We start from the raw sequence: 70,632 nt of genomic DNA on the forward strand, positions 1-70,632 counted from the left end.
GGTTAGCCAGCAAAATTAAGGCTGGGATTGCACTTTTAAAATCTGTTTAATCTGATCTAACAGCAGCTAACTATCAGAAGGGAAGTCCCACCTGCCCCAGTCCCACTGTCTCCCTTGTGTCATGCGAGTGAGATCATGAGCTGATACAGCTCGCTCTGCTGCTGCAGCACAGCTAGACTGGACAAAGGAACCAGCAGGAATGTGCATCGGAGGTAAAAGCAAACACCTCCTCTTTCAGCAGAAAGAGGATCAAATGAGGCATGATATAAAACTGTCTTACAAGGGTAATTTATGAAGTGCTGCTAAGTACAGCAGTTCCAAAAGAGGAAAAAAAAAAGCGAATCCCCAAAACCACACAACCAAACGAAAAAACCCAAGAAAAGAAAGAAGAAATGAATAATTTCAGCTAAGGGACAATGCCAGCCTAAGAACTAATGTTTATAAATTAACTATAAACACATTTAGGCTGGAAATAAGCTTTCTAAATGTCAGCCTTCTCACTGGGCTACTGGGTCCTAAGCCTCAATTAATATTTCAAGGAATCTTGATCTGTTTATAAAATAGATGATGTTTTCCTTCCAATGGCAGGGGAATAGAGCATGCTTCTGGAGCTCCCTGCCAATCCTGCACTCCTAGGTTGATTGTCTATTTATATCAACCCTTCTAATAGAGGAATTATTGAAAACATTTTAAAGGCTCCAGAAATTAGATTTTTTGCTATAAGCAGTGTCAAAAAAAATTCTGCTCTAGGTGACTCAAGCCAAAGATTCAAATAAATCTGGACAAAGCATTTTATTGCATGCTGACAGAATAGATCAAAACCAATGTGTCCCTTTTGGACATTTGGCTTCTCACAGCAAAATTGGTTCAATTGACCAACATATGTTACAGAAATTGATTTCTTTGTCCGGGTATTTACTTGTGCAGAGAGGAACTTTTACGGCAGTGGACAGCAAGGGCCTGAGGACATTGAAACACATTAGACAGAACACAGCCAGCTTCCTGTCTGCCAGCTACTGTTCTTGGAAGGGTTACAAATACAGATTATCCACAGGCACACATGCAGACACACAGAGCTTGTCCTAGGGCTAAAATTGATTCGCCTGGAGACTTTGGAGGGTTTGAAAGGAAGATGCTCAGCTAGCAAAACCCATTCCACTGGCATGGTGGAATTTCACAGTAGCTGAAAGCCTGCCCCAGGACAGCGTGGTTCCCTGATCCCCAGTAGAGTCAGCTCAGCCCTTCAGTCTGCCAAGTTACACACTTACTTCATATAGAGCAGGACCAGTTCAAAACCAGGACTCCACTAGACTAAGTACTCTCCTGAACCTCTGCTTTAATGAACAAGCTGACAATGCAAACATGCATTTAGGCAATTAGGAAAGAGAAGTACCACCCCACAACTATGCAGCTCCCTAGAGACTGCAGATAGCTTCAGAAAAAGCAGTGCCTTGTACGGCCCTGCACCTGCTCACACACAGGGAACCCCAGTTTACTGGGTTTGTGCAGCAAACACCGCATCTCCCCCGAGCACCACATATACTGCGGGTGCAGTGCCCAGCCCCAGCTCATGCTGGGGCTGGCTGGGTGTAGGAGGAGCACCTCCTGAGCCTCGGGGAGGAGTGCCTACACAAATGGCGGGCAGGTGAGGGCCAAGGTGGTGAGAAGACCAAGGGTGGCCAATGCTTTTATCCAAGCTGTGCTGATACTGCACTGTAGGCTACACCATCAGCCAGTACAAAGTCAGCTCATCCAAGGGAAGATGGTTTGCACCAGCAGCACATCTGTCTTGGCATGAGAGCTGTCTTCAGAATCTTACTTCATCTTGCCATGTGCCCATATGCTTATTTTATACCTGCTTCATACCCACTCTTCCCCCCTGGTTAAATGGCCACACCTCTGCTCTGATAATGTCTTACTCCTCTAGAGGCAAGACACAGTCTGTGCCTTCTGTATTTTATACTGCCTCTGGAACTAAGGCAAGTAGAGCAGACCAAAAGACATGCAGAGATAAAGCATCTAAAAAAGCAAAGTCCTAACTGTTGTGTAATGGCATGTAGAAACAAAAGGACAAGGGCAGAGCTTTTGGACGATGTTCTAGGGGTTTTTTTTTAAACCAAGCATAAGTATGTGCTTTGGATTTGTAGGAAATTACTTACTGAAGAATTTATGCAATAAGTTTTAATCTGTCCTTACTGACTTTGCTGGAAGAAAGAGTAAGCTCCATGCATAAGTACTTTCAAATGTGCATACACACTTAAGTCTGTCTTTCAAATTTGCCTACCTATGTTCTAGGATTCTAGAACATAATTCTTCTAAAAACTCTTAAAATTCACAGATTTTTGTCCTTCATAATTACAGTGTGTTGTTAGTTGGAAAAATAACATACTCTTTAGAAGCAGAATCCTACTTTATTCTTACTAGATCATACAATTCTGGCAGATCTAGCATTTGTTTATGTCTTTCCTGGCCAAAAAAAGAGTTATCTAGAAGTTTCCATATTCCAAACCAAGAGAGTGCAAGACATAAATCTGGAGAGAAATGATAATAAACATTTCAAGAGTTCAGTACCCTCAAAATAAGTGTTTATTACTGTTTTAAGCCATAATGATTCCGAATGTGAAAGTCAATTTAAGCTAAAATACTACCCTTCTGAACATTTTAAGCAACACTTTGACCTCTCCAAACCAATTTTAAAATATCAGTGAAGACAGGTCTTCCCTGAAAGGAAAATTCTAGGTTTTACAAACCTAACATTTTATAGTAGTAGCAGCAATAAATATTCGCCATGAAAACTCTCCTACTTTGCATACATACACACCTAATTTGTCATATTATCAGTAAATGCAATTTTTAAGCCACTGCAGTCATTTACCATTACATTTGTGACTAAAAGCCCTAACCGTTTTCCCCAAAAACAGCCAGGAACAACAGGAAAAAAACCCAGGGAGAGACTGTCCTGATTCAGAAGAGTTCACAGCCTGAATATACAGGACAAACAAGTAGAGGCAAAACAGAGGTATTAAATAGGTTTATCCCTGTTTCTCCTGCACTCCTCTGGAGACCTGCCTCTCAGAGTATGCTGACACTCAACAGATGCCACCGGGCAAGTGAGGAACAACCCCTCTTCACAGAGCAGAATATAGATTTAGACAGTAAAACAGCTCTTGTCTAGGGATGACCCTCACTCTTCCAGGTTTCAGCAGCACATATTGCATGAGCCTGAGCTCCAACCAACATCGCACAATCAGGACATTTTAAGTATCACCCTTCTGAAGGTTCAAGTGCCATACCCATAATAGAGACAAATCCACACCCATTTGAAGCTGGTCAGGACACATCAAGACTGCCCTGCTGAGGTCCTCATTCACCAGAAGGGATCACATAAACAGAGACAGAAATTAGACAGCTACAAACCTGCCAGGAGCAGCAAAAGCAGAGCTGCTCTCTATGGGATGGGGAGGCAAGGGCTACCACAACGCAGGCAGGGCTCTCATCAGCAGGGCACAACCCCACAGCACCTGAGCCCAGCAAGCAGAGCAGGGCCGTGATGGAAACACGCCCTAGCAACAGCCCTACAAGCATCAGACGAGCCAAGAAGCCAGGTCCAGGAAAGCCAAACACCAACTCAGGAAGAGAGTCAGAGCACACACTCCCCAACACAGCCCAGACAGAAACTAATACCCTCAGGTGGAGCTGAAATGAGGGTCCTGGGCCCAAGGGCAGGGGTGTGGCTAGAGGCCCCAGGTGAGGCTGGTCAGGGCAATTACAGCTCATTAGTGCAGCAAGGGCTCTGACAAAACCAAGGGTTACAGTCTATTTTTGTGGTTTAAATGGAGTGCCTTGTTAATGTCTCATCACCAGGAAGTTATATTTTTTCTATTTTGTTTTTACTACATCCTCTCTGAAAAGCAATCTAGATACTGGAATATAAAATACAGGAGGTACAGCTGTGCCTGGGGAATTTGACTCTTCACTCCTTTGCTAGGAGTGATGTGCCAGCTACAGCTGCAGACATCGCAGTGCCCTGGGGACACAGGCTCCAGTCCTGCCCGTCCTCCCAGTGTTTGGTGCTCCTGGGTGAGATCCTGTGCAATCCGCAAAGCCCGCGAGTCTGGCCTGGTCCTGCCAGTAGATCTGAACCTGTCCTGAGTTTCAAGTTTGTCACAAAAGTAAAGGTGAGGTGAATTACATGGGAGTTTTCCTGATTTTTCACAGAGCAACCTAGAAAGAAGACAGATTTACCTCAATTTCAGTGCAAGTGTACAGCCTGGCAAACAGCTTTCTAAAACAAGTTAAAAGACTTTCTGTGGCACCAATCCAGCACTGTAGTTTACTTAAATGGACTGCTTCCTTCTAGGAGTCAGTTGTGTTTTGGGAACACCAACAATGTCTTATTCAGAGCTCTTCTCACAGGTTTTAGAGTATTAGGACCACAGTGCTACCAACTGCTGTCTCCACTCGTGACTCACGTACAAACACTCAAGGCTCTGCAATTTTTATGGATAAGACTACACCAAAAGGCCCCAGTGAGACAAGGCCTCATTTTGCCGGTGCTGTACATACATGCAGTAAGAGGAACTCCTACCCCACAGATCTCCCGCTGCAGAGGTTGAGAGAAAGGCAAAATGCCCACTTTTCAGATGAGAAACTGAGATGTCTGATGCAACACTGCCCCTGAGACAAAAAAGACACTCAAGCACTTGACTTACAAGGCTGTAAGTCATTTATGCAAAGTCCTACAGAAAGTCTATGAACACTATAGGTATTCAGTCCAGATAACTCACACCGTCCCCTAGTTCACTCTTTCCCTATCAATTCTTCATTTAAAAACTGAGCATATCCTTCAACTCACCATAAAAATCACTCATACTTTATGTTTCAATAACACCTTAAATGTGAGACTTTCAAACCATATAGTAAGCATTAGTATCTCTGTGGTAAGGACTGTTATTTATTGTTGCTGTAGGCCTAGCAGACTGTGACACACGGGAGCTACAGCCATTAGGTGGAAACAGTGGGTTTGTAACAGTGTGTTATATTTAGAAGGATTATTTTTAACCTACATACTTGTATAACCAGTATATATGGCTAAAAGATAAAAATGGTTAAATATTATCAGTTTTTACCGTACTCACTTTAAGAGCAAACAGAAACACAGAATCCACATGAGCTGTGCAAAGGACCTGCCCGAGGATGAGAACCCAGAACCAGCTTCAGGACAAAACTATGTCTGAGCACTGAACCGAGCACCCAGTGTCACACCTCAGCGTGGATAAACTTTAGCAGTTAAGTTTAAACCAACTGTCATGGTTTAACCCCAGCCAGCGACTAAGCACCACGCAGCTGCCCACTCACTCCCCCTACCCCGGTGGGATGGGGAAGAGAATTGGAAGAGTAAGAGTGAGAAACGCTCCTGGGTTGAGATAAGAACAGTTGAATAATTGAAATAAACTAAAGTAAAATAGTAGTAGTAGTAATAATAACAATATAATAATAATAGTAATAATAATATACAAAGCAAGTGATGCACAATGCAATTGCTCACCACCCGCCGACCGATACCCAGCCAGTTCCCAAGAAGTGATCGCTGCTCCCCAGCCAACTCCCCACAGCTTATATACTGAGCATGACGTCATATGATATGAAATAGCCCTTTGGGCAGTTTGGGTCAACTATCCTGGCTGTACGCCCTCCCAGTTTCTTGTGCACCTGGCAGAGCATGGGAAGCTGCAAAGTCCTTGACTAGTATAAACACTACTTAGCAACAACTAAAACATCAGTGTGTTGTCAGCATTCTTCTCATCCTAAATCCAAAACACAGCACTATGCCAGCTACTAGGAAGAAAATTAACTCTATCCCAGCTGAAACCAGGACACCGACACAAATATTTTCTAATAGCACAAAATTCCAGACTCTTCTCAGTTTGAAAGTGTTGTTAACTTTACTACCAGCTGTTCCTTCCTTGTTTCTGCATTTTCTAAATTCCAGCCAACAAAGGGTCAGACAATTGACATTTCATGGCAGAAGATGTCAAAAACACAGGAGAAAATGGAAATATTGGCAGCTAGGCCTAGTTTTCTGGATACTACCAAGTCTTTTTTACAGATTCAGAACATGTGACACAACTTTCTTAAACAGCTAAAACTGTGGAAACTGATCTAGCACTCGGAAAATTGCTGTCTCCTAAGAAAATTTGTGATTGCTTCAGTGGTTGATTGACTCCAAATACAGAAGCAAATTTCTTCTGCTTACCCTGCAAACTGCATGGCATTTCAGATTCAAACAATGATCCATATTTTACAAAAATAGTTCATGTCTGTATTGAACACAAAGTTGTAGATACTCCAGAAATGTGGGATACAAAAAAATCAAATCCAGATCTCAGTCCAGGGTGCCTTAATGGGACTGTTACACTGCTGCGGAGACCCCACACTGGGAAAGCAAGAGGAAAGCAGGAGGAAAGCAAGGATGAACAAACACAGATTATAGTGAAGTATCTCTCAACTACAACATACAACTGTCCTCCTAGAGGATAGAATGTACTAACATGAGCTAATTTTAAAAAGACACCTTGAGAAACAAAAGATCAAGGTCAGAACTTACAAAGAGTATAGCATACAGTGTGCCCTTTGTGAGCCATCTCTCTGACAGGAAAAGAGGTGGATGGGTGGGTGGGTGGGTGGATGGATGGATGGATGGATGGTTCACCAGCGGTACTGCTGACTTCTTGAATTCCCTCAGTGTTATGGCTGAGATACTACATGTGATCATAACAGACTGAGGCAGGTGAAACAGTTCAGTGAGTCACAGAGAGGAGGAAAAAGTCAGATCCTCCCAGCAGTCACACTAGAGATTCGCTATGGAGCACCATTCTGCCTCAGTCAGTGCTGAGCCAATGTCCCAGCTAAGTACAGAAGGTGCTGCAGAGTTTTGTTGGCAAAAGTAGCCTTTACAAAGAGATGCGCCCCTGCCTAGGAAGAGTTTTGGGAACCAGGCTGTGGCATTTTGATTTGTTTTGTTCACTACAAACCTGGCTGAACTGTGCCACACAGTAGGGGGTTTGTCCTGTGCCTAGTCAAACACCCAGCCTTCTCAAAATGCCTGTGTTTTTTGCATCAGTACATACTAGGAAAAAACGGGTAGTCAACCTAAAGCATTTCCACAGCACGCTGGACATCCTCACTGAAAAATCCCTGAAACACCTGAAAATTTGTAAGCCTGAGAGCTCTTGATGATCTGAGAACTCAGAAATACCTCAGTCAAGTCTGCTCTGAGCGATGAAGCCAGCAGACCCGCAGGGGTGGTGAGCAGCGACACGGGGTACAGTACAAGCACAGAGGCAGGATTTTCTAGGGAGGGCAGGTTATAGCTCCATGGGGGGGAAACAGGGCAGGACAAGGGTGTGAAGGGGGAAAGTTTGCTTCTGAGGCGGTTACCTGCTGCTTGTTCTCCATTAGCAACAGGGGCACAGATGTCTGTGCTGATGGGCGCCCAGGGCTGGCTCACCAAGTAGCATCTGGGCTGCTGCTGGGGACTTCAGGATGCTAGTGTTTATCTGCTCTCTGCTTTTCTGCTCGTCAGGGAGCTAAAGGACATTCCCTTCCAACTACATGGTTGTGGATGGGAACACTTGAAGCCATCTCACCCCTCTGTTGGTGTAGACGCAGGTGCCTGAGGTGAAGCGCAAGAGCCGGAACAACCTGTCACGGAAGGAGACCCAGCAAGGATAGAGCGAAGCACAGGAGGCACGACTTTTGGGGATGGGGCCAGCCAGGATGCTGAGCGCACCCACCATGCCACGCAGAGGTCAGCAGGCACCAGCCCTCCTTGCAGGCTTAAAATGGGAGCTACCTGGGGAGCTGTGGGCCACCCTCAGAGGGAAAAGCTTCTCCACAGGCATAGGGGGAGGCACCTCCTCGCCTCTCTGGGATGACACCTGCCCCAGCACCAAGAAAATAAACCCCAAGGGGAAAAAAACTGAGACAAAAGATACCTGCCTCCAACAGGGCCTGGGGCTCGCAGCGACTGTTGTGGCCTTGCCTATTCCCAAATAACTGCTGCCACCCCAGGGAAAGGCTGCTGACCCCCTCCACGCTGCACAGAGGAAACCCGGCCACCAGTCCCAACTGCCGGGCAGCACACAGGGTACCCGCCGAGGGGGCTGCTGCCTCCCGTCCCCACCGGGCCCACACATTGCCAGCCCAAAATGGCGCCGCCCCGGCGGGAGAGGCGCTGGGGCCATGGGACAGCCATCGCGCCACAGCCGGGCAGTCCTGGGAGGGAGAGGGGAAGCTGAGGAGAAGCCCCAATTCAATGGCTGCTGAAGCCCACAGAATGGATTAAAGGGCAGCTGCCACCAAGGACGGCTGGTTTAGTGGTGGACTTGGTAGTGTTAGGTTCATGGTTGGACTTGATGAACTTAAAGGTCTTTTCCAACCTAAATGATTCTATGATTCTATCCCTCCCCGCCCAGCTGGCTCGCCCTGCTACAGCTGCAGGCCGCGGAGCAGAAACTGCGGCATCGGAGGCAAAACAGCTTGTCTTCATGTTTTATTTTTCACCATTTAGATCTTCTGCTTCTTCTCCCTCTCCCCCGTTTTTTTTGATACAATTAAATGAGGTGTCACATGAACAACCTCAGATCTAGCACCTGGGCACAGTGCTAAAGCCCTGCAGAAATTGAAAACAAATGGCTCCTCCCTCTAATTACATAAACGTTTGTATGGAGATGTGCCCCCAAGTCCTTGCCCTCTGGCTGTCCAGGTGAGAGGCCTGACAGGTACAGGTACGGCACAGCTGCCTTGCAGCCCATGCGCCCGGCATTGCTTCTCAGTCAGGACAAAACCTACTGTGTTTCATGGCCCAAGAGACTCCATAACCTAGTTAAGCTAAAAAATATGAACTATCATTAATACCAGGTAGTATATTTACCCTGGAGACCTCAAAAGAGCTCTTCCAGTCTCCTGATGTATTTCTCTTCCACAAAATCAAGAAGTGACTTTGTCAAAATGTATAAAAATGGGGGAGGGGTGTTGGTTTGTTCTCTTGCTGCAATTTCAGTTACTGCTCATTGCAACCAGTGAAATATTCAGTCAGAAATTATTATTGTATGGTTTTTAATGGCAAGCAGAAATCTACTGGGTAACAAGGGCACTATAGGTGCAAAATCAGATCCACAATAATGGTTTATTGGGAGGGGAATGGTTTTATACAGTTTGAGGGAAACTGCCTCCCATGGGAGGATGGCGCAGCCAGCATCCTGGCCTGCTACTGAGCTGTGGGGAACTCCACTGCGCTTGGAAAGGAGATCTGCAAAGGTGAAACACCAGCTTTTCTTGTGAACAAGTGGCAAAAGCTTTCTCCAATGCTCCCACTGCTCCTTAGAAGTGATCTGTCCAAGCCAGATACCAATTCTCAAAGTCTTTACCAAAGTAGCAAAATGTCAAGGTAGTGAGCAAGCCTGGGGTATTTTTATCCCTCCATGTCATTTCTTAGGCTTTGGCTAAATCAGATTGTCTGCAATGACAAAACCAGCTTGTTTCTGAGATCTCAGAACTTTTTCCCTTCTGTGACATGAATCATGGCTGCTCTTACAGTGATAAGAAAGAAAAATTACTCTGCCTGTTCATTTTGATACTTTTTTTAATCCTTTCAGTCCTATGGGACTATCAGGAAAGCTAATTGGATTTTCTCCTGTATTGTTTATTTGTGAAATAAAAATGCAGTTTGTGTAACACTTTATAATCACTCTTCTGTTACTGTAATGCAATATATGGGAAAACTAAGAAATTATCCAACTCGCTAACTGTGAAGGAGCATAGCAAATCCTGGAACATAGAGAAGTCACTACTTGCCTTTTTTTAGCACGTATAGCCATTTTATATAGAGTCAGCAGGTGGTGTGTATGTGGGGAGCTGAACAGCCAGAAGAGGGTAGCATTAAGTTAGTTAATAAACCTCATCTGTAAAGCAGAGCTATTTCTGAGTGAAACACCTACTTATATTTCTGTCTGCAAGGTAGAGAAACATAACATTGAGAAACTCATCAGTAAGCTTTTGACAGAATGTGGAACAGCAGATTTACAGTCACAACTGAAAAGGATTAGACTGATAGCAGGCCACAGGGCTTTTTGCACTTTATTAGCTCCTGTTCCAATGCCTCTATTAATAAAAATGCACATCCAAAGCAACTTCATTACTTTGCTTTTAGGGGATAGCAGCACAAGTCAGTAAAACTAACAGTGTTACTGAGTGCATCCTGGCACATTGTCTTGCCTGCAGCAAATCTGAAAGGCCAGACGGGGAAGTCATGAAAATGCATAACACTGAGAGCACCTTAAGGGGATGGTTCAGGGCCAAGGTAACAGAATATGAAACAGGAGCTTGCTGAGTTCACCAGACAGATGCACATTTGATGGCCTGAATGAAAATGTTCTCCTTGCTGCTGCCCCTAATGTGTACCCAAAATAAAATGCTGCTCCCAGAGTCTGTATGCAATAAATGAGTATTCACAAAGGGAATATTGCCGTATCTGGCAGAAGCAGAAACACCTTTGTAGAGACACCAGCTCACAGGAGCGTTGGAGAATCCTCTTCTATACCTATGCTGAGGATTCCCTCTTCAAGGGCTATCTGCCCAGCCCCTATCAATGCTCAGGACTGTAAACAGAACTGAATTACTGCTGGGCATTTTATTATACAGAGACATGTCTACATGAGTTAGCTTACAATTTTTTCTTTACCCCTACAAGAGAACAAATGGCAGCACTCTTCTCTGAGAAGTTGATAGGGCTTGCCTGAGGAGGTGCATGAGAGGACAAGGAACATTGGGGGATGACTGCTATTATCTGCATCACACTAGTGGTTAGAAATCCCAGACAGAATCAGGCCTCCACTATGCTAGGTGGTGTACACTCACACAGGCTAGAAAAGCTGTAGCCTGAAAAAGGAAGCTAAAACAGACAAAAGGTCAGAGGGGAAACAGGTACAAAGACATGAAATACCATGCCCAAGAGCATACAGCCAGTCACTGGCCAAGGAATAGAAAATTCCTGTCCTGTCAGCTTGCTTCTGGCAGAGCTGCTTTAAATTGCTGGAATGCTGTTATGTGAAAAAGACTGTATGTGTGTTTACACCTCGGAAAGGCACTGAGGAGATAATACACCATTTATTCATATTTTATTTGTACTCTATACCTGAAGCAAAGTGGAAATGCAAGCTGAATCTTTTTTCTATAATTCTTTTCCCTCCACCCTTTCAAAAATAGCACATATAGAAAACATTGGAACTTTTCATTTCAAAAGACCATCACATCAGACTATAAATGCTAAACTAGATGCCCTTCACCCTGCTGCTACAATGCAGCCACTTTCTCAGCTTGAGTGTGTCCATTGTACCTATAGCACACAAACAGCAAACAGGAGTTGGAGAAGGGAAGGGGACAGAGAATACTGTATGCAGGTGGCATTAGGGTGTCAGACTAATTTTATCCCCGGAAGGGTTTAGTTTCAGGTATTGTGAAAACCTTCATGTGACAGATTCAAACCGTCCTTAAAGCAGCACTATACCTTCAAATTACCAGTTGCGAACTTGCTCACGATTTCCCCTGGACTCAGCCATTAGTTACAGAAAGGACTTTTAAAATTACATGCGAATATCCAGCTGCCATGTCTGCTTCGCTCAGTCCCATGTCTGACCATTTTTTATGTGATATAGAAGCAAAACTAGCTATAAAGATTCCGGACATCATCCTGAATGACACATAAAGGTTACAGTAATAAGCCGGTTCCCATAACATTTCCTGCCCTTGCATTATGCATTTTGGCTTCTCTGGTACACGAGAGGTACATTATGGAAAGTGATGTTTGATGAAGTCAGTTTTCTGCATACACATCCCTGCTCTGAGCTGCACTCCTAGGGGATCGTTTGCCATTTGTGTCAGTCTCGTTTGGCTGAGCTTCCCACGTGAGCTGCCTGTTCATTAAAAGGAGTGTGAGGTTGTCCACGCAGAGTCGGCTAGTCTGGCTAGAGCGGCTTCCCCTTGCATTTCCATGCTGCCAGACACCGTTCCCTGCAGAGGGATTTGGACTGATGATGCAGCAGGTAAGGGGACATTACCCCTTAGAAACATGCTTGAAGGGCTGCTGTTCACCTCGCTTCCTGGGTTGGCAACGTTTACAGCACTGTTGCTCACTGTCCACAGGCAAGGGTAGTGGCTGGAAAAAAAAGCAGTACAAATTGAATGACTTATTTCAAAGCATTTTCCCCTGCATGAGACTTACCACGGTAAAGTCAAGTGCGTTATCTGCTAAAAGGCAGTTATCTGAATTGAATTACTAAACTAGATCAGCCCTGCAGATCTTAAGTGAAAAACCACCAGCAACCATCAGACTCGGTGACCTTGGGGAGAGTCATGGAGAGAAATGTACAAATACAAGTGAGGTTTCAAGATTTAAAGATCATTTTCGTGAATGCTTAAGAATTTTAAAGAATTGCAGCTGATTTTCCTGGCATCTAAATCAGAGAAGAAATGTGTGCCTTTATTTTGGGAAAAGAAGTGGAAATACTTGATAATTAATTGACTCTCTAGGTCTAAATTCCAGCCATTCCTTGTTTACTACCCTATTGACAGTATTTTTATAATAGAACATGAATTAGATTGTTAAATCCCTGCATGGGAGTAGGATCCTCATTTCATGCAGGAGAACAGTGAGGAATATATAGAGAAAAATAATTCGGCTTTAAAATGCTCACAGACTGTAGATATCAGAGTTCTCTGTGGCTGTTCCAAGATCCTGGTTTTCAGCAGTGCGGGGGAAAAATGAAGCTCCCATTGAGTTCAGAGCAGAGGATAATTAGCTTGTCAGAACAATCTGTCCAGGAATCTCAAGTTAGGCAATTAGGACATGTTTCAAATCCGGGACACCGATTAAAGCTTGCAACAAAGCGTGAATCACTAGGGCAGTCCTACAAGCATCACTGCTCCAAATACCAGCAGTTTTCCTGTAACTTTACCTGGGTCCAGGGCTGGCAGCTCCCTTCGTGTGTGGCACTGAGAGCAAATTAGCATGTGGAGAGGATGGCAAAGTCCAGCTGTCATGTCCTGAGAATACCTGAAGATTATTGCTGGAGCTCTCCAACAAATTAACTTTGTGGGGGAAAAAAAAAAAGCAACAGATAAATCCTCAGTGACTATTGCAGAAAGACTGTCCTAAGGCAGCAGAACATGGGTAGGCCTGAGGAAGCCATCTGATCACGAGGCTCCAAACCATAGGTAAAAGTACAAAATTTGTGTGTTTAATAAGAGAGTAGCAAGATGCCATTGTAATTCCAGGTGTGATATATGAGAACGTACAGCATGATAGACATAGGATATACATTTTGGCAAGTCTGACTAATAGTCTTTTCATTAATGATAATTGCCATATGACTGGCAATGTTTCAATACAGACTTCTTTATAATTTGAGCTTAAATATTTCCATTAAACAGGATACCTTGCTAAATTAGAATTAGTGAGCAGATTACTTTATCCTTACTCTTGTTTCTGGCCAATTTCCTCTGATCAAAAGACAATCAATTTCTGGAACTCTGCACCCAGATCTAGAGAGTGAAAGGGACTCAAAAGACATTCTTGCAATACCAAAATGCCCTCATCTCAAGTCAGCTCCTACCATGTTCCTAAAGGCTGCTTCGACCTGAGAGCACAACTGCTTCATGGCATGACATTGCAAGAAGGCTTGAAATGCTCTGTTTGTATAACTGGGAGCTGTACTTAAGCAAGATCGTTCACTCTCATTTATTATTAACACTTACAGTGCACCCAGCTCTTTGTACCTCTTGTTTTGCTGCCTTAAACATACCCTGTGCACGCAGGCTTCAGTGCAGATTGTTAGAGACTCATCATGCTCTTTCCTACCCTCAGCTCTTGCTTGTTTTAATGCTCATGCTAACCTAAAGCAAGGGTCAGGCAGGCAGAGAGTGTCTGTTCCCTGGAAGCAAAGCAGCATTGCAGTTGTACCTGTAGGTGAATGATTTCTTTGCATGTAGGAAGGTGGGTACGGAGCAGCCCGATGTCCTCGCAGTGCTGAATATCGCTCACAGCTGTGGGGAGTGTGTGGAGCTGGCAGAGGCAAAGGTCCAGTGTACTGATAATTAGAGCTTCCTGACGCACACATTGGATCTGGGTTGGAAATCAACCAGCCACCCACTTTGAGGGGAAAGAGAGAAGACGACTATTATTGCAGTAAGACACTGCAATATGATAAAGTAACCAGCCTTCTTGCAGAATCAGCTGTGCCTCAGAAATACGAAGCAGATTGCAAGATACTGGTTTATGGAACAACTGACAACAGACAACAACAACAACAAAAAGAGACAAAAACCCCAAACCCAAAAAAACCCAAAACCTAAAAACAAGACTGGAAAATAACTAACAGAAGAAGTCATAAACATCAAAGAACAAATGAAAGAAAAACTGACGATCATTAAAACAAACACAACCTCTGCTCCCCAGATTTTTTTTTACCTGTTCACCAAGGAAAGGGAATTTTATAGGTGACAAAAATATTCAGTTACAAATACAAAATAAAGGGAAAGCCCTAAAAATGTCATATATCAACTTAATTCTAGATTCTTTTTAATATTGAAAAACTGGATCATAAAGAAAATGATCCCTCTGCAGAAACTGTTGCATTATTTCCTACTGTGAGGTTTCTTCAATCTTCTTTTTTTTTTTTTTTAAAGGGTCCCTTTCTATAAGCACAATTCAGGACTCAGTGAATGAGTGGTATGATCCAGTTAAGCAAGTCCCAGGTTCCCAGAACCTATCATATCACACAAAACTTCCAGCTGACATGAATAGAAACCTTACAGTGAGAATATGTCATATGTTGACCTTCAGAGACTGTTTCTGAAGCATCCTTGGGATGGTTTCTGAAAAGCAAAATACTTAGTGGTAAAACTTCTCATTGAGAAATTACAAAAGAAAGTTAAACAGAACCGTTCACTAAAAAAAATGGAACAGTAAGTTAAAAAGGAGGGAAATCCATCTTCTTTAATCATTTGCTAGACAGCAGTAGACTTTACTGCAGTCTGCCATAAAGGAAGCAGGAACTTATGTTTCATGGCATGCATAAAAATGTTCCTAAGTTTGTGCCAAATTTGGGAGCTGAACCTGGAATTCTAAATCTACCTGTGGGCACCGTTCCTGCTTCAGCCTGGCTTCCCACCCAGACCAAGGCAGGGCTCTCTCTGCCTCCTGCTCAGCCAGGCAAGCCGAAGGCAGCATTCCCCCTCCACAGCTGGGATCCCTGACGCTGAGACAGAGCAGCTTTTCAAGTGGCGAGAGGAACGGAAAGAAATACAAGTTCTCCTGCAGGCATGCGGGACACTTCTCATGTCAGAAGACATAGCAGGTCCAAACAAAGTTTATTAGCAATTATGGACCAGAATGCCTCACTTGGATGCCCCATTGCATTAGCATGGATGATGCAAGTAAAACTTTGCAAGATAAACCACAATTTGTTTCTGATGGAAGCACCTCTAATATCTTACATACTGAGCACCTACAGGTTACTTTAAATAAGCACTTCATACACTATCACACAGGTTTAATAATAGCAGCATAGTTATATTACAGTTACAGTGCAATTTCACTTTAATTATGCTTTTTACACATGCAGTTAACTTTTATTCTCTCTGAGCTATCAAATTATGGGATTCATTGGAGCGTAAGTACAATGTAGTGAACATACACAGTGTATGACATTACTGGGGAAATTCACACCATCTCATTTCAGGCTTCTTGTGTAGACAGTGCTAAGTCCTAGGATCCCCAAGAGGATACTCACCCACTTCAGACCCTATTGTGATAATAATTATATAGAGAGACTCCCCACTAATTTCAGTGGAGTGACTCTGGATTTAAGACAGCAGAAACAAGATTAAGTTATATAATCTATCTTTCACATTGTGATGCCACAGTTTTAACCATAGCAGCAGGAAAATGCTACCAGAGCAAAAAAAAAAGATGAACTCACCTTTCTTTTGCATCCAGGAAGGCTTTGGCAAAGGGATTATACTTGATTTTGAGAGCTGTTATCTTGAGTTTACAGAAAACAAGGCATGTTAGTGAAGGCAATTTGGAAGAGATACTTGACAAAACATCTTCCACAGTAATCTAAGTGGAACTGCCTTGGTTACCCCAGCAAAATATATCCCCATACATGATGTTTTCCAGGGCTGGCTATGAGAGAGCTTTTGCTCATTGCAGGGTGCTGCGTACTGATCAGTGCCACCTGTCAGGGCAGCCTAATGGTGTGGTCTAGTCTGGGAAATCCTGTGGGATGGGGAGCCCTTTCAAGAGAGTTTAAACATGGAATTCCTACCAAGTATGAATCTAATCTGCAGCAACACTAGCTAAGGTATATGGCACGTGAGTTCGCAATCGTCACAATCCCTCAGTTACAATTTTGGGGTTGGGAAGAAATTTTCCCACGGAATGTTGTGTTGCTCTGGAATTGTATGTATTATAAGGAGCGGGGAGAAGGTAGGGTTATTGTTATAACTATCGGTCATTGCTGGAGAAAGACATTGGACTTGAATGTAGGGTTTTTTCCAGTAAGGGATTGGGGTGCCAGGACAGATGGACCAGTCTGGAATAGCTGTGGCAGGATATTAAGCTAAACCTGGCTTGGTACTACACCCAGACACTGGATTAGACAATGTTCTACTGCAGAGAGAAGGCAAAGTATTAGACTGGATGGAGCATTACACTGCATGGGACTAGTGGGGAAACAAGAAAAGGACCTGTCTGTCCATGCTGATCTTGTAGTCAATAAGCTTTTAATATATCTCATCAGTGATGACCAAGAACACAGCGTGGTATCCGCCTACCTCTTCATTTTGATAGGCAGTCACAGCTATGAACTGCGTCTCAGGGAAGGAACAGTTCATCACCATCCGGTGGGGGCCTCCTACGCGAACTATGTGTACCTGGGGCTCATATTTATGCAGGGAGTTCAACATTATCTGCAGAAAACAAAAGAAGACAGACAGACTCCAATGCCACCCTGGTATCCCACAGCTGCTCTTTTGCTCTGGCTCTATAATAGACCAGATGTCACTGCTAAACCTCCCAAGTCAGTGATTATTTAGAGCAGAAGGGCAGGTGTCTTCCTCCCTTCTGATGAACCACAGGGCTGAACAGAGTGAGGCTTCACTGGACTCGGATTTAAAGCTTTCGCTACAGCAGCATTAGAGAGTATTTGTCTTAGCAACTATGTCCTTCAAACCATTGGGCTTCCACTGCACTAGAGGCTGTTGAAACAGTTAAGGGGCAATCCCTGCCCTGCTTCTACTATCTGAAAGACTCAGAATCGTCATCACAGAAATCAGGGCCAGGAGGGAGCTGGGGCAGTCATCTAGTCATCTTTCTGGGCAAGATGAAGTGTATCTAAACAAGCCTTGGCAGATGTTTCTAACCTGGAATTAAAAGCTGTGAATAGTGTTGATTCCACAATACACCTTCCTCAGGAAGTCTATTACATTGCTTAATTCTCTCTACTGCAAGAAGAAGATACTTTTTAAAAAAATCTGTACTTTGGAAAGTGCTGTGTGCATATATATATATATATGGAAGAATACACCCATTAACATAAAGCACTGCTAGTTAGCTATTACTTTCTAATAACACCACAGAAGGGGAAGCTGAAGCACAGAGTGGGTACGTGGTTTACCTTAACACTGTTGTCAAGATTTCAAAACAAAACAAGGGGAGTTTCAGTTGTTTGTTATTTAGTGACTTCCATTTAGTGACTTTTGTTGGGGCTCTGTCTCATATGGCTTTTCCTCCCCTGCTTTCTACTTTTTTCCTCTCCACTTCACCATATATACATATCACATTCCCCTGTTTTTTCCCCAGGGTCTCTTTGACCCTCCAAGTTGGTTTCCTGTAGCTTTTTTACCCCCATGCATACTTTTCTGAGGCCTTTGACTTTTCTGAGGTCTTGGATGCAGGACAAGAATTTGCAAATTCAGATCCCATTCTATGCTTCACAATAAATCTTGTGTGCTGATTCCATGTGTGACTTAGGAAAAGTCAGGTCATCTTTCTGTTCTCCAGTCTGTAAAAACTGAGATAATTTCCTACCTAATTAGGGTACTAGGCTTATGGAGGTACCTCACAAACCTAATGGAAATAACAGATAGAGAACGTATAATATTTACATGAAAGAAATTGATTCTGGGCTGACAAGTGTCATCCAATGTAGGAGTTTTGTACAAAACAAACAAGCAAACAAAAGGTCTTGTGCAACATTTTACCTTCAGATGCATCATCAAAAATAAAATACAAAACAAAACTAATTTTCCTGTTTGCATTTTTAAGGGGTTCAAAGAGAAAGTCACTTATTTCTGGTACATGTGGTTTCTTTCCAAAGGCCAAAGCTGATTCAATAGAATATTGATAATTATCATGATGCAGAAGCAGACATAGTAATTATTTCATTTAGGAGCAGCCTTTTATTCTGCTATCTGACTCCTGCCAACATTCCACTTACACCAAACAACATGGGGGAACACAACAAAAACCTAATACCCATGACCATTTTTTCCCCCTTCTCTGAAGTCCTGTGTAAAAATCCCCAGCACACAAGACCAACTCTGAAAAGCCCCCTGATGATTAAGTAAACCACAGCACTCTGTCTCTCTTAACATCAAGAAGTCCATTAAAATCTGAAAGCGCCAATTAAGGCCTGTTTATTCCTGTTTACATTTGGCCTCCAGAGAATAATTGGCATCTGTGGGTGAAGAGGCCTGTAAGGGCCTCTATAATTACATAAATGCACCCTTGATATTTCTTGATTAGTAGGTGCTTGCAATTGAAGCCAAGAGGTGTATGGGGAAACATCAGGCCATACCTGCCCACTCCCATTGAGCTTGTTGGTAAGTTTGACTTTGCTGAAGGAAATGGCAGCTTTCATCCAATGGGCCCCAAAGTTGGGAGAGTCTGGGTGGATGTAGACGCAGCTGTGGTTTGACGGCTCTGGCTTCCCAGCCGGCACCCATTCTCCATTGACATACTTCCAGCGATGGCCATCAGTCGGGGCAAAGTCCAACAGGAAGGAATACATGGCGTTTGGGTCCAAGCCTGACACGCTGATCTTCAAAACAGGGAACATCCGCCTGGCCAGGAAACAAAAGAGGGGCGCGCCACTGGAAACTGGTTTTGAAAGATGTTCCTCAGTATGTTTGTGACCAGATGCTCACAGATTAGGTCAATGTAAAAAACATCCTCCCTCCCTCCATCTAGCTGAATAAGTCTCTTAAAGGTTAATCCTTCATTTTATTTTTATTTTATTTCAATCATTTGGAAAAAAATGTTATCTCTAAAGTAGGGCACTAAGGTCTTGATCATGCCAAGAGTTAGGAACATAATGAACTGTGTATAGCATAAGCAGAGTCCATGGGATCTGGACATGCTAAATACATCCTTAGGTGTGGGACAAGAAGGCACGAACAGAGTTGAAAATGGCTGACAAGGTGGAGCTGAACCACAGATTCACTGCATTCACTGCAGAATCCTATTATAAAGTGCACTTCTTTGGTGCTTAGATTCCCCTGAAACACACTCCCGTACTCTATCCAGTGGCCTAATCCCACCTTGTCTGACTCTGGATATATCTTCTGAAATCAGCCTGCAATCTCCAGCACTCAGGACATAATCCCAGCCAGGCACTCCTCAGATTCCAGTTAGATTTATTGACCCGTGCTCTATACCAAAGGGTTTTCTCCCTTCCTTTGAAGGGATGGTCATATTCTATAATCTTTGTGAACAAAGTCAGTCACTTCCCTCTGTCATTTCCTGTGGTTCTTGTGTTAATCACCAACATCTCCCACTTGAGTAATGGTTTCCAGGTAGCGCTATTCTAAATGCCCTGATAAGTCTGCTACATTTCCCTTTTGTAAAAATAGTTCTTTATCAGGGTTGTGTTGGGTTAGTCTGGCATGACTTAAATTTAATAAAATGCCTTTTTATCTCATTTTCTATTGTCTTCCACATATTTCATTATCCTTGTCTTCAAAATACATCCTGAATTCTTATTACAAGCATATATTAATAGTGGAAATGTGTTTTCTCCCTTTTTTAAGTGCAAGTATTCATGTATTGTCCCACTACCGTTACATAAATCTCCAGTTTGAGAAGTCTGGTTAAAATCCTTGCTGTTAGATCTTGCACTTGGCAGTTCTTCCAGTAATTTGGTCCTGCTTTGGTCTTCCATATTCCCTGACCTCATTAGCTTGATCAAGACAGGTTCTTCTGCTTTTAGTTCCACCTTAGATGCAGTGTTGTCCATTACTAAGCTCTAAACACCTATCCTCCAGCCTTCGCACCATCTTAAAACTGAAATCCTGCCTTTGTTTAGTTTTGGGAAAATACTTCAAAACATCTTCCTTGAGCAGCTCCTTCTGCGCTTAAAGGTCCAATGCTACCCTTCATCAATACCCTTTTAATTACTATTTTTTCTTTTGCAAAGGAGATTTGCAGCAGCTTACAGCTAGATGTTCGGAAGTTTTCTGTCTGTCCCAGTACTTGTGATTCATACCACACAGCTTTGAATTGGCATCTCAGTGCCTGAAAGTCTGCAGCAATAGTTAGTAGGGCTCCAACAGTTTCAGGAACTGGGAAAAATTTGTGGTCAGCAGAACATAGGAGTCTCCTAACAAAGGTGTCCTATTCATTAAGTTTCTTAGCTTGTCAAGGAATACACATCATTAACTGTGGAGGATTATTATAGCTCTTACATGTCACCTCCTACATTCTTCTTATATGAGTAAGAGGCCTCCGTGCCCCAGACACCTCCATACTGACCTCTCCTGGCAACTGCCATTTTGCCATGCCACGTTTTTATGCAGAGGCCAATGAATCTTCAAGCTCCTTTTCCATAGCGGTACAGAGAGGCTGGCTACACCAAGCAACCACAGCAATTATTGCCTGAGGTCCATGGCCATGGGGCTAAGGTAAGGTAGCTCTCTAGGCTTAGCTAGGTAGCAGTGCAAGATGTCCAAAATACAGAAGAAGGGAACCGAAATGCCAGGCTGTCTCAAGGGACACCAAAAGTCTCTGCCCCCTCAGCCATACTCTCCAGTGGCCCCCAACTGCTGACAATCTCCTATGGTCTTATAACATCCCGCTCACCACTTACCTTTCTGGGCACCTCTATATAGTTCTTGCTGTATACATTCACCACATTCTGCTCACAGCAAAAGACAGGATTTGAGAAATTTGAGATTTTCCATCTAATATGAATACTTGGTGATGTAGGGCCAGTGCAACATTGAGAAAGATATATTGAACTGTGATCTTTCTAACTAAATAGAAGCTTAGCCAAGGATTTATATGCTACATTTAATGTGTTTTTCTGATGAGGATGCACCAGCCATCAAACTGGGATGTGATAAAAAGTATGGACACATTGCTCCCTATAGCCCCCAGACCTCCTACAGTCAGTCTTCAGAGTAAAACTCTTAGATATTTACCTGAAATTGGAGGGGAAAACTTACCCACCTGAAAATTTAATTTCACTAGATTTCTCAGAACTATTTGTGTTACATACAGATTGCTAATTCCCCTGCCCACAATGCAGTCTTCTCTGCCTTTCTACTTGAGAGGCTTGAGTTTATCCCCAAAAGACCTACAGACTAATGCCAGAAGACAATACAGTCATCATCAACTCTAACCTCTTGTATCACAGAGATTATAGCACTTCCCTGCGTTAAACTCTGCTTCACACACAGTTAATCCCCACCTCGCTTGAACCCAGCATGTCTTGACTGTACAGATTCTAACAATGGAAAACCTACCACCTCACTTGTTCTGCTGATTAAGTGGCTTTACTGTTAAAATAGCATTTGTCTTTCTTTTAGCATGGCAAATGATGATTTCTCCAAATCTGTTTCAGTCAGAATGTTTGCTTCAACGATCAGGTAGGTACACACGTGACCTCTGTTACTGCAATAGCTGAGCACTTCAGCATCTTCAATTTTTTTAGAGCAGATCTACTGCAGTTACTCCACAGCACAGAACTTGAGTGGGAAGATGTTTGATATCAAACTTGAATGTGTAGTAACCGGTCAAGTTGCTTTAGTATTTAAGCCTGGAAAGGGCTTCTGCCCCCCGCCACATTTGCCTGCATTGATCCACTGTAGATTCTCCCCATATGCAGAGGGAAACAGTGGCACCTTCCTGCCTCCAGGCAGACACATAGATTGCAAAGTCTCAGGATACTACATAGTTAATATCGTATAAACACAGAGAGAAAACCTACTTAATCAGAAAACAGAGCATTTGTTATTGAAATGCCAATTGAATACAATAAATCTGAGTAAAATAGGAGACTGATTCCCACCATATCAACTGCATCCATTGGGATGTATTTTGTGATATAGCCTGTGGTTGAATTTCACTGGTGCCTGTCCTGTTCAGAATATATCCATCTTCCCTGTGTACCTAGGCATATTGCTATGGCAGGTGATTATTATAATGAAGTACAATACAGCAATGGAGACACATCTATGCATTAACACTGAAGTTGGTTGATCTAATTGTAACATTTTGGGATCCTCGGTACCAGTTAGAGATGACTCAATCACAGCAGATAGAATTGTGCATGCTAGAATTTTACACTTAAGGATCACTAATCAATCAGCCTTTCATCCTCTGGGATGCTCCTGTATCAGGTTTCAGTTTAATTTCTGAGTTTTGCTAACAATGTGTCCACACTAACTGCCTTAGTTTTCCAATGCAGAAGTTCAGACCGGCTTTTCTCATTAATTGTAGAACACAGTTTTCAAAAGTGTTCATATACCTTTCAGCAAGAATGACTCAATTAGTTCCACTGATTTAAGCAGCAGCAGAAGTACATCGATAATTTTTCTATTGAGAATCCCTCTGGAGAAGGGGATTCACTGGAGAATCTTGAACCTGAAAAAACCTCAGCACTCGTAGAAAACTGTCTCAAGTTTGTCTCCTTTTGAATAGCATGGGGTTGTTCAGAGAGCTTTGCTGCAGGCCGCTGTCTGTATTGCCTTTTTATCAGTGCGCTGATGCGTTTGTTACGGAAGATACTTTCAGAAATGCAACATATCCTTTTTCATAGTCCCTGATGCTACACTAACTTTGTTAAAAGGGTTTATGCAGATGACAGTGTAACATACTTTTATATTTTTTTATTTTGAGATTGCTGTAGTTTGATCATAAAGAACCTGTTCCTGCCCCCACTGACATTACTAGAGCTGTCACTGGCTTCAGGAAAAATTGGATGAAGCTGATAAGGAGTGCATAAGTTAGAATAAAGAAAAATAAGGCAGCTTACACAATGAAATAAAAAGTAACCAGGCACACTCAAGTAACAACAGATTCCCTTATCATCATCATAAAAGATTTTAGCTATGCATTCACCTAGACATTTTAGGGAGAACTAGTATCACCATGCAATCATGATTTACATTAGCTGAGAGGAAAGAAATTGAAAAAACCCTGCTGGTGCCATTCTTTGTACCAATTTAATTAATTAGAGGCAGACCTGTCTTACCTCATTTTTGGTCACTTAAGCTACTAAGGAGTCAGTTTAAGCTACCTTACACTAAATGAAAGTCCACTCAGAAGTTTGTTGTAGCCTAACAGCAGTTTTTAAAGCAATTTAAATGAAGCAAAAGCAGCTTCTTGGTGTAAAGCAAACCTCAGCAGAAGATTTCTATCCCTATAGGTTATTAGGAGGCATCAGGATGGCAACACGCAGTGTTACACCAAGAGCTGATACTTTGGGAAGGTAGCTGTTCTCTCAACAGAATAACTTTTCTGGGCCAACAGACTAGATTTTTCCTTTTAACTGCTTTCACCTATGTCCCTTGTCAAGCTACAGTCAACAGCAACATTGATCACAAATTCTGCTAAATCAAAGTCTGCAAAATTAATAAAGGTCACGCCATATGAGTAAATCTTTCTCTCCATCTCTTAATTCCTCTCTCCTATGCGGACCTCCTGAGAGGTCTTGCAAAAGAAATGTGTGCATGTTGCGGGGGGGAGGTGTGGAGACAGGGGATGGCAGAGGGGTGGCGAAGGGAGATTAAATAAAAACCTTAGTACAACTGTACCAGCAAACCTTATTCTAGTAGCTGCCTGTTTGGTATGGGCTGGACTCTTGTCAGTCCAGTTCAGAGCAGAACCTCTCTGGAGAGCCTCCTTCAAGCTAGCATCTGATTCAGAATTAGTATCCTTCTTGACAGGTTTTGCACTCTTTTCCTATGCCTTCCTGTGCTCCCCAAATAGTAAGATATGTGATCCATTTACATCACAGTATTTTGTCTTTCTAAAACACAGTGTTAACCAGTATTCCACACTTGCTTCTAAGGGCACCAGCAACAGCTATGGAGCGATACCATTGTGGGACCACACAATCCAGACTGCACATACATGCCATGTAGGGCACAGTTTTATTGTACCCCACTCTAGTACAGACTGCTTGTACAAGCTGTTAATACCCAAGGCCAGAGAGACAGAAACTGCAGCTGGAGATAACACCACCAATCTGCTTCTGTACGGTAAATTGAGGTCTACAGGTAAGGACTTGCTAATAAAGGCTGATGATTATTAGTACAAGAAGTCATTCAAAAGGTTTTGAAAGGTACCATCTATTCCCTTGCAAAAGTTCCCTTACTGTGCAACCTCAAGTCAGTCAATGTATTTCTCCAGCATGTTTCACAAGCAGGGATAAAGGGTGGCAGGAATGGTTTAGCAGTGACCAAAAAGGAGCAGGGACACCCAATTCTGTTCATATGCTGGTTTTAGGGGACTGTGAGGCTGCAGGGATAAAACAGTTAGGTCCTTATTGCAGTTCTTTCTAGTCTGCACACACAGTTTATTATTATACTTCTTAACCCCCCTGGCTGTCATCTACACATAGCCCACAACGCTGAGCAGATCACTCACCTGCCATTCTTGGTCACAATCATCTCATTAGTGACTTCCCTGAATCTCTGCCAGAGCGTCGCATCCTCTAAGACGACCTGGAGCTGTTTCTCAGTGGGGTCGCCTTTGTCTCTCCCAGCCCGGAGTTCACTCTCCACTACGCTGAGTAGCCTGGAGACGGTGCAGTCGCTGGGTTTTTTGCAGCCCAGGTCTGCCATAACGACTTTACTGCCAGAAACTTCAGGTAGCTGTTAAAAGACAAAAATAATGAGCTAAATCAAAACCCAAGTCAGTTCATTGGGCACTGTCTGACAAACGTGCTCCCCTCACTCTTTTGCCACTGACTAGCTCTTTCCTCTGGAAGTCCCAATGGGCAGTGACACCAGTGTGTGGAGGGTTACGCACACACTCCACACAAAAAGAGGACTATCTCCTAATTACCTGTCAGACGGTCAGGTGGGTGGCAGGCTGATGACTCAATTGGCTGCCTTGAAAGAAGAGTCCTCCATCCAAATTAGCATGCTTTTATCTTTTTTCAACCTGAAGTGGGTCTAATTGTTCTGCTTGAGAACCAGGTTTCCATTAATGAAAATTGTTTCATTTCCAGACTGAAACAATGCATGGAAATTGCGTTCACGCTGATGCGGACTTTAACTGAAGGAGCTGGTAACAGTCAAGATAGTTACACAGAGAAGGTAGTCTTAAAATATTTTCACCAGGCACGTTGAATAAATGCATTAACCTTGTTCCTCTATGTTCCTAAATCAAAATGTAATAGTAAGAGACCCTTCTGCATTGAGGTTTCAATGCACAAGGAGAAGGTAGCATCCCTACACTCCACCGTTGATGCCTACTGTGTCCATCCCCTGGTCCTGCTGTCATTCACAAAACCCCTGCTGCACCTTACAGGCACCTCTGGCTGCATTTCCAGGGATAGACCCCACGCTTCTGGGGCTGGGTGTGAGCCTGACTGACTCAGGCCTGGCATTGCTGACCTGTTTAAGGTCCATCTCATACAAAAGCTCCCTCAGCATCCCTAAAACGGGCACTCCCTCTGACCTCAGGCTGAGACCTTCTCTGACAAGCCTGATCAGCCGCACATACCCTCCACAAAGAAGCCACCATTTTACTGAGAAGTCCAACAATTCCAGCACTCAGCCAAGGATATGAGAGACCTGGGTTCAGTTCCATGCTAAAGGGTTAAGCGGAAGCCACATGAATACCGGTGACCCATAAACATTAGACTTTGGCACATGACAAAGCATTTGAGTGCCTAATTTCTCCGCATGCATCTAGCTCCGATAGTGTCTCTGAAATTTCCGGTCTGTTGGACATGACATAGTCAGGGACTTGATTATGAAAACATACTGTTGGAAGTCATTTTTAGAGAAATATATTTTCTGGCTACTTATTGAGAACTTTGCATTCATTTAGTTCAATAGCCCCTGTTGAATTCCTGTGCTTCTGGTTCTTTCTAAAAGATGAAATGACTTGCTGGATCACTGATGAGATTTATAAAGACAAGAAAGAGTCTGGCAAACTTTGTAAAACAGGATTTAAGCTAAATCCATCATTTGAAAAGGCTCAACAGATCTTGCAGTTAAAAAACCTGAGAGATATCATCTACCTAAGCAGCAAGGGCCAGAGCTCATTGACCTTATTTGTGTTGTACGGCACCTTATTTGGCAACTAGTCCTACCAATCCCTCAAGCCCTACATGCAGTAAGGGTACTGGCTGCGAGTCCTCAAAACTGCACAGCTACATGTGTGCAGCAATGTGACATTCCGCAGAACGGGAGACTTTAGGAGAGAACCCTCAATTCCCAGCAATCTCAGCACCATTGGAAGTTGCAAGCCAGACAGGTCTGAAGTATTTTTATATCTGGTTAATCCCAATCATGCTACTTCCAACTTCACATTCTAACACATCTTCCCTCTCTTCTTTTCAGCCTTTATGTACCTTTTTTTTAACTGTCAACTCATAACAAAATTACCTAGATTACTCTATCAGTTAACTCACCTTGTGAGTTACACTAGAAGGTGTCAAATAGCAACTTCTAGTTAATATCCAGCCCACTTTTGCTGTTGAACAACTGAAGAATGTACTTTAAAATCTATAGGATATTTAGGTACTTGGAAGTGTGCCACTTTGCTTTTGGAAAAATAATTGCATCTCGGGTAGTATGTTTGTGTAACGTGGAATACATTTATCTTTGGGTTCTCCTTTCCAAATGCTCAAAGAGGGGAGAGAGGCTAATACTGTAATTTTTTCCTTGCATGTGATCAAATGGCATAGCGAATGCATAGGAGACTATGTGAGACAGTTTTTAGTTTCATTATATTATAAATGTAAATAAACACAGAAATCAGAGCTGGTTGAAGTACTGTGTATTTCAGTTCAACAACTTCAGTTTTTCAGACAGCTCTAAACCAAATACATCGGTGTTATTTTGGTGTGGGGTTTGGGTTTGGGTTTTGGGGTTTTTTTTCAGTCAAAGCCCTATTTCCACACAGCATTTTTTAGAACTAGTTGCTCAGAAATCAGGAGATTCAAAGTTGGGGCAAGTAAAGAGACAATAGTTCATAAAAGTAGTAATATTTCAGTAGTTACACACAGTTCTTTCTATAGACAAATAAAAAGGGAAACAGCTTGGTTTTCAGAAGACTGATTGCCCATCTCTCCCACAGGGCTTCAAATGGAGTGATACCAGATCAGAGCCTCTGAAAAATCAGATCCAACCTGCCTTCCTCAAGATGCTTAGAGCTTAGAGGAAATCACAAGCACGCACAAAAACAACAACAGTTCACGTTGGTGGAAGAGTTCCAAAATGAGGAAGTGAAATGCTGTCTCACCAGCAGACACTGGTGAATTGCTAGAGGCAAAGAATACGCTCAGAAAAGATGGATTGGAAATGGACGCAGCCACAAAGCAGAAGGAAGGGAGGTCCTGCCCTGAGTCCATTGCTTGCCCAAAGCATTCCTGGGACAGAGCTGTGGAAAAGGAAGAATATATAGAAGGAATGGATAATGGACCCATTCCAGTAATGGGCTCGGAAGCTAGTTTTTCATCAATAAGACTGGATTTTTTTACAGCTAGCTAGGGAGAAGCATGAAGGCATTTGCTTTGGAGTATCATACTGAAATTTGCATCCTGCACAATAATACAATGCACTTTCAGATACTAAAAGTAAGTTACACTTGGGTGCTTATGGTTATCACTCACACAAGGTGCCTGATGCTTGAAAGTCTTGTCTCCCAGGGGGGAAAAAAAAAAAAAACCAAGCCTAAATCTAATCTCTTAAAATACCTGACTTTCATACAGTTTGAATTTTAATTTTATAACTGTTACCATAGCTCAGGATGCCTGCAACCACAGCATTTTCCAAAATGAGAGTTGTTACCTGTGGTTGGCTAGTGGGAATAGCCCAATTGCTATTTTCAGCGTGTGGAAGGGTGTTTCAGCTGTAAGAGTTCAGACTAAGAGCAATTTGTGATGTTTGTAGCAACATATCCAGAAGGCACAGCTCACTGCTGAGTGGTGAAGAAGAAGAATCTGCTGAAGAAATAACAAGTTTGCATGCATGCAAGCAAATGATCAGCTGAATGCACTTGGGCCTGAGATTTTACTTTAAAACACACATCCAGACCTATATGAATCCAATCCCACACATCAGGCTTCCTCACATCGTACACTGCCTCTGCTTCACACAGCTGCCATGGGAGAGGGCTGCAGAAGAGAAACCAAACAGATAGATTCATAGTCAATGTTATTTCCTTATTGTTGGCTTTTCATTTAAAAAAGTATTAAGGGTGGAAATCTTTACTTTGGATATTTAGACTGGTTTAGGAGAAGTAAGAGACATCCTCTAATCTTACATCCCTCTGTTCAGCTAAATAATGCCTTTGAACACTTCCCAAACATCCCTTCTCTCTCCTACTTTCTTGCAAGACTAATCTTTCCAAGTCTACAGATGCTGAAACTAAGGTACAAACAGATTAATGTCACTGGACGTAGGTATTGTTGGGGCACTGAGAATAACCCATTCTTAGATGTCCGGTGGGTTATTTATTGGGCTGGAAGTTAAATCTCTCTCTGAACCTGACATTTGAAGAAAAGGCAGCTGTATGTACAGAATAACACAGCAACAAGGTGACTGATAATCATTGCCACTGCAAGTGGGACAGAGCAGGGCCAAAGGACAGAAGGCTAGCACCCTTCTTGCACTTGACGCCCGTTTAATTAAACAAGCAAATCAGTAGGGGCATCAGAGGGAGCAGAAAAGGCTCATACAGAACCTGCAATGTTGTAAACTTCCCCTGAAACCCAGCTGGGCAAGCTGGGCACTTCCAAGCAGGGATCAGACACCTTGTGGCTCATAGCCAGGCAGAGCCAACCCCTACTAGGTAAAAACGCAAGTACACCACTCAATCATCTCCAGCCATGTCCAGGATTTACTAATAAGAATTTAGTGACTCCTCTTTTTAAAGGAAGCAATGAGGACTGGGGAGAGCAGTGAAAGAACAATCCTGCAACACTTACTGGAGTTTATTCACCAAGTTAGAGCAGGAAAAAGCAAGGTGTTATTTTTGACTTTCTAATTAAACTCGTTCTAAAACCCTCCTGGCCACCAGCTGGTGAGATACAGCAGAAAGCAAAAAAGAAAAAAGGTAATTAAAGAGGCCTTCCTTGCCTTGACATTGGATAGCTGTTTTTTGGCCTTTGGGTGCATGTTTCCAAATAAAAGGCAGCTCTTCGTGATCAGATGAAATCGCAGAGAACAAGACTCACTCTTTCCGTCTCCAAAGCTCCCACTGAACCATTCAAACAACTAACCGCCACTGAACATTTAGTCCCAACAACACAGGGAAATGTAACCTCCATCACCATGACACTCCCAGGAAATCAACACCTATCAACTACCAAGGAATAATTAAAAGAGGATAAAAAGACAGCTGCTTTCCCTCTGTTTTTTAATCATGGATCCAGCCCCTTAAGAGATTGGTAGGTTAGAAGAGACTTAGAGAAGATTAGCCTTTTCATTAATGTCGGGAGGGGGACGGGGGGACACGACAGTTTCAATAACTTCCACCAGGCATGTTTTTAGCAGTGAGGCAGGCAGCTCATTCAAGTAGTACCTCCCTGCCTGGTGTTATAATTGAGATTATAACTGAGATTAATTCTGAGCCCAGAAAGCATGAGGCTTTCCAAAGCAACCTTTCTTCTTTTTAAAAAAGAAAGGCGGGGGGGGGGGGAAACAACCCTAAAAAAAAAAAACCAAAGCCTGATGCAGCCAGGCTGGGGATAAATGTAAGTCAGTTTGTTTTAAACAGTAATTATACTTTTCCCTAATCTGTTCTTCCTACTTGAAGATCTTCAGTGCTGTCTCCAGACATGGATTTGCACCTAGAGCAAGACACTATTACTGTCCCCATTTTTAAGATCAGAAAATAATAAAGAATTTAAGAGATTCTAAACAAACTTTAAATTCTATTTACAACATCTCAGAACAAAAGTAATATGTTCAGTGTTTATAGTAGGGAAATCAAACATGCACTTTTGACTTGGATGTGTAAGTTAACTGTCATAGTTAACAAAAAGGTTTAACAAGTTGCAAGCATAACTTGTTTGAAGGATTTGATTCTCTCAAAAAAGACATCCTGTTACACACCACTAGAAAACACGGGAGTACGTGCCCATAATAAAATAATTTGTTTTCATACTTCGTTATTTTTGGAAGTGACACCCGTTCAGAGCTGTGATGAAATGATGTTGGCCAGCCAATAGTTTCAATGTACCATTTATCCACTATGCCAGGGTTACCCCACACTTGCTTCTGCAGAGATTTTAAAGCACAAACTCTCAGGAATAACCTCTCTTAGAGATGCCACAAGGGAACCCAAGAAAAACTTTAAAGGGTTTCAAATAGCTTAAATAACTTAAAATATCAATCCCAAAGATTGGCAGCTTAGATATACTATTCCGTGTCTAATTCATCAGCGGCTTTCTTCAGAAAAGTGAGAAAATGGAGGATTTTGTTCTCTTTAGGCACCCCCAGCTCTTCATCGCTGGGCAGTTACAAGCCTGTACCCCCACTGATACTGCAACCAAGACTGAACTCAATAGGAAAAGTATAAGTAAGGGAAGGAAATAAATATCAACCCCCAACCTTGAACTTCCTGCATCCACAAAATACCCACTCTTGCAAATCAGACCTTGTGGAAGGAGAAGGGAAAGGGGCAGGTGTGGGTACAGCAGCCTTCCAAGAGTCTTGTCACTGAATTTGAATGTGGTGCTGATGACTCTGCCCCAATATTTACGAATGGCATTCAGGGGACTAGATACTGTAGCACAACTGATAAAACCTTTCAGAGAATTTCCAAGGGGCAAAGTCATCTACAGACTGCACTTTCCCTAGAGGGCAGCTGATTGTTCATTGTTTAGAGATTTCAAATGAAGACTTAATTTCATTTATTTTTTAAAAATCATTCAGGCATTAAGACCTCAGCATGAGAATGATGCAGCCAAGTTCAACAACTTTGTTGTTATGCAGGAGGCTGAACTAGGCAAGCAAAATAGCTCTAAGCTATTAAATATGGAAAAGATTTATTGTCCTTTTAAGACTCAGATTCATAGCCATCTTGATATGAAATAGATATATCAAGTTCTCCTGACAGCCCTTGGAAGCTCAAACCTTTTCAAAAAGATAAAATACAACCCCCTAGGTTTCTATATTACAGGAAGACAGGCTGCTGCTTCTATTTCAAACAAAACTTTGGAGTTTCCTGTAGGACAGAAATTGCAGTTTAGTCAGCTTTGAGACAGAACTTGCTTAGAAGAACAATAAAAAAAAAAGTAACTGAAAACTCTACACAGTCTCCCACAGCATACAAGTCTCACCACCACCCTTGCAAAAAACATGCAACTGCTTTGGTTTGCTCTGTCAGTCAGAAGAAAGTTTAATGTACTCTGAACAGCCCAATGCAGAGCCATGTACCCTACCAAGGAATATTAAAACACACCCAAAGACTTGCTGTGGATTAGGCACAAACTTAAATGTCCATTTAAGTTCAATAGTTTCTGAAATTTAAAAAAAAACCTCACACAAAAATTAAAATCATTGCATCTAACTCTACTTTTAACACACATTCATAAATCATTGGCTTTTTACTTCTAGCGTACATCAGTATTCAGAATGTATTTATTCCACAAAGAAGAGCCAGAAGCATGCTGTTTCATAACTCTAGTCTTTACTGACAGAATAGCATCAGGAATTATTTGCTCTGTAGCATGGACTAAGCCAATAGTTTAGCCAAAGTTTACCTCCAGGTTAACTCTTGAGGTAAAAAAAGTAAGTAAGAAGTAATAAAAATATCATCCCCACCTTAACAACTCTAGTTGTGCCAACCAGTTGTCTAGGTGCATGGTGTTGTGCCAGTAAGAATTTGTTTGAGCTAGACATAGGCTGGGTGAAGCAGCTGCACAGCAGTGGTGACACAGAATCTTCCCTCAGCAGCACGTTACATACACAGCAAAAGAAGTGAGGATGAGACTTTTTAAAAAAAAAATCCTTTTTAAAAAAAAACCCAACCAACCAAACAACAAACAAAACAAAAAACCCAACCCACAGCAATTCCAGCATCATCTGGAGAATCAGCACCATTAAAAATCCCCTATTAACCACAAAAGCAATTCATTTAATGCAATTACAACTTTATTGAAGGAAAAAACCAGCACTTGTAAGTAAAGATTTCACTTCATTACAGAGAAAGTTGTAAGTTAGGAAAAAAGATGTTTACCAAAGTAGAAATCAAACAGTGCAAATACATAGAAAAAGCACAACAGCAAACAGAATCAGTAACAGTATAAAAGTGTGGAGAATTTCTGAAAGTTTGTTTTTTATTTTACAAAACAATTCCACCGCTGTTAAAAAAAATTTAGTGTTATCACATTACAGTGAGGCACATGGTTTTAAGAAAATATATAATTTCTGTGCTTTCTGTCCTACCTGGTCAGTATTTGTTATGGTTGTAAACATTGGTATTTAAGACAAATGTGTGGTTAAACGTCATCCTCCTCCTCAGTTCTGAGAGTCTACAATAGCAACAGTGATCTTACTTTCATTAACACGATTAAGTACCAAAACTAAGCAAGAACCGTTCTCAGAAGCTCAGCAGAGGCTCTTTCAATGTCTTCACACACAGCAAAAAGGGATGAGCTTCAAGTGCCCACAGTGCTCCACAAGGCAGTTCCCAGAACATGAGTTTCAGACTGCACATAAGCAACAGTGCCATGAGCCTGCAAATGCACTGCACACCAGCTGCAATCTACCCACAAATTATGATCGATTCAAGCCTGTCATCCTGCACCTAGCTGGAATTCATCCCATAGCAGTCTCCATCCTCCCCCAAAACTTGCATGGTAAGTATTCACACATAAAGCCTAAGACACTTTCTTTTTTAAAACATGATTTCTTGAAAGAATTTAAACTTGGTGCAGAAATTTCTTCCTTTGTTTTTGTAAGAGCTCATGAACAATCTTATTACTGTAAATTAGTAGTAGTAAGATGAAATTGTTCACATCATCACTGTAGAACCACCTCAGATAGTACCAATATTCACAATGGACTTTATCACATAAAACAGAGCAAAACTTTGAAGTAATGAAAAAAAAATCCCACATCTTAATGTATAGAATTTTGGTACTTTGGGAACCGATGACTACCGCCCTCCCCATTCCCATTTCTACTATATCTGGAAAGTCATCTGATCCCAAATATGCACGTTTCGTGCTAGAACTGTATGCTAAGGCTGCTTGGTTAAGGTTATATTATCTGTACTGCAAAAAGTAAAAAAAAGTGGATAGGCAAGTCGACCAACAGCAAGGCTGGACAAAAAGCACTTTCTGGTAGAACACCAAATCCTACCGAGATGGGCATCCAACATCATACAAGTTTCTTTAGGAAGGTCAGCCTTCAGTTAAGTGCTGTAGGCAACTGAGCAAGGACTTTGGGAAGGAAAAAGCTTTGTGATTATAACACAAACATCTCTATTTGCGGTAGAGCACACACAACAAACATTCCTGCCTTGAAGGACATTAAGATAGAAAGCTTCAGAAATGCCCACAATGCTTCCTGCCAAGCTTTGGATAACCAAAGCTGATGATATCAAAACTTCACACAAAGTAGTTTTAATGGCAAAAACCATGGTATAATGGTATAATCTAATTCAGATTGCAACTGGTCAAGAGGGAATGTTCGTATACTAGTTTACTCCCCGATAATGTAAAATCATATAAAATAAAGTATTTTAACAAAGTGGAAAAATCTTTTGCTGCTAAACTTGGCAATAGCCTGAACACAGATACTTATAAGCAAGTAAAAATCTGAAGAGTTTTGTTCTGATAGTTATTTTAAATCAAAACTGCTTGTAGATGAATTGACAAACCCTGAGTATGTTTCACATATTGGCAAGAATATGGGGAGTCTCTCCCACTGTCTGACCTTCACAGGAACAGAATACAACACCAAAGGGCAGCATAAACCCTAGTGGCACTCTGGTGATCCTTATGTCTTTGCCATCTCCCCTTGGGTTCCCTTCCTTTAAGGGTGCAATTGCTTAGGCTCATGTGCTATGCAGTCAAATGAAGATTTGTTCTTCTTTCTTATTGAATAAAAGGCTGAGGAGCTGGAATTACAGCTTCAAAAACAATGTGGGGGGAAATCCATTTAAGTTTACCTGCTATCTATTGGTAGTTTTCTAAATTTCCTACTTGCAATTGGTCATGCTCACAACAGTCACCTTAAAGACTCCAGTTAGCTAGTATGCAAGTTCAAAACCTAATATTCAGTGTACCCAATTCTAGTGTTCTTCTAGAGAAACTGCTAGAGAGTTGGGGTACCACAATCCTGCATAAGCTAGTCAAGGAATAAGCAAAAGGCTTTTACTCCTTCTAATCTGAAGTATTCAAAAAAAGAACTCCAGAAGTCAAATTCCATTATGTTGACTGCTGATGAGCCTGGAATGATGATCTGAGTTAACATAGCTTTCCTGGAGAGGGGAAGGAGAAATAACATATGCTATACTTGCAGCATTTTCCAGGAATACCCAGAGATGTTAAAACTATAGAAATATTGGAATGTAAAAGGCATTAGGGTTGCATTTCAATTGCCCTTATACAAATGAATTCTGTAAACATTATCGAAGTCCCAATAAAGACTAACACAGGTCCTCTGACAGATGTAAATTAGGTTTTGAACCTACTCCCTGATAAAAAAAAAAAAAAAAAAAAAAAAAAGAGACACACATCAGTTTAGATACTTGTCTTAGACCAGTCAGGGAAAAGAAGTATCAGTATTCTTTAATTCCCAGTCTCTCTTGGGCATTTAACTAATTCTTCCTTTCAAGAAAAGTAATAGTCAACCTAGTTATTTCAACACTAACTTCCAAATCCTGGGGGCAGCGGTGGCAAGCACCAGGACATGGCACTTGAATGTCATCCTGTATAACTGATTCATCCCAACATCACTGCCATGTTTTCAAGGTAGCCTTTTCCATTCAAATGCCTTGGTAACAGTAACTCTAGCCAGCTGGCATCCACAGAAAGCCTGTTAAATTCTCCCTTTCATGCCATCCTCAAAAGGGAATCTCCCCCCTCCCCGCCCCAGGATCCTAAGAGCAGCATGGAACTGTGCTTTATAAATTATCAGAAGGACACTTAAGTTTAAGATTGAATTAACTCAGTTTCTAGTAACTTTCTGGAAGCCATAGAATTATTTTGGCTTCACTGTGTGCTTACGCTTTATTGCCAAGTAGATCTAGGTTTTTCCTACATCAAAGTCTTCGTGGTACAAGTCAGGGATACACTTGCCATGCAAGCACAATGCTGTTAAATGACTAAACTCTTGGTAGGTGGAGGAAGGGAGGCTTCAGTTCATATTAAAGTCCACTGGATAGTCATCTTCATAGACACTGACTCCAGCAAGACAGTTTGGTAAGAGGAAAGGTGAAAGCAGTTAAACAGTACCTCACATAGCAGAAGCAGTAATCTGTGCTCAGATATTAAACAACTGACCACTGCAATGGTTTGGGAGTAAATGATTATACATAGCTCAGAAGATAAAGAGAATGTCGAGTGGCCTTGGAATTTGGATACCAACTGTTCAGCATTTGTTGGGAGCTGGCAGCTGGATTGTTACACGCTTTCTTTGCTAAGAGAGGCAATAGAAAATTGTACTTTCTCCTCAAAGCAGAAGTTGTTCACTATCTATGCAAGAGCTTTAGTAGAAATGAAACTGATCCCACTTACAAAAAAAAAAAGTCGGCATTTTAACTTATTTACAAGTTCAGAAGGAAATGTCTTCTGCCCAGCCCAGATGGTTTAAACAATGGCCTACTTCCACATTATCAGAGTTTGGCCTTTGAGAAAGGACATACATAAATTCTCTCTTTGCTTACCCTCAGCTTCACACCGCTCCTATGCTACAGCTGGGGGAGAGGAGAAGCACCTTGCTTCAAGTGAAAAATTTCAGTTTCCTACCTTGTATGTATTGCCATTAGCTGTAGGCAAGGCAAAGAACCTGGTTCCTGGCAGCTGAAAAATTCTATTAACCTTGTTTTGCAAGTGCTTTTCCTACATTAAGGAAACACCATCAGTCTAAACTGAAAATTAAATACTTAAAGATGCAAATGTTTCATACTTACTCCAAAACAGTCTTTTCATTTAGAATTAAATCTTTTAGAAGTCTCATAAACCTATAATTTTACAAGAGAGGCAGGAAGAGAAAGAATACCGATATTCCATTATCCAAGGCAAACAGTGCAAAGATTAAGTGACATAAGGCTGTTTAAAAAAAAGTTGTCAGCAAGAAAACAGTTGGCAACTGATTTCTTTTTCTTGAAAAGGAAAACCTGTAGACTGGGATAGTCCCATCAGAGTTGAGGTCTCCATTTTGCAGATGTCATGTATTACTTTGTTACTTTTGCAAAACAAAATACATGATTTTACATAAGAATTATCACAACAAATTCTGGATCTCTGCCCAGTACTTCTGCCAGACTGAACTTCACTTGATCATGAGCACCCTGTCCTACAGACACCATTGCTTACAAACCCAAGCAATTGCATACACTGGATTTAACACAAGGAGCTTCTAACAACAAGGTGAAAGGCACATGTTTAAGACAAAAGTAGAAAAATACATACACAGTGATCTTAACATAGTTCTGCTATACATCCTAGAACTTTGTGAAGTATCCAGTATTCCTGTTAGGACAGACAGACCGAAACACATTTCTTCACAGCATCCCTACAGGCAGGAGAAAGAAAAACAAAAGAAAACAAACAAACAAACGAGTCACCTCAGTTATGCTGCTTGATGAGACTCATTCCATGCTCCTATTGCACTGACACCGAGGCCTTTAAAGATCAGCTTGTATGTATGTATTAATTGCACTTACATAATTTGAATGACTACGTGAACACATTAGAGACAAGCGGGTCTGCTCACGGTCCACCTGCCCAACTGCAATGGAGATGGCACCTGTAAGCCTGTATTGAGGCGGTGCACTGAAGAAGAGTGGGGCTGATGGAGCAGAATAGAGAACTGTGTGCTCAAACACAGAGGAGTGCTCATGGGGGAGAACAGGAAAAAAAGAGGTACACAGAAGAATACATTTGTCTGGTAGCATTTTGGACCAACATTTAGGCATTCCAAAAGGCAAGCCTTCAGTTTATCATGTAGTCAGCACACTTACATATGTTTTACAGGAAGCCCTCTCATTTTGTTACATTTGTATTCTCCCACTACAGAAGGTGCTTAGTTTCATTTTCAGGTTTAACTACAGGTACTTCCTCCCCCTAAAACACCACCATGGAAGAACTTCTAAAGCCATACATTACAATGCTTCTATAAACTAATCTTCTGTATCATTAAACCTCAATATGACAGGAAGTAAGGGAGTAGGGAAGCTTACCTTGCAAATGGTATGAAGGAAATGCTGTACCTAAGAAGAAAGATTTTTAAAGTTACTCTTCATGTCAGATTTTATTAGTCACAAATGAGAGCAACCCCTCTGATGCTCTCAACAGGTAACTGCAAGATGTACAACCAAAATGAAGCTCTGAGTTTGTGAGCAACAGGAATAAGTATCCTTGCAAATCATCTTAGCCCAGCCAGTTGTGAAACACTACAGCAAAAGCAGGGGGCATATTGTAGAAGCATTTTACACACAGTTCTCTTGCACCCAATATTCTTCAAGCTCCAATGCCTATAGGCAGGTAAGATTTGTCTTGAGGGCTGGCTAGATGTTCATATCAATTTCTGTACTACTTCTGTGACATTACACAGAGCATATGTTAACTTAAAGAACACTAACACTTAATTTGATTGGCGTATCTGGGTCTTTTAACAAGACAAATTCAGCAGAGTGTAAAAGAGGAATACCAGAGAGTAAGCAACAAATTGATTTAAAAGGGAAAGAAAAAAAAAGCAGTTTTACTTCAACCTCACAGAAATTAAACACACTCAAAGGAACTCCCCCCAGAAATGGAGCCCAGAGCTCCATCTCCAAAGCTTCTAAGTGGTGTGAGAGACCAAGAAGCGGGAACAAGTCAGCTCCTCATTGACGCGTTGTCTTGCATCTAGGGGAATGGTGAAGCAAAAACTCTCCTTCCTTCTAACTCATGCAAGGTCAAAATCCACTTACAATTCAGCTACCAATGTTAGGTGCAATAGAAAATGGAGTGTGTGGGGAGGAAATCACTTACCATGCCAAGGCAAAAAACTGTAAGATGCAGAAAAGGAGCACGAGCGCTTTCTTATGCCACTGGAAGAGGAGAGAAGGGGCCGGGGGAACATAGCAGGCAATGAGACAACAACATAAGCATCTTATTTTAAAAGCATACCGCAGTTATATATACATATAGGACTTGAGTACTCACCCAGAAAGCAGAACACAGTGTTAGTACGAGACACAACTAGAAGAAAACAAACAATTTCTATTAAACATAGAAACAACTCCAGTTTTCATAGATATTTTAACACCGTAATGGGTTCCCTCAGAGACAGAAACAGATTACATAATTTCATAGTTTTAGCCAACGCTGCAAAAGAGTTCTCCTTATTTAAAAGGCTTTCGCTATTACATTTCTGAAGTGAATTAAAGCAATGAGGAAATACCAGCCTGTTATCTCCAGAAAATAATTTTATGGCTGCAAAGGAACAGGAAGAGTTCCTACAGCTCTTCTGCAACATCAGCAGGTTCCTACTTCATCCCACACACTTCTTGGTGTCATACGTATACACCACACTTCATCGTTTTGCAGAGTAACGCTTTTCAGTTACAAATCTAGTCTTTCTGCTTCTGTACATGCCACATTTCCTGTTGATTCTCAAGGTTACCATGGGATTGAAGTTCTTACCAATTAAAACTACAATACACTTTCAAGAACTCTCAGCTATTGCTTAGTAGCTCTCCTGTTTAATATGCAGCACAGCCATTCAAACCAGCACTTTTTCTTTTTTCAGAGATGCACTGTGTCTTTACTACAGTTAAAATCTTGGGGGGGTAGTAGCCCATTTTGGATTATTTTCTGGTTTAACCCTCAGTTTTAACAGGAACCTCCTTTTAGCTCAAGTTTTCATTTTCAATTTAAGACACAACAGCTCATTTAGCTATGACAGATGATGATACTTGATCTTCCTTCATCAACATCTAACAGCCTTTTGATACACATGTACCATTGTGCTATTAGAGATTATAATGTGATTTTTCCTGCTCGAGTTAAAAAAGAGAATTAGTACTGCATATTCAAGACAGTAACACGTGCATTGCCAAAGAAATCATACACTTCACCTCAACCATGATTATTGACATTAAATGTAGTTTTTCCTTTGGTTTTAAGGTGGTGATTTGTACATTGGCCTAAATACTGCTTCATACATCTAAACAAGTTGGCATTATTCCTGTGCACAATATTCCAGGCATTCTCCTGACTCCAGGCATCCTAAATGCATACAAAACAAACACACCACGCAGTAGGCTTCTTGCCTGCTGCTGACCTGCGAGCATACACAGTCTATTTCTCAAGCTCTGTCAGTTGCCTGCAGCCCCTCTGGACCTTAAGAGAAAACAGGAAGCACTGATGCCAAGTGAATGCTCTGAAGACTTTCACACTGAAAATGGGAGGACAGTTTCATGCAAGTTAAGCCACCTTCCAGATTTTAGACTCTCCAAGAGAAAATGGGAAAGTTGAAGAGACAAAAAAGCACATGCACTTTAAACAAGAAAGAGTCTGAATCTTCGCAGCAATTTTCACCCCCACCCCACCCCCAGTAGAAGATTGGCCACAATTCCCATCTTCTGAAGATAAAAATAATTCCAAGGGCTGACTTCAAGTTGCATGTTGAATTTGTAATTTCATTGTATCATACCAGTTTCAAAACCTGAAGCTATCAGCCAACTGGGATGTCTTCTGTATTTTTAATGCAAGATGACCAAGGCATAGAGATTCCCCAGTTGCTTTGTCAGGAAATTATGTTTTTATCAAGGTAGAAATACCTACACAGCTCTTTAAAGCCAATCAGATATAATACAAAGAGACAAAAGTATGCAAAATAGAATGTCTAACAGCTTCCATAGTACAACTTCTTAAAAACTAGTTTCCCATCTTTCATCTTTTAAGCAACACGAAAATACAATGTTGTGACCTCAAGCACCCTAAAAAAGCACATGCATGGTTCACACATGCCAGCCACAGACCCTTAATGCTCATTTAGCATAACAACCTGGCTTCAGCTCAGTCTTTCATAATAGGAAGGTGGCTTTCCGGTGCTTCACATACCTTTCCACTACAGCAGATGTGCAGGAGGTTTGATGTTTTAAGGGAAAAAAACACCAAACCAAAAACACACCTGGAGAGATAGTTAGATCAATGTATATGAAAGGACTTTACAATGGAAATTGTTTACAGGTTAGCATGAGTTAAAACTGATTCCTTTGATACTCACTAGCATAACAACAGTAGCAATTAAACGTGTAGGCTCAAACATCCTTTTCAATTGTTTCACTGGTCCCATAAGGAAAAGAGTGCTGTGAAAAACAAAACAAGACCCTCATTAGGGGGGGTTATTTTGTTAAATTATCTGCTGTCTTATGGGGCATCAGTACACTATGTTGTTATGGTAATTGGTGCTGCATAACAAAAGAAACAGGATATACAATGAGTCAAAATCCATTCCTGCTTTTCTTTGTGCAAGGTATTTATTCTTTAATTTTATTCCCACTTGTTCAGTTACAATTAACATAAGCAGAACAGAACTATCAATCTAGAAGCATATAGGTCAAGGTCAGCTTCAATTAGATCATTCTTGACAGATGGTTTTTTTAACCTGCTCTTCAAAAACACCAGCCACAGGGGCTCTGCATGGATTGCCAGGTGATCCAGCTCAATTCCTCCACGTAAAGGGCTGTTTTCAGGCCTGGATCCATTCTCTGATCCCTTACCAGACCTGCAGCCCTCATTTAGAGCCCTGGTGATTGATACTGCTTGAATTACACAAGGTGAAAGTTTTATCTAAGGTGATATTTCTGCCTCATACTATATGATTTCCAATTGCATTCCTTGTGCTTTCTAACATCTTGTTAAGTTTCCTCAATCACAGAAGGTTGCGTCTGTCACAAAGTCAGTGGGGCTATGCTTCAGGAACCTCAATGGCCATGAAGGCTTACCAAACACGCCTACCCTGACAGACAGACTGCCCCAAATATATTCACCAAAACACACAGAACATTAGGACACACAAAATGGCAAAGAATTCTTTTATCTTGAGTGGGGAAAGCCCCAAAAACTCAAAATGCTCAATGCTCAAAGCATGAGTTTGATCCTTCTTTACTGATGAGTTACTTTTACCTTGAATGCATTATTAATAACAATAAACAAAATTAAAAAATTCTTTACCATTTCAGGGCACTACGGGGGAAGTGCTATTCTTTAAAATGCAGCAACAAGAGAATGATCTACATAAGCAAATCTTCTCACACAAATGCCACAGTTTCTACCACTTATGCACCTTCCCTTATCATTCTGCTTTAGTTTCTCATCTTTATGAGGGAACTAATACATAAAGATCATTACCTCCCAATAGATGCAATATTCCCCAGTGTATAAAACACTGCAAAGAGCGTCAGCCCTTTCTTTGGTACCCACAGCAGACAACTACCCTGAAAAGGAACATTTAGAGAGAGAGAGGAAAAAAATTAATATTGTTTCTAAATTGCAAAAGAAATATATTCAAGAAATGTCACACTACAAAAGAAGTCTTAGAAGAACTTAAACCCAAACTGCAGAATCACACACACAAAAGTAAATTGCATTTATTGGCATTCTTCTTAAGAGTTAGTGTGTTGCATCTAAGTAGAACGGTCAGATGGCTTCCCAGAGACTCAAAAAAAAAAAAAAAAAAAAAAATCGAGCAACAGCATACAGCACGGCTGTAATTATTGGGGTTCCTGAAACCCAAATATCAGGGCAATGTGGCAAAAAGTCCTTACCAAAAGCGAGCACAGGCATCCTATTGCAAAACAAGCAATGAAGCCTTTCACTCTGGTGCCCCAACCTAATGAAGTTGCATCAATAACCTAGAAACGAGGAGAAAAATGAGAGCGCAAGTTACACGCACATCAAGCGTGTAAGGCTCCTCCAAGATGCTAAGCTGTGTCCTAGCACAAACGGAGCCTCAGTTTTTAAGCACCCTCTTCAATCGCCCCTGGGACGCGGGGAGCTGCTGCCGGAGGGAGCGCGGCCTGCCCCCCGGCCCCCGCCCGCCCACGCCCGCTGGCTCCGCCAACTTTTTCACTTTCGCTATTCCGCCAAGTCTCCAAACAAACAGGCGGGGGGTTGGTTTTTTGAGCGGGTCTCCCCCCCCCCCGCCCCCACCAAGCGAGCGCACGGGCACGTTCCCCTTCCCCCGCGTTATTTTCGGGCTGGCCGCGACCAGCCTTGCCCCTGCCCGGCCGGCCCCGCTTCACTCGGGGGACCGCGTCGCCCTCTCCCACGACAAACAGAAGCCAGGGCCCCTTGCCCAGGCAGCGGCACTCAAAAGCACGGGCGCTTGGATTTTTAAGTGCAAGCGAAACGTCCGGAGACCGGCTCCAGGCGCACCGCCGCCCCCCGCAGCCACCGGCCGGCTCCGCCCCCGGGGAGCCGGAGGCCCAGCGACGGCTGAGGCGCCGCAGGGCAGAGTCCCGCCGACGGCCGCGCCGAGGGGCGGCCCGGGCCCCCCCCGCTCCGTCCCCGTCCCTGCGCTCCCGCCGGCCGCCGCTCGCCCGCCGCCGCCGCCCGGGCCCCGCACGCAGCCCCCGCCGGCAGGGAGGCAGGTGCGGGGCAGCGCAGCGTCACCTCCACCAGGCCGCTCGGCTCCTCCGCGTCGTGGCCGCTCAGCACCCGCTTGAGCTTGTCCATGCCGCCCGCCTCGGCCCGCGCCCGAGCGGCTCTGCCCCACGCACGGCCGGACTGCCCTTCCCCTCCTCAGGGACTACCAGCTCCAGCGTGCACCGCGCCGCCGCCGGACACCTGCGCTCGGCAGGTAGATGAAGGCCGGCGGAGACGGCGCGGAGGCTGCCGGGGGATGTAGTCCGCCGGGCGGGGGAGGTGGGACGGCAGCCGGCGGTGAGGGGGAGAAACCAGCCGCCTCCAGGACTCTCCGAGCGGCGAAGTCGCGGTGAGTGTCCCCGCCCCGGGGCAGCGGGGCCCGGCGGCGGGCAGGGCCGGAGGTGCCCGGAGCCAGAGCCCTCCGGGGCGTCTCCGTCTCCTGAGGCTGCGGCCCGCCGCCACCGGCGGTGGGGTGAGAGACGCTGAGGAGAAGAAGGGTCCTGGAAATGGCGTGGCTGGGCCTGTGCCCCCCGCCCCGGACACTCCAGCGTCCCCTGACAGCTCTCCTGGAGCAGGTGCGCGAACTGCAGTGCCGCAAACCTTCCACATCCGTGGGATTAAGAAAGATCGGCCTAGCGCCGATCCCCAGGTTCCTATGGCAGAGAGATTATCTTCATAGTAAGCTATAGGTTTGGTTTGGTTTTTTTTTTAAGAGACAGCAAACACTCCCACTTTCCCCAAGTCAGGCACTTCCTACTCTTCTAAGCATACGATTGCTGACATTTTTCCATGAGTCACGCCCTCTGCCAGTTTTACTTCTCCTGTTGTATCCTATCTCCTCCCACCACTTTCGAATCTGTTACGTGGTAATAGTGAAGCTTACAGAAACAGCAATACAGATTTCATTTTGCTCCCACTATATCTTCATCAATGACACAGGCAGTGGGATTGAGTGCACCCTCAGCAAGTTTGCTGGTGACACCAAGCTGAGTGGTGCGGTTGACATGCCAGGAGGACAAGATGTCATCCAGAGGGACCTGGACAAGCTGGAGAGGTGAGCCTGTGTGAACCTCATGAGGTTCAACAAGGCCAAGTGCAAGGTCCTGCACCTGGGACGGGGCAACCCCCAATATCAATACAGGCTGGGGGATGAAGGGATTGAGAGCAGCCCTGCAGAGAAGGACTTGGGGGTGCTGGTGGATGAAAAGCTGGACATGAGCCAACAATGTGCACTTGCAGCCCAGAAAGCCAACTGAATCCTGGGCTGCATCAAAAGCAGCGTGGCCAGTAGGTCGAGGGAGCTGATTCCGCCCCTCTGCTCTGCTCTGCTCTGGTGAGACCTCCCCTGGAGCACTGCGTCCAGCTCTGGAGCCCTCAGCACAAGGAGGACATGGACCTGTTGGAGCGGGTCCAGAGGAGGGCCACAAAAATGAGCTGAGGGCTGGAGCACCTCTCCTACGAGGACAGGCTGAGAGAGTTGGGGTTGTTCAGCCTGGAGAGGAGAAGTCTGCGGGGAGACCTTATTGCGGCCTTCCTGTACTTAAAGGGGGCCTACAGGAAGGATGGGGAGAATCTTTTTAGCAAGGCCTGTTGTGGCAGGACAAGGGGTAATGGTTTTAAACTAAAGGAGGATAGATTTAGACAAGGTATAAGGAAGAAATTTTTTACAATGAGGGTGGTGAGGCACTGGAACAGGTTGCCCAGAGAGGCAGTGGAGGCCCCATCCCTAGAAACATTCAAGGTCATGTTGGATGGGGCTCTGAGCAACCTGATGTAGTTAAAGCTGTCCCTGCTCACTGCAGGGGGTTGGGCTGGATGACCTCTAAAGGTCCCTTCCAACCCAAAGCATTCTACGATTCAACTGTAGCTCTTCCCCTGTTCTGAAAAGTCTCACTTTATTTTCCTAACTAGCTAGAGTGGTCTGATGGCAGGCAAAGGCACATGGATGCAACATCTTACTAGCATGCAAAACTCAACATCACAAGCAGTTATTTTCAGTTTATTTTGCTCAGATAAAAACAGAACTATAAAATGTTTGGTACATTTTATTTAGCGACACACAAGGAAGAATATAAACTTCCACATGTTAAACTTGCCACAAAACAGCTGGAGAATCACCCCACTCCCTCCCCCTAAAATTACATATCCAAAGTGGTACTTTTCTGTGGAAAATTTGTACCGGAGAGCTTGCGGTACACCAGTTTATACTGCTGCTTCTTGGTAATCTGTGTGGTATGAGAAAGTCACAAAGTGCTCCAAGTTTTACTCTGTAGTAGCTGTAACTTCCTAAACATGTTCTTGTGATTTCCCCAACATGTGTGTTCCACTTAAATGCACAGCACCCAAAATAGATGGATATCACATATCTATATAGTCAGGATTCAAGTCCATTCAAGACAACTGTATCAACAGGTCACAAATTAGGATGTATGATGGACAAGATAAAATACACAGTATAAGCTAAACATGCAGAGCACCCTTCTCAACGCTAGGTGTCGATTCTGTGGGTCACCCCCCACTACGCTTTAGCCCAACAGAACTTAATGTTAGCATCACTGACCAAACCCAAATCACAATTTTAATTAACAAATGCAGATACAGCTTCCGTCATGCTAGCACTACATCAGCTCTCCTCTCAGTCACTACCAGCTTTAAAGTGTGTTTTTATAAGCCTTTAAGGCATATAAAATAATATATGCTTAGAGTAAAAGAAGTGCTATGATTTACTTCTACCAGCAAAATCTCTCTTCACCCCCATTTGCTGTTCCCTTCCTTTTCACTCTCTCTCCATATCCCTCTGTCACTGGAGTGGACCTATATAATCTTCTATTACCTAATGAATTTTGATCACTTCCATGCTGCATTCATTTGCAGCCCCTTCTTCATCCTGACACCAAAACCTTTAGGAAACAAATGCAGGAAGATGAAAAAAGCCAACAAAATTTAGGACTCTAATGGGGAATATAGAGGACCTCACCTCTATTTCAAATTGGCCATAAATTCATTCACCCAGATCATGTCTGGCTGATAGCGATTTCTTTCAGAGACTGTTTAATTTCAGTTCTCTTCACTCATTTTATCCTATGGATCATAAGATTTTTTGCAGTAATCCTTTCCAAAGGATTCCAAAGATAAGGCTGAAGGTGTATTCAGGAAAAAAAAATATTCTAATCAGTAACTTTTTACAAAATAATCTTCACAGACCCTCAGTGAGGTAGGCATGTACTATCTCCCATTTTTACATACAGGGAACTGAGGCACAGAGAATTGACTTTCCTGTGGCTAGAGTAAATCAGTGACACAGGAAAAACTGCAGTTAGTTCCTGCCTTTTGACCTTATGATCAATTCATTAGACCAGGCTGCCTCAAATAAAAGTGAAACAAAGTGTGTTGTTTTTATTAAGAAAACAGTCACTTAGATGGCAGTAGACTTTTCTCCCCAAAAACTTCAGGGTCTTCTCTAAGTGAAAGCCATTTCTCAAAAGACCTGGTTAAATACCAGGTTTTGAGGTGGGTTCTTCCTATTAAGCCATGCAGTGTAGAATATAAAGATTTTTAAACAAAAACTCCAAGACACCAGAATGTGTACACATTCTTATCTGCCACCACCTTAAAACACAAGGCCTGCTTTTCACTACAGTCATTTGCTTCTTGTACTTCATTGAGTGTGAGCAGTAAACCTAGACAAGTCTGTTTAGCTCCCCCATTCTTAGGCCAAACCGTTAACATAATTTAGGATTTCCAAAAGCAATACAAATATTTAATCTACAAAGTGTTGAGTTAAAACCATGACTATACATGTGATCACACTTCCATTAATATCAGAACTTAAAGAATTTTAAAAATAAACCAAAATGACATATCTGGAATACATGTTAGCATCCTTTTAAGGCTACATAGGGTCTTGGTTTTCAAACTGCAAATACCAGCATCCTTTAGAGGCGAAACACCCCTCTCTTCCCCAGCCTTAAGTCACTCTGCAATTTAGCAATTTGACTGTCAGGGCAGTATAACGATTATATGTGGGCAGCATCCCATATGACCAACAGAAGTTCAATACAGTACAATGCATTTCCAATATAGCACATGACTGTAGCAGCATACAGACCCCAAGTAATAGTCTCTAGAACTGCCTTGAGAAATCTGGCTGACATCAGGTTAACTAGTATTTGTGAAGAGACTTACTAGTCTTACACTTACTAGCGTGTGTCTCTCTTAACCTCCAGCTTTTCTCCTGCTCTGGAGTTAATGCCTCACAAATGAGGTAATTTTACCTTTATATAGTGTCAAACAAATGCGATTTTTTTTTTCCCCCCTCCTTAAACCTATCCTCAGATGAAATGAATATTCTTAAATTAGAGCCTGAATCAGAGACTCCAAAAAGTAACTTACTTGGTTATCAGCTCACAGTACGGGAAGCCAAGCAAAATGTGTAGTTTAGGACTGACAGCTCAAAATAAATGCAGAGGAAAAAGTTTTTTGACTGTGGATGATTTCTCAATAAAAATAAAGTCATGCCAATTTTATGACTCCAGTAGTCTCTTAGTATCTGAAGCAGCAATAACAAAATCTTCATAGAAGTGTTTGTGGTGGAGGGTCCAAACAATACTCCTGCCCAACTGGTGAACTAAACAGAACCCAGACTCTTAATCGTGACAGTCTTTCTCCAGTGCTGTTGAAAACTGTAACTCACCACCAGTCTATCATTAACTCCAGATACAGGTTAAAAAAAACAAACAAAACACACCATTAACAAAACCTGCTTGAAATGTTTTCTCTCAGGGCTACAGAAAAATTAGCCAAATTCTTTATTCCACTAGTAGTGAAACCGCCCCCCATGGCAATGGTTACATGATCACATTATCTCCAGTCGACTTCAAGTCCATATAAAGTCACATTTATTTAGACTTAACACACATGGTTTCCAGTGATGCTTCTGGTTTAGGCTCCAGCTTCTCTGGGAATTCTAGTTTTTCACAGATTGTCTCCTTTATGGGTAGATACTGAGAGATCTCATTAGGTTCCGTAAACAGGGAAGGTGGAACGTGCTAAGAAGCAAAAATTTTACATGAAACAAGTGAATGAAAGGGCAGGGGGGGAAGGTATTTCAAAACCAAAGTTTTACAGACAATTAATCTATAATTTACCTGATTTAAACACCTGAAGTCAGGTATGATTATTAAAATTTACCTTATAACTTCAAATGTACACACAGTCTTTTACTCCTTGTGTGGATCAACAGGCTAAGGAGAGGTATTTAATGTTTTTAAGCAGCAGATTGGAAGAGTGCAAGAAAGTCAGAGACATCATGAACAGCTACAATGTTTTAAAAAAATATATTTATCATTTGAATATAACAAACAGCCTTTTTGAGGTTCTAGTTCTAGATGAGACTAGAATGGCCACAAGGTATCACATGCTTAATGGTTTGTAGCTATTGCAATATATTAACTGGAGGTGCTCAGATTTACCTATTCATATACCTCAACATGTGTCTTAGTTTTATGAAGTCCACCACAGACATTTATATGAAATAGTAAAACTCATTGGATTTTAATTTCATATTTGAAGAAATTAGGTGGTTTCATTAAGTTAACCAATATCTTTCTTGGAGATTCCTGTAGACAACTTAACTTCACCACATACAAGACATTTGATGACCAAAAAAAAAAAAAAAAAAAAAAAAAATCTATCCTGAGCAAACCACCTTCAAACTTTCTCACAACATTCTTTGACAGGTGTATCCAGAGCTATTCAAGTGCAACCTGTATTTTGGCTACCCCTAACACACAAGGAATCATACTGCTGTTTCAGTTATTTCAGACCTAAGTGAAGCGGGAATCTTTTTTGCTTTACCTATGCAAGCTGATCTAGGGAACTGAAAAGCCATATGCATTTCCTCTCTATAACAACAGGCAGTAAAAATTATTTAACAGCATAGATAATTTTTATACATGAGGTGAAGTAAAACCTACATCACTGATTTATATTTCAAAACCCATGAAACTTTCAAAAAGCTCATGTCTGGATTTAGTCCTATTGATAGGTATGACATATTGTTAAGAAATGATACAGTGCCCCTTTCCTCAAAAGGAAAAGCATTTTGCAAAAATATTCCCTCAGAAGGTTAATAACACGTTAGTCACTTTTTACAGGTGAAAGAGAAACAAGGGAGATGGAAAGTAACAAGAATACCCAAGATCAGCTGTTGGGTCAAGAATAAAAAATAACAGCTGCAACTCCAAATGTGCCACAAATTATTCTGAGCCATGACTAGAGTTTTAAGGTGGGCTATTAAACTTATTTGAGAAAAACTGAATAAGTCTATTACCAAACAGATCTACTTGCAAGCATACAGCCAGCCCTGAAATTTAGCATAATGGGACACAGGCTACCTGATTTTGTGGTTCAACAGTTCTATGAAAAAATAAAATAATAAAAAAATCTTGTTAACTCAAAAGTAGAAAAAGTTACCCAATCCCATATCTTGTCATGTGATCTGAGCATTTACAAATGCAAATCTGCCCTGAAATCACCAAAATAAATGTTGCATAAGCAGAAAGGCTTTTCCTCTGTATCAATTCCAAACCTAACAGAACAACTTACACAGTGTTTTCTATGCTGACCATAAAATTATTTCAAAAAGCAGACAGAAAAAAAAGCATTTAAAAAAATGCAATACCTTTAAACTTGATATTTTGCTTTCTCTGGATGTATATTCTCGCAACATGTAGGCCTTGTCAGCCTAATGGGAAAAAAACGGCAAAAATTAATCAGAAATTATTATCTAGTATCAGTGCAAAACAAGCATTTTAAATACATTGAATTTAGTAAGCATTTGAATTTGGTTGATTTTCACTGAGGAGCAGAAACATATGTTCAAGTTCACAAAGACAGAGAAAGATGTTTAGCAATGTTCTCTTTCCCAAAAATCACCTTTCTGCGTGCATGCATGAAAAAAAAAATCTACGACTGAATATGCTTGTTAATCTTTACTCAGCTAGAACTCCTACATCAGTACTAATAGAGCTAGACAGAATAAGCAAACCACAACTGTTATGTTCTGTGTTCTTTATGAGATACTAGAACTCAATGTAGCACAGACGGTTATTTGCAAGTTAGAACTTGCAGTCATATGTTAAGACAAGCTAAAAAACTTTTATTTGGAGACAAGGAAAAGAACACCACCACACCATTTACTGTTGCCTATTTTTCCTCTCGCACTTCCTCTCTAATCTGCGTCTGTCAAATATATTTAAATGATTACTTCACATGAGGGAGAGCCTACTCTGCTCATACAATACCTAGCCCCATGGCATCCAGCACTTGGTTGCTATGTCAGCACCACCAAAATAACAAAATATATTTGAAAGTTCAGTTCAGGTAACCTCTGTGCCCTCAAAACATCAGTATTAAGTTACAGGAATATCAGCAGGTCTTCTCTGAAAGTAACAGGGCAAGGGAGCATCTGTAAAATATTCAAGATGACAAATAAGGGTTTACCTCATGATGAAGCCTTGTATCATTCATCCTGATAAGTACCCCATCAACTCGCAAGAAAAACCTCAACAGCACAAAAAAGCTGGAAGGCATAACTCTCTGCAAAAATAAAGACGTTCCGTTCAGCGTATCACAAAGTTTTACTTTAAATATGCACTCATCTACATCAGATATTCACAACAAAAGATAGTTTGAGGAGCTTTCAGTAGTGAAGTCAAAATTTGGGCTCTTGATACACTAACAGCTATCACTGGACAGCAGGGCAGACAGTGTCTCAAAAGATTCCTAGGCAGGATGCAGAAAGAGGGAAAAGATTGTTCCCTGAAGCAACTGACAGAAAGATTTCAAGACAACATAGTTTCCAGTAAGATTACATTTCTAAGAGTGAGGATAAAGAACTTTGCATTTTAAGCTTTAAATCCCAGAAGGAACAACATGCAAAAAGTGACTGCATTTTGCATACATTAGCCAATTGAGTCACCAAGCGTCTTGTGTACACCTCTTAGTACTCACTATTTTTACACTCAAACTTGATACTCCATGATCGTGAAGTTCATCTTCAAACAGAAGTACTTCTTCAAAAAACATAATTTGTTCCCTGGCTTTCAATTTCTCTGTATTTATGTGTTCTGTTGTAGGAACAACCTAAAGAAAAATATTAAGAACAGTTTGCATATTAATTTGTTGCCAAGCTCCATAAAGTTTGCCCTGATCTTTTAAATCCCACAATTGCTAGTTTTAGAAAGGAAAAAGCTTTTGGGGCACAAAGCTGAAAACATCCCAAATTTCTAAGAGAAAAAATTAAAATTAAAACTAAAGTCTCCAAGAGGAAACATCAACCAAAGCAAGAGTGGTAAATTCTGAATAAACTTCCCTCTGGGTAAAGGCACAGTAGGGTTTCAGCTGCAAACAATTCTGCTCACTTTCTGTATTTCAAACATTTGAAGATGCCTCGTGTTTAATATACTGTCATGGTTTAGCCCGAGCCAGCAACTAAGCACTACGCAGCCGCTCACTCACTCCCCCTACTCCGGTGGGATGGGGGAGAGAATCGGAGGAGTAAGAGTGAGAAACACTCCTGGGTTGAGATAAGAACAGTTTAATAATTGAAATAAAGTAAAATGGTAATGATAATAATAACAACAATATAATAATGATAACAACAATAATAATATACAAAGCAAGTGATGCACAATGCAATTGCTCACCACCTGCCGACCGATGCCCAGCCAGTTCCCAAGCAGAGGTTGCTGCTCCCCAGCCAACCCCCCCCAGTTTATACACTGAGCATGACGTCATGTGGTATGGAATAGCCCTTTGGGCAGTTTGGGTCAACTATTCTGGCTGTGCCCCCTCCCAGCTTCTTGTGCACCTGGCAGAGCATGGGAAGCTGAAAAGTCCTTAACTAGCATAAGCAGTACTCAGCAACAACTAAAAACATCAGTGTGTTATCAACATTCTGCTCCTACTAAATCCAAAACGCAGCACTGTGCCTGCTACTAGGAAGAAAATTAACTCTATCCCAGCCGAAACCAGGACATACACAAATGAGAAGTTCTGGATTATAAACAAGATTCCATGCATTTAGTATCTCTAGCCCACTACAAACCCTGAACAGGATTCTAATAATGCCTTTCCATGGAAATCAAGTACCTATATGTTTTCCATCTCATGGTCTCCATATACACTCATACACTTCCGCTACCTAAAGACTATGGGCCAACAAGACATTGTTTATTTCTATGCTGCACTTTTAATTCCAGAAAAACTCAAGTGATCCATAACTAATGCAATCCTAGTGAATTAATATAGATTATTGGCTTAGTAGCAAGCAATCTGTATACAGTAAAGAGAAGCTGTGAACTTCAGTCTTATTTTAAAGTAAATAAAGACAAGGGAGGGCCTGTGAGTTTAAATATGAGGAGTTACTGTTGCAGAAAAACATAAAGCCATTGAAAGCAGCCAGATCCACATATCTGCTTACACAAACAGGCAACCAACAGAGAATAAAGGTACTACAGAATTACACGGTTGATAGTTCTGTTGTGTGTGAGGAGCTCAGGGCTTCAGAGGGGCACCCAGCAAGCACTGAAGGTTCCCATGTGCTTTACTCTCTGCGTACGTCCTCACTAAGGGACACAATGGCACCCTTTTATATAATCCTAGAATGCCTTTAAAAAAAAAAAACAAACCACCCAGCTATTAAGATAAGCCATGATTTGATTAGGATAACATGCTGAGAGACATGAAAAACCCAAAATATACTTTGAAGTCAGAAACTATGAAACATGAAAGATTTTACAGAAGCCTACTGAAAGGTAAATGACAGCTTTAAAAAAAAACAACAAACATTTGTGTTTGACTGAAACAATATGCAATCAGCATTTAACAAGGAGAAAATTGTTACCTTTAATGTTGCCGTATCTCCCAGCAATGTTCCTTTGTAGTCTGTTGTGTAAGTCCAATCGTATGGCTTGACAACTTCCTTAGTGTGCTCAGTCTCACTCCTCAAGTGAAAGAGAAAACAGCATGCTTTGTAGTAATTCTTAAAAAATTACAACCTCACATAAGATTATGTATTATAATTCCCACTCTTCAAGAAGAAAAACAGCAGCATTGCCTGTGCTGCAATGAAGATGCCAAAACTTAATCATAGTGTTGCTTCTTTCACAACATCTGTTTCCATAACAAATTAGAAAACCGTTACCAGAATTCCTGTGCTAATACTACCTCAGTCCTATGAATCAAAATAAAGATTTTAGTTCAATGTTGTTGACAAATTTGTATTTCAAGATCATTTTTTTCTTGATGTAGGCAGAAAGCAATCTGCTGATAACACACAGCAATCATTAACACTGCTATTTGCCTTAGTTTTCAAGACTGCTTTGATTTCTCTCTGTGCTTCTTTTCTAGGTGCTCTGCAACTAATTTGGTAAATACTAAGCAGTACAATTAGTTCTCGTGCATGGTAGTTGTTCTGCTATATTCCTAAGGCTATGCTTTTGAACACGTACAGCATTTTGCACTTTAAGATGCCACACAATACAAACTTGTAATGCTCAAGGCCCTATGAGTTTGAGTAAAGAGAAACAGCATTAAGCCATGTTAAACTTGTAGTTCATTTTAAGAAAGCCAAGACACAACTGAAAAATATAGCTGACCCAATTTAACAGACAGGATGATCACAGCAAAGAAAAGCTAAGTGACTTCTGTGATCATACACTGTATCTGTGGTAGAACCAAATGCAACACAGTCTTCAAGAGTTCAGTCTGTTCTTTTAACTACTTTATGACAGTTTCACACACAACACACCAGTACTTGCCCACTGGTGATAAAATACTGTACCTGCTCTCTTGCCACTCCTCTGCACAAGCCACTTTGATCATACCTTGACAATTATTGACACATTTTAAAGCATCTGTTGCATTGAACTCAATTCCAAAACCATGATCGTGCTGTATTCTTAGGATATTGTCTCCAAACATCATCTCTGGCAGGGAAGGCATGTGTAATTCATCAGCCAATCTGCACAGAAAAATAGAAGTCCCATGAAGAGAGATCAGTCAGCTATAGTTCAGTGAAAGCAGTCCTTGTTTTGCAATAAGTATTCTTTAGACCATGGTAATTTAGAACACATATCTTCAATATGTTCTGCAAAACTTTGTTGTTTTTCCAGTTTAACCATTTGACATGAATTGCAGAGTCATTGATCCGAAGTGACTTTTCCACCACCAAAGTATTCCTAAAACATTCCTTCTCCACCAGGCTTGTACAAAACTGCTGGATGTGGGGGGGAACACTGTTACCAAGGACAAGAAAAAGGCTGAGGTACTTAACGCCTTCTTTGCCTCTGTGTTTAACAGCCAGACCGGTCATCCCCAGGGTACTCAGCCCCCTGAGCTAGAAGATAGGGACGGGGAGCAGAATGGAGCCCTCATAGTCCAGGAGGAAGCAGTTAATGACCTGCTACGCCACCTGGATGCTCACAAGTCTATGGGACCTGATGGGATCCACCCGAGAGTACTGAGGGAGCTGGCAGAGGAGCTTGCCAAGCCACTTTCCATCATCTATCAGCAGTCCTGGTTAACAGGGGAGGTCCCTGATGACTGGAGGCTTGCCAATGTGGCACCCATCTACAAGAAGGGCCGGAAGGAGGACCCGGGGAACTACAGGCCTGTCAGCCTGACCTCGGTGCCGGGAAAGATTATGGAGAGGTTCATATTGAGTGAACTCAACAGGCAAGTGCAGATCAACCAGGGGATCAGGACCAGCCAGCATGGGTTCATGAAAGGCAGGTCCTGCTTGACCAACCTGATCTCCTTTTATGACCTGGTGACCCGCCTGGTAGATGATGGAAAGGCTGTGGATGTCATTTACCTGGACTTTAGCAAAGCCTTTGACACAGTCTCCCCACAGCATTCTCCGTGGGAAGCTGGCAGCTCATGGCTTGGATGGGTGCAGTCTTCGCTAGGTAAAAAACTGGCTGGGTGGCCAAGCCCAGAGAGTTGTGGTGAATGGAGTTAAGTCCAGTTGGCAGCTGGTCACGAGCAGTGTTCCCCAGGGCTCTGTTTTTGGGGCCAGCCTTGTTTAATATCTTTATCAATGATCTGGATGAGGGGATTGAGTGCACCCTCAGTAAGTTTGCAGATGACACCAAGCTGGGTGGGAGTGTTGATCTGCTGGAGGGTAGGATGGCCCTGCAGAGGGACCTGGACAGGCTGGACCGATGGGCCGAGGCCAACTGTATGAGGTTTAACAAGGCCAAGTGCCGGATCCTGCACTTGAGTCACAACAACCCCATGCAGCGCTACAGGCTTGGGGAAGAGTGGCTGGAAAGCTGCCTGGCTGAAAAGGACCTGGGGCTGCTGGTCGACAGCCAACTGAACATGAGCCAGCAGTGTGCCCAGGTGGCCAAGAAGGCCAACAGCATCCTGGCTTGTATCAGGAATAGTGTGGCCAGCAGGAACAGGGAGGTGACTGGCCCCTGTACTCGGCACTGGTGAGGCCGCACCTGGAATACTGTGTCCAGTTTTGGGCCCCTCAATGCAAGAAAGATATTGAGGTGCTGGAGTGTGTCCAGAGAAGGGCAAGAAAGCTGGTGAAGGGTCTGGAGCACAGGCCTTATGAGGAGCAGCTGGGGGAAGTGGGTTGTTTAGTCAGGAGAAGAGGAGGCTGAGGGGAGACCTTATCGCTCTCTACAACTACCTGAAAGGAGGTTGTAGTGAGGTGGGTGTTGGTCTCTTCTCCCATGTAGTTAGTGATAGGACGAGAGGAAATGGGCTGAAGCTGCGCCAGGGGAGGTTTAGGTTGGAAATTAGGAAAAATTTCTTCACGGAAAGGGTTGTCAAGCATTGGAACAGGCTGCCCAGAGAGGTTGTGGAATCACCATCCCTGGAAGTGTTAAAAAAATGGGTAGATGTGGCACTCTGGGACATGGTTTAGTCTACTCTACCCTTGACTGGTTTAGTGTGGACTTGATAGTGTAGGTTAATGGTTGGACTGGATGATCTTAAAGGTCTTTTCCAACCTAAACGATTCTATGATTCTATGAAAAGTCTCATACATGAGGAATGAAAAAAATATCTGATAAGTATGAAGTAGCAGCTTTCAACCTGTTGCAGCAAATCCCTGGATGGTCCATGAACTACTTCAGCAGGTGTCCAAAATAAGTTCTAGGAACAAGCACTCACTGTCAGCAAGTTTAAATTCACAACACAGTCGTCCATACCTCCAAACTTAGAAGCCTACAAAAAGGCGCTGAAAACAACCCTGGCATAGTATGTGAAAAGTGCAGAAGACACTACTGTGCTCTACTACTTTCCTGAGCTGGTAGAGAATACATACCAGTATTTGTAACCCTAAGCATGAAAGCCACAGCCATAGTCACAGACCCAACTGAACAAGGCACAGCAAACAAGCATATCCCTGCAGAAAACCTCAAACCACCCTATCTCACATTTTGTTTTACATCACTCTTTATACTTAATACCTATGTACATATACACATACACTATATATAAATACACTCACACACATAGAACACCACTTTACATACATACTGACCTTATTTACCAAAGGGCTTCAAATACTTCTTTTCCTCCCTACCACTACCTACTTTACTTGTCAATATCAAAAAGAAATAACACGACATCCAGAGAGAAGAAAACTTTTAAGAAGTACACTAACTGTACAGAGGGGAGAAACAAAAGTGTCCTAATCACAACTTTCACATTGATAATAAAGCATTCCTGAAGAAAAGTGGTTATTTCTGTAACCCTGCATACAAAAGAACATTACGCTAACCAAACTGAAACAAAAATAGCGAATTCATAGACCTGGAGAATAACATCCTATGTCTTTCACAGAGAAGGCAGAATAATGTTACGAACTTTTCCGTTCCATCAAGCGTAGGCCCCTTAACCTGCAAAGACCAACTCCAGCACAGAAAGGAGTTCTTGGCTATAGCACATTTAATCCTTCACCTTTCCACAGAGGTTGCCGAGGGATTTTTGTGATACATGTTTGCCAGAAACAAAACTCCTACAGATACTATGTTCCCCAAGCAATAAAAAAGGCAAAATGCTAAGAGAGATACATTATAAAAGGAAACTGACTAAAAGCACTGCAACTGGATAGGTAAAAGCACTGCAACTGGGTAGTTCTTGACTCTTCAAATTTGAAGTGCAGGAATTGTTTTGGGAATCTCATGCTAGGTACCAAGACCTACAGGCAAACAGCTAACTTTGGACTTCTCTTCCGTACCCTGCAAAATCCTCTGTGTTCTTTCAGGCTTGTGTTGTGGCTCTTGCAACGTTACTTTTCAGCCTTTTTCAACATGTCCTGAAAAACTGTGTCCCCCTCAAAAACATCTAAACAGATAAAGGTAATTTCTGAAAATTACAGAGGCAACTGTTTATTTTAAATTAGCTACAGCTAAAGAAACTGAATAGATCAGAAGATGAGTACAGAGGGCAATCTGGCTTCCAGACTAGCAGTTCAAGTCCCTCTGTTGTTTACAGATAATGAAGAGAGTTAACAACCTCCTGATCTTAAGAATAAAGATCTTTGGTTTTAAGAGGTAGCAACCTACAAAGTAAGTCCTCACAAACACACCATAAAAATGGGATACTCTAATAATAGCCCTTCTTCCCCTGCAGGACATGGGCACAGCTTAGCTGCATCTTGAATCCTCATTACAGGGAAATGACAAAATCACAGGATTCAAGTTTTCTTATCTGTAACTGCAAAAACTAAAGGACCATTAGTCAGAAGGAGTTTGAGAAGATTTTAGGAATTGAATACAGGATAAAAATGGAGGAAGGAACACAGGTTTTACCTGTTTTAAGGCAGATATCCAGTTTTTAAAAAAGTCAGTATAACGCTGTTATGTAAAAAAATTTAACATTTACATAGTTTACTATAATAAAAAAAAAAAGCATAACATTTCAAGACATGGAACTTTATCAAACAAATCCTCCTCAGAAAAAGTAAAAGCAACGTGAATGAAGATACATTTAACAAGACTAACAAGATTTCCATGTACATATTCCAGAAACTGAAACCAAGAAGTATCCATCAAATTCAACTGCCATTAAGCTCAGCTATGGCACTACACAGCTGAGCCATTCAGTTCCACATTAGCAAATCTGACTTAAGAACTTGATGCTGACACGGGAGCATTTTCTCGAACAGTTTGACAGCAGTGAAAATTACTACTACAAGGAGAGAGCAAATAATAAATTTTTAATGAAATCCGCTATCTTAAAATAGCCATTACCACAAAATAGCTTATGACAGTCTGTGGGCCACATTTAAAAGAACCTTAATCATCATTAAAAAGTAATTAAGAAAAAGGGGCTTCTAATCAGCAGGCTTCCATTCACAGAGGTCCAGATCTCCAAAACCGTTAGCAATCATTAAAAACAAAATTGTGGAAACCATGTGTAACCCCAATCATCCTAGTTTTTCAAGCCAAAGAATCAAGCTTACCCTCGCAGAAAGAGCGGAACCAACACCCCCCCACACCCCCCACACCCCCCGAGCTACTGGAACAAACAGCGTCTCCCCTGCCCAGGGGACGTTACTGATTTCTTGCGCAAGGCGCCAAGGTGCCCCAAACCCCCCGCTGTCGGGAACTGAGGTCCCGACCCCGCGGAGGCTCCTCCCCGCGCCCCAGCCCGCCCTAGGGAAGGGCAGCGAGCCGCGGAGCTACCGTCGCCCCGTTCCCGCCGCTTCCCGGCCCCAGCCGACCCCAAGCCCGCCCCACCTCTCGGCCTGCGCCGACTTCATGATGTGCGTCCGGGCGGCGCTCAGCTTCCACGGCCCGAAGGTGAAGTCGCGCCGGCTGCTCTGGAAAACGGGGTGCATGGCGGAGGCGAGGGGGAAGGCCCCGCCGAGGAGAAGGCAGAGAGGGGCCGGAAGGGGCGGCGGCGGCAGAGCCGGCCCTGCCCCGCCTCTCTGCCGCAGACCGTACAACCCCGAAGGGAGCGACGGCGCCGCCGGAACCGCCGCCTCAAGGCACTTCCGCTTCCGGGGGCGCGCCTGCTGCGCGCGCCGCCCGGAAGCCGCGCGGCGGCAGGAGGTGACGTGTAGAGGGGCGGGCGGTGCTGCCGCCGGGGAGGCGATGGCGGCGGCGGGTACGCGCCGCTCTGCGCTCCCGGAGCCGTCGATGCTGCGGGCGGCAGCTGCGTGCCTCTTCCCGCCCGCCGCGGCGGAGGGGCGTCTCCGGCCTCCCCTTCCCGGTGGCGCCGCCGCGGTGGGCAGCTGGGCGTGCAGAGGCAGCGAGCTCCCCTGAGCCCCTGCTCCCGGGGAACCGGGCTGCAGCGGCCGGTGCAAAACCTGCGTGTGCCCGGCGGGCATCCGTGCCTCCAGCCGCATCGCCGGTGGTACCGAGCCCAGCCCAGCCCGAGGGCGGCGGGGCGGCTCTGGCCCTGCCATGGGGGCTAGGCGCAGAGCTGGCTGGGCGGCACCCATGTGCCCCAAGGCGGGATTCCTGCGGCGGTGCTGTGGTGGAAGGGTAAGGGCGGTCAGGGGGAGCTCGGAGGCCCTGATGGTCCCGGGCTGTTTTCCCCCCTGGCCATGCTCAAAGGTTCCAAGCATGACCTAGCTCCAACATACAGACACCTTGTGCTATTTTAGATATTACACATGTAGGTGCATATACATACACGTGGAATCTTCTGTTCTGGTTGGATATCTTACTGAATGCTGTCCAAAGATGATCTTTTAAAAATGTGATGACATGGTAAGCTTAAAATCTGCAGAAAAGCATCAGTGGAACTGGTCGAGAATGACACATCATTCGCTATTCCCACACTGATGGCTAGGTGCTGGCATTGCCTTTTTGCGTCATCAAGAAGGACAGACTTCCCAGGAACTTCCCTTGGCACGGGGGTGCGACGCACGGTCCGGCCCCTTCTGCTGGACAGGCTGCAGCGCCGGGGCCAGCAGAGACAGCGGCCACAGGAATGTGATGTCCACGTCACGAAAAAAGTCCATTACTTTCAAATCACGGCGCAACCAACAGGCAGCAAAGCTCGAGTCTGAGCAGCTGCCCTCTGCTCTGAAGGATCTGGGGAAGCTGGGAGTTAGGGATGCACAAGTGTAGCATCTCATTATCCTTCACCCTTTATACTGCAGCCACCTGTGCTTTGCTTCAGGTGGGAGGGGGGAAGAACCCCTCCCTAAATCCGCTCTTTATGACTTTTAATAGCATTTCGGGGGCTAGGAAGTCTAGCCATTAGGATTTGCCCCTCTCCGTGACGGACTTGCACTGTGTGCTGGGGCTAAGCCACCTCACCTGATCCCTGTAAAATGGATTCCCCCCCCCGTTAACTGGATTCCTGCGTTTTCAGCGAAGGAGGGCTGCGAGGAGCCCTGCGGTGTCGGGGAGCAGCGGCGGCGGAGCGGCCGCGCCGGGGCCGCCCTCTGCCCGGGTCGCGGCGTCCTCCCGGCTCCGCGCACGCCGCTCCCGTCGCAGGCCGAGAGCGGCCGGGGGGAGCCCGCCCCCCGGGGGGCGGCCGCAGAGAAAATGGCGGGCGGCGAGGCCGGGGAGGGGGCGCGGCGGGATGGGCCGGCGGGGCGGGGGCAGGGGCACGGCCATGGCGGGGGAGGGTCGGGCCGCGGCTCGGGGCCTCTCTGCCGGCGGCGGCTGCGGGGGGTCCGGGCCGCTGTAAGCCGACACCTCCCGGCCTGGCGGCGGCGGGCGGTGAGTGCGGTGCCGGCAACGGCGGCCGTGGCGGGGCGGCGGGAGCGGCGGCGGGGCCCGCTCGGCGGCAGCGGGGAGGGTGAGGGACGCCTGGGGCGGAGGAGCCTGCCCCCGCCTTTTGTTCGCTGCCGGAGGGAGCGCGGGGGCAAAATGGCGACCCCCGCCCTCGCCCAGCGCATCTCCAACTCGACAGCGCTGGCTTTGTGCCGGGCGCCTGGCCTGGCTGCCCGCAGCCGGGCGGGCATGGGGGGCTCCCCCGCCCTGGGCTGCCCTGCCCTGCCCTAGGCGGGCCGCCTCTCCCGGAGGCCGCCTTCTCCCCCCACCCCCGCTGCAGCAGCGCCGCGAGGGGACGGGGAGCGCCAGATGCCCCGGGCGTCGGTAGCGTAGGCAGCGGCCCCGGCCCCTCGGGGGGTAGCAGCCTTTCCAGAACCTGCTCCAGTCAAAAAGTCTTGGAAGGGCTCACAGAGGTGGTGCAGGCACGTTTAGAGAGAAACTTGAGGAGAAGCACTTGTGCAAACAGGCGGCAGGCAGCTTTGCTAGAAAAGAGCTAAGTTGTGTTTTACAAAGCACGGCCCAGTAATGTCTTCAATTATGCTTTTAGGAAAGCACAGATAAAAATGGAAAAGACGCGGCTCTCCAGCCTGACATCGCTGCCTAAGGCCACAGCAGCCATGCAGACAGAAGCATTTCTGTGAGTACTCCTGGCTGTTGGGGAGCGATGGATGGGCACAGCTACAGAGTTAGCTGAGATAACTTTCCCCGAGTCCCTAATTTCCAAGAAATGCTAATATCAACTTTATGTTAACCGGTGGACTCTAGTTTTGGGAGAAATACCGAGGTTTCACAAAATGAGGTTGTGAGTCAGTGGGATGGATGCTAACACTGAGAAGTCAGGGGTTAGAGGTTCTCAAACACTTCTGTAGGGTGGATCATGGCTGAATGCAAGGAAGCATCTTTCAAACCTCATGTACAGAAAGCCAGTTCCCCCAGTCCTTTGGTATTGGCAGTAAAATAGAATTGCTGCTGTAGCTAAGGTGATTATGAACATGGAGAAGTGATGTTAGGAGAGTACATGCAATGATCCCTGAGTCTTTGAATGTTACTTAGCAACTGTTAAGAAAGAGTCAGCAGGGTATGACTAGCCAGGCATCCACAGACCACCAGCAAATGCTGCATAGGCAGAATACAAGGTAACAATCAGGATAAACAGACAGAACTGAAAAAAAAAAAAAAAAAAAGGTACTTTTTTTAAAGTGAGAGGAAACAAAGACTGATAATGACATTTTTGTTGCTTTTTCACAGCCTAGACGAAGGGACTGAGTGAGATGCACAGCTGGTAAGTATGGCTTAGAAACAAGTAAGATCCTTAGAAAATTTTAAAGTAAAATGTGTTAATTTTCTTCCTTGTTTACCCCCTCCACCTCTTTTTGTCTTTTAGACAATTTCTTCCCTGTTCTAGGCTTGGCTATGTCATTGACCTCTTTGGTGTACCAATAGGCAATTTCCTGCCCCTTCACTTTCCCATCTGAAATGGTTTCCTGCATCCTACAGGTAAATTTTAATTCACGCAGGCAAAAGGGCCTCCAGTCTTTGGAGAGAGTTTGAAGAAATCTTGCCTGAATGTTTCTGAGCGTTGTTCTGCTTCTAGCTGCTCAGCATGTCTTGGCTGCTCCAGCTCTGCGCACTCTGACCATGAGCAGCAATTCCTCCCTCAGCAATGTGAAGGGCCTGAGGAACCTCACCACGCAGGAAGACGGGGCGGTCAGAGTAACAGAGTCCATTGCTATAATCGTCATTGCTATTTTCATCTGTTTGGGCAACCTGGTGATTGTCGTCACCCTCTATCGGAAGTCTTACCTTCTCACGTTGAGCAACAAGTTTGTGTTCAGCCTGACCCTCTCCAATTTCCTACTCTCTGTACTGGTGCTACCTTTTGTTGTCACCAGCTCCATCAGGCGGGAATGGATCTTTGGAGTCGTTTGGTGCAATTTCTCAGCCCTGCTCTACATGCTGATCAGCTCAGCCAGCATGCTTACTCTTGGACTCATAGCTATAGACAGGTAAGCAGCTCTTCTAATGAATCGTAACGAATCGTCATTCCACAGAGTGACTCGTTGGCTGTTCGTAGAGTTGAGAAGCATTGCAGTGAATAACGTTGTGTACTGTCATAGTGTCATTTTTCCTTTAGCCCCTTGTGAAATTTTGATACAGAACAGAAGAAAGTGATGTCATCAATAATGCAAAATGTGGACATGCATCTAGAGTTTTTTAAAGCTATTGATGGTGTAATAACATACTACTCGAGAAACGAAAAGTAATGACTTAAAATTCCAGATTATACCCTAAGCGTGTGCTCACACGCAGGGACAGATTTAATAGCTGCATGTGAGCTTTCAGCCAAGTTTTGCAATCTTGCCTGCAATAATATGTATTTTTACATGTAATTATTTTTATAAACAGGGTCCCTGGGCCCGCTTCGAGGTTTGGAGAAAAGAGAACTAGATACCAACATCATTGAAATATGTTCTTTTTTTATTGTACGTCTTTTGTGCTCCTGTTGACTCTTTCTTTCATTGTCCACCAGGTACTATGCTGTCCTGTACCCAATGGTTTACCCAATGAAGATAACAGGCAACAGAGCAGTGGTAGCTCTTGTGTATGTGTGGCTACATTCCCTTATTGGCTGCCTCCCTCCTCTTTTTGGCTGGTCATCTTTGGAGTTTGACCAATTCAAGTGGATGTGCGTGGCGGCCTGGCATAAAGAGGCTGGCTACACTGCCTTTTGGCAGATCTGGTGCGCGTTGCTGCCTTTTGTGGTCATGATGATCTGCTATGGATTCATATTCCGCGTGGCAAGGATTAAGGCCCGCAAAATCCACTGTGGTAGCGTCGTCATTGTGGAGGACGACTCCCAGAGGAACGGGAGGAAGAACTCCAGCACCTCCACGTCCTCTTCTGGCAGCCGAAGGAACGCTTTCCAAGGGGTTGTCTACTCAGCCAACCAGTGCAAAGCTTTCATAACCATCTTGGTTGTCATCGGTGCTTTCGTGATTACGTGGGGGCCTTACATGGTAGTCATTACATCAGAGGCACTTTGGGGAAAAAATAGTATTTCCCCTGCCTTGGAGACGTTAGCTACATGGTTGTCCTTTTCCAGTGCCATTTGCCATCCACTAATTTATGGACTGTGGAATAAGACAGTGCGCAAGGAACTACTAGGAATGTGCTTTGGGGATCGGTATTATCGCGAGTCCTTTGTTCAGCGGCATAGGACATCGAGGTTATTCAGTATTTCCAATAGGATCACAGGTAAGATATGCGGCTGCAAAAGACATTCTTCCTTAATACCAGTAAGAGCAAGGATTAATGTCTGCGTGCTCAGCATGTTTCAGGGCTCTGTAAACAAAATGGGATGTTTCTGGAGATTTCAGCAGTCTTTTGTTCAGGTTATCATAGACACTTGAAAAGAGAAATTTTTTTTTTGCAGGAATTAACCTCTTCTACTCCTAGTAAAATTTTCTCTGCTAGAGAAGACATGGTGATGAGGTTAATAAAAATAATTTATTTTCTCTCTCAAGTATTTCCTTTCATGTGCCTACTGTTTTGTGTTACCCAGATTTGAGCATTACCAATAGTACCTTTTGCAGCACTTATAGCATAAAGCCAGGAATCAAAGAAGAACTTTTTGAGATTCACTAAAGTTACACTGGTGTTACTATTTCTGTAAATTCAGTTTTTAGGCTTAATGGTTGTGAAGAAAAGATGATAAACAAAGTAAAACTACGTAAAAGAGTAAAACTTTTTGATGTCTCCCCAAGTGGCAGGCTAGGAGCTTCAGTTGCTCAGTTTGTTTTTTTTACAGTAGCAATGCAACAAAATTCTGAATTTTTTTTTTTTTTTTATTATTTCCGTGGTCCTGTTCAGAAGCTTCCAAAAATAGGACATCTTCATGAGGTCCCTTGGGACATTTCATGCAGAGGCAAGAACTGAAGCTATTTAATTGGGAAGGATGATCTAAAATGCAGAAGGAAGGGGAGAGCAGCAAGGCATCCGTTATCTCTTCTGCAACCTGGGATCACTGGGAGAGACTCCCATCTAAATGAAAGGGTTCTGCAGCTGCAGCCACAACACAAGCTGCGGGAGCTTTGGCAAATCTGTATCCTATGGATGAATACGTTTGGAACTGAGGTGGGAGGGAAAAGACAGGAAATTTCTTTCTCTTCCCAAGCTATAAGAAGCTGCCAGCATCAAATTTATCAGGTGTATTAGCTGGAGGCTGATAGGGAGAGGAAAAAAAACCCCAACCAAACCCGCAACAAGATCTTGAAGTGGGATCCAAAGACGGCACCTTTGTAAGAACCTGAGAATCTCCTCCCTTCTTGTTTTGGGGATTTGAAAGCAGCCAGGCATCTCGGTGCCCCAGCCTTGCTCGTGAGCTTCCTGCCACACTAATGGCCTGTCACAGCTGCTGGTGGCTACCAGGTTATTCTCTATCTAGAAGGTGTCTGGCAAATACCCCCATCTCTCTGAGTGCATATGCTCTGTGTTCAGCCTGTCTGGCTGATAAAACACATGCAGTTGCAAAAAGAGTGGGAGGGAGATGGTGCAGGTAGAAAGGAGACTTGCCATATAGAAAGACTCCAAGGATACCTGAAAGCTGGTGACTGGATTTCTAAAATGGGAAGTCCAGATGCTGTGCACTCTGGATCAGCAAAGTAAATTTTATATGTAAAATAATAAATAAGGCAGTAGAATGGGTATTACTGGAAGAGTTTTTTACCATTGCAGACCCCTTAAACAATTCATTATGTAACAAGAACAAAACTCTCTTGCAGATTTGGGACTATCTCCTCATCTCACTGCCCTCATGGCAGGTGGGCGACCATTAGGAAACAGCAGCAGCACAGGAGACACAGGTTTCAGCTGCTCACAGGATTCAGGTAACTGAAAGTCTCTTGCTCTCTTTTCTTGGGCAGGAGGCTACACTTGTAACTTGGGAGAACTCTCTGGGTATTGTGGTTTAACCCCAGCCAGCAACTTAGCACCACACAGCTGCTCACTCACTCGCCCCCCCAGTGGGATGGGGAAGACAACTGGAAAAGTGAGAAAACTCATGGGTTGAGATAAAGGCAGTTTAATAGGTAAAGCAAAAGCTGCGCACGCAAGCAAAGCAAAACAAGGAATTCATTCACTACTTCCCATGGGCAGGCAGGTGTTCAGCCATCTCCAGGAAAGCAGGGCTCCATCATGTGTGACAGTGACATGGGAAGACAAACGCCATAACTCTGAACATCCCCCCTTCCTTCTTCTTCCCCCAGCTTTTTATGCTGAGCATGACGTCATGTGGTAGGGGATATCCCTTTGGTCAGTTGGGGTCAGCTGTCCTGGCTGTGTCCCCTCCCAACTCCTTGTGCACCCCCAGCCTGCTTGCTGGTGGGGTGGGGTGCGAAGCAGAAAAGTCCCTGACTCTCTGTAAGCACTGCTCAGCAGTAACTAAAACATCCCTGTGTTATCTACACTGTTTTCAGCAGAAATCCAGAAGATAGCCCCATACTAGCTCATGTGAAGAAAATTAACTCTACCCCAGCCAAAACCAGCACACTGGGATAGTCTGTATTCAGACATACAGATGTGTCTTGGTGGATGGGTGACATGAAGCATCTGTTCCAGCTGTTACAACAAAACTGCTGCAGTTGCTTTTTTCCTTTCTTGCTCTTAATATATTTACTTGCAAAATACTGTTTACTCTAAGGAATGATGACCCTCCCTTGATAACATATGCTGGGAACAGGACTTGCTGCTTTTGTGACCCTGTCCTTTAGTTTCTGTCACTCTTCAGGGACTTTCCCTGTATCCACAAGGAACAGAGCAACAATGTGCTGTGGAGAATGCGCTTCTCTGTTTCCTAGTTTGTTAGAGACCTTGTCTTGTTCATCCTGCAGTGTAAACATAAACACTTAGGTTAGCTTCAGGTTATGATTGCATCATGACTTAAGATCTCCCAACTGAAGATGGTTTGGAAAAGGGAAAAAGAGTTCTGCCAGTAACTTTCTATCCAGAACTGTAGCTAGATTTTTCTGGCAATTAATTCCGCTACCACTCCTTAATTGCACTATGGTTATTTTAAAGAGTATTTCTGCTCTAGAGACACCAGAGGGTGATCTTTTAACATCTGCTTGGTGTTAGAGGTTTGTTTCTTACTTTTGTAAAGGAAGTCTATGGAGCTAGGATTTATTTTGGTAGTTGTTTTAGGCTGGTAGTTTTATGCCTGTTGTGGGTATTCTGCAGCTGTGTGTGATAAAGGAGAATAGCATCATGGTAGACCTGCCTCAGTTAAGAGGATGTTGTATTATCATCACCTTTTGAGGAATGGTTACCGAGCAGTTTAAACAAATGAACAAACTAAATACATACTGAATGCTGTTAGAAGTGCCGCTGTTTGTTATGGAGAAGATACAGTCCACAGCCTCGGAATGGATATACAGCGATCCCCTGTGAAATAGTTTCACATGGATGCCTTTACTGTGAGGAACTAAAGAGCAGAAATGCTGCCTTAAGTGCAATTATTCCGAGGACAAAGATCCACCCTGTAAGAATAAGAGGCTAGTCTCTTCACTAGCCTCATTTGAAAAAAATGCATTGAACTAGTGCATTTGAAAAAACGCACTAGAATTCTGCTCCATGGAAGAAAGTATTTCTTTCTTCCTAGTGCCACCCTTCCATTGCATGCTACATTTTTGAGGAGGATCTGGTACTCGTGGAGATCAGTAAGAGTCTACTGTTTTCAGCAGACAGCCTCACACCCAGCTGATCCACAGAACAGCACAGAAAGTCATTAGCTTATTTGGGACTGTGTATTAGGGCAGCAGCTCATTCTCTTTCTTGTGTACTGGAAGGAGACATATGACATAACCCACAAGTTTCACCTTAAAAAGTTTATCACTTTGCTATATCACAATGAATTGTCAGCAAAGACTAGACCTGTGGAGCAGTATGTTGTTTAGAATCATAGAATGCTTTGGGTTGGAAGGGACCTTTAGAGGTCATCTAGCCCAACCCCCCTGCAGTGAGCAGGGACAGCTTTAACTACATCAGGTTGCTCAGAGCCCCGTCCAACCTGACCTTGAATGTTGCCAGGGATGGGGCCTCCACTACCTCTCTGGGCAACCTGGTCCAGTGCCTCACCACCCTCATTGTAAAAAACTTCTTTCTTATGTCTAGTCTAAATCTATTCTTCTTTAGTTTAAATCCATTATTCCTTGTCCTGTCACAACAGGCCTTGCTAAAAAGATTCTCCCCATCCTTCCTGTAGGCCCCCTTTAAGTACAGGAAGGCCACAATAAGGTCTTCTCGCAGCCTTCTCTTCTCCAGGCTGAACAACCCCAACTCTCTCAGCCTGTCCTTGTAGGAGAGGTGCTCCAGCCCTCAGCTCATTTTTGTGGCCCTCCTCTGGACCCGCTCCAACAGGTCCATGTCCTCCTTGTGCTGAGGGCTCCAGAGCTGGATGCAGTGCTCCAGGGGAGGTCTCACCAGAGCAGAGTAGAGGGGCAGAATCCCCTCCCTTGACCCGCTGGCCACGCTTCTTTTGATGCAGCCCAGGATTCGGTTGGCTTTCTGGGCTGCAAGTGCACATTGCTGGCTCATGTCCAGCTTTTCATCTACCAGTACCCCCAAGTCCTTCTCGGCAGGGCTGCTCTCAATCCCTTCATCCCCCAGCCTGCACTGATATTGGGGGTTGCCCCATCCCAGGTGCAGGACCTTGCACTTGGCCTTGTTGAACCTCATGAGGTTCACACAGGCCCACCTCTCCAGCTTGTCCAGGTCCCTTTGGATGACATCTTGTCCTCCTGGCATGTCAACCACACCACTCAGCTTGGTTTCATCTGCAAACTTGCTGAGGGTGCACTCAATCCCACTATGTCATTGATGAAGGTATTAAACAGCACTGGTCCCAGTACGGACCCCTGAGGGACCCCACTTGTCACTGGTCTCCATGTGGACATCGAGCCATTGACCACGACCCTCTGGATGCGACCATCCAGCCAATTCCTTATCCACCGAACAGTCCACCCATCAAATCCGTATCTCCCCAATTTAGAGACAAAAATGTTGTGGGGTACTGTGTCGAATGCCTTACAGAAGTCCAGATAGATGACATCCATTGCTTTTCCCTTGTCCACTGATGCAGTCACTCCTTCATAGAAAGCCATGAGGTTGGTCAGGCAGGACTTGCCCTTGGTGAATCTGTGCTGGCTGTCTCAAATCCCTTCCCTGTCCTCCATGTGCTTGAGCATAGCTTCTAGGAGGATCTGCTCCATGATCTTCCCAGGCACAGAGGTGAGGTTGACAGGTCAGTAGTTCCCAGGGTCCTCCTTTCTTCCCTTTTTAAAAATGGGCACAACATTCCCCTTCTTCCAGCCAGCAGGGACTTCACCTGACTGCCATGACTTTTCAAATATCATGGAGAGTGCCTTGGCAACTACATCAGCCAATTCCCTCAGGACTCTGGGATGCATCTCATCAGGTCCCATAGACCTGTGTACATTGAGGTTCCTCAGGTGGTCTCGAACCTGATCTTCCCTTACAGTGGGAGGGGCTTTACGCCCCTGCTCCCCATCTTTTGGTGCATAAATTTGGGAGGGGATAGATAGAAGCACCCCGTAGTCGGCAGGATTCGAACCTGCGCGGGGAGACCCCAATGGATTTCTAGTCCATCGCCTTAACCACTCGGCCACGACTACTGCCTTGCTGGAGGTATGCCCCCAGTGATGTCTTTCACTTTATGTAAAATGGGTGCTGGAACACCTCCTTATTGCAAAAAGAATAACTTTGGGGATCAAAAGCAATCAGTTGGGTGAAGAGGGATGTGAAGCCACTGTCTGGAGGAGTTACAAAACCTGCAAAGGCTCTTTGTCCTAGGCCCATTGTCACATCACAGAAGTAAATGGACTGATAGTAAAGTGTCACACATCGAGTGTGTGCAAAAGCTGTGTTTTCCAACAGCACTTTCCCTGAGGAGTGCTCACTCAGCACTCTTCTAGCGTGTCCTCAAAATGCTTGCTCTGTTTCTCCCTCACACAGCAGAGACCAGCATTGCAAGAGAGGTCTAGGCTGCAGTCTTGCCCTTTGTATGAAAGCATTGCAGAAATGCCAAGATGAATTTTCTTGTGTTTGTATACTCTATTTTATATTGGAAAAGTGCAAAGCAAATGCAGGGAGGTGAAATAAAAAAATTACTCCTAAACTGAAAAAATGACTTGCTGGATGAAAATCATTCCTAAGATTCTTCCCAGTTAAAATACACTTCAAGAAAGTAAAAATAGGTTATTAGAGACAAACTAAGTAGAACAGAAGAATTCTCCAGTTTGGATTTCCATCCAGGTTTGATTACAAGCATGATATTTGGCAGCTGTGATTGTCTGCCTCTCAGGTAGCAATTGTTAGGTTCTTGTCTTCATCAGGAGATGGGGGAGGGTGCCCTCAACTTCACCCTTTATTTACTGAAGGTAAGGTTTCACCTTTGTCTGCTGTCCCATTGACATTATAAGCTCTGCAGCTGAGCATTCTGGAGCTGCTTGAGATTT

At 43.5% G+C, this 70,632-nt stretch overlaps 4 protein-coding genes and 1 non-coding gene across 6 annotated transcripts in view; 1 reads left to right on the forward strand and 4 right to left on the reverse strand.

Annotated features, from left to right (window-relative positions):
• Nucleotides 1–11,779: 11,779 nt before the first annotated feature.
• On the reverse strand, nt 11,780–25,203 carry TBX19 (T-box transcription factor 19). Of its 2 annotated transcripts, none has more exons than XM_075721593.1 (8): nt 24,992–25,203; nt 18,921–19,185; nt 16,897–17,031; nt 16,041–16,102; nt 14,873–14,934; nt 14,021–14,209; nt 13,017–13,149; nt 11,780–12,217 (listed from the first exon to the last, which is right to left on the reverse strand). In XM_075721593.1, exons 1-8 carry the CDS (start codon nt 25,186–25,188, stop codon nt 11,983–11,985), a joined length of 1,278 nt encoding a protein of 425 aa, XP_075577708.1. In that variant the 5' UTR covers nt 25,189–25,203; the 3' UTR covers nt 11,780–11,982. The 2 variants fall into 2 exon arrangements, with proteins under 2 accessions (XP_075577708.1, XP_009480981.1); XM_009482706.2 differs by having other exon boundaries at nt 14,021–14,122; nt 24,992–25,188.
• Nucleotides 25,204–35,331: 10,128 nt separating this feature from the next.
• On the reverse strand, nt 35,332–43,430 carry SFT2D2 (SFT2 domain containing 2). The gene is made up of 8 exons (XM_075714309.1): nt 43,368–43,430; nt 42,521–42,607; nt 42,105–42,190; nt 40,978–41,059; nt 38,910–38,945; nt 38,736–38,794; nt 37,943–37,972; nt 35,332–37,275 (listed from the first exon to the last, which is right to left on the reverse strand). The coding sequence occupies exons 1-8, from the start codon at nt 43,428–43,430 to the stop codon at nt 37,236–37,238; spliced, it is 483 nt and encodes a 160-aa protein (XP_075570424.1). The 3' UTR covers nt 35,332–37,235.
• A 4,679-nt stretch (nt 43,431–48,109) lies between these two features.
• Nucleotides 48,110–59,256, reverse strand: TIPRL (TOR signaling pathway regulator). The gene is made up of 7 exons (XM_075719252.1): nt 59,108–59,256; nt 54,187–54,366; nt 53,248–53,347; nt 51,354–51,485; nt 50,844–50,939; nt 50,023–50,085; nt 48,110–48,388 (listed from the first exon to the last, which is right to left on the reverse strand). The coding sequence occupies exons 1-7, from the start codon at nt 59,206–59,208 to the stop codon at nt 48,239–48,241; spliced, it is 822 nt and encodes a 273-aa protein (XP_075575367.1). The 5' UTR covers nt 59,209–59,256; the 3' UTR covers nt 48,110–48,238.
• A 3,469-nt stretch (nt 59,257–62,725) lies between these two features.
• GPR161 (G protein-coupled receptor 161) overlaps nt 62,726–70,632 on the forward strand; it is a 10,454-nt gene continuing 2,547 nt past the window's right edge. Inside the window, exons 1-3 of the mRNA XM_075726638.1 lie at nt 62,726–63,108; nt 63,633–64,357; nt 65,884–65,988. Coding sequence (XP_075582753.1) covers nt 62,741–63,108; nt 63,633–64,357; nt 65,884–65,988 — 1,198 coding nt within the window. The 5' untranslated portion in view covers nt 62,726–62,740. The remainder of the gene's footprint in view (nt 63,109–63,632; nt 64,358–65,883; nt 65,989–70,632) is intronic.
• On the reverse strand, nt 69,708–69,789 carry TRNAS-AGA (transfer RNA serine (anticodon AGA)). Its single transcript has one exon. It is a non-coding gene; the product is annotated as a tRNA-Ser (tRNA).

The sequence above is a fragment of the Pelecanus crispus genome, chromosome 1 (assembly GCF_030463565.1).
Source record: "Pelecanus crispus isolate bPelCri1 chromosome 1, bPelCri1.pri, whole genome shotgun sequence".
NCBI lineage: Eukaryota > Metazoa > Chordata > Aves > Pelecaniformes > Pelecanidae > Pelecanus > Pelecanus crispus.

What these genes read in the sequence shown, in the direction of transcription:
- TBX19 (XM_075721593.1), bottom strand. Translation starts at nt 25,188, where the DNA reads ATGGCAGACCTGGGCTGCAAAAAACCCAGCGACTGCACCGTCTCCAGG. An exon ending in CTGCCTATCAAAATGAAGAG is followed by an intron (nt 16,103 to 16,896) that starts GTAGGCGGATAC and finishes TGTAAACTCAAG; the next exon opens with ATAACAGCTCTCAAAATCAA. An exon ending in ACATATGACATATTCTCACT is followed by an intron (nt 14,210 to 14,872) that starts GTAAGGTTTCTA and finishes TTCCCCTCAAAG; the next exon opens with TGGGTGGCTGGTTGATTTCC.
- SFT2D2 (XM_075714309.1), bottom strand. Translation starts at nt 43,430, where the DNA reads ATGGACAAGCTCAAGCGGGTGCTGAGCGGCCACGACGCGGAGGAGCCG. An exon ending in AGCCGAGCGGCCTGGTGGAG is followed by an intron (nt 42,608 to 43,367) that starts GTGACGCTGCGC and finishes CCTCGTTTCTAG; the next exon opens with GTTATTGATGCAACTTCATT. An exon ending in CAGTTTTTTGCCTTGGCATG is followed by an intron (nt 37,973 to 38,735) that starts GTAAGTGATTTC and finishes CTTTCTTCTTAG; the next exon opens with GTACAGCATTTCCTTCATAC.
- TIPRL (XM_075719252.1), bottom strand. Translation starts at nt 59,208, where the DNA reads ATGCACCCCGTTTTCCAGAGCAGCCGGCGCGACTTCACCTTCGGGCCG. An exon ending in CAAGTTTGAGTGTAAAAATA is followed by an intron (nt 50,940 to 51,353) that starts GTGAGTACTAAG and finishes TTATTTTTGCAG; the next exon opens with AGAGTTATGCCTTCCAGCTT. An exon ending in GCAAAATATCAAGTTTAAAG is followed by an intron (nt 48,389 to 50,022) that starts GTATTGCATTTT and finishes TTTGCTTCTTAG; the next exon opens with CACGTTCCACCTTCCCTGTT.